General features: G+C 40.9%; 1 non-coding gene across 1 annotated transcript; it reads right to left on the bottom strand.

Moving 5' to 3' along the window:
- Positions 1-42,624: 42,624 nt before the first annotated feature.
- On the bottom strand, positions 42,625-42,768 carry LOC119925086. The gene has a single exon (XR_005449756.1). It is a non-coding gene; the product is annotated as a small nucleolar RNA SNORA7 (small nucleolar RNA).
- Between the last annotated feature and the right edge of the window lie 29,321 nt (positions 42,769-72,089).

Here is a 72,089-nt window from a genome sequence, read left to right as displayed (position 1 = left end):
ATATTAGAGCATAATTCTCTGAGAAACATCTTCAACTCCATAACTAAGCACATATTTAAAATTCAGTCATCCAGGAATCTGTTACCTTTTAACTGAGCTCCAGAAGTGAAGCCCCAAGAAACATGCAAATGATTATATTCTCTTCAGTATTAACATAGTCATATTGACTAACCTAAAGGTGATAGGGAAAAATTTCATGCAGAGTCCTTTCATTTCTTTCATTCATTCATTCAATCATATTTATTGAGTGCTTAATGTGTGCAGAGCACTGTTCAAAGCGCTTGGAAAGTATAATACAGCCATAAAGAGAGACAATCCCTGCACATAACGGGCTTACAGCCTAGAAGGGGGGAGACAGATATCAAAATAAGTAAACAGGCATCAGTATAAATAAATAGAATTATAGATATGTACAAATATACTAAAGTGCTATCGGGTTGGGAGAAGAGGGAAAGTGCAAAGGGAGAGAGTCGAGGTGATGAGGAAGGGATGGGGAGCTGAGGAAAAGGTGGCTAAGTATGGGAAGCCCTCTTGGAGGAGCTGTGTCTTCAGTAGGGCTTTGAAGTGGGGAAGAGTGATTGTCTTTTAGACTGTGAGCCCACTGTTGGGTAGGGACTGTCTCTATATGTTGCCAACTTGTACTTCCCAAGCGCTTAGTACAGTGCTCTGCACACAGTAAGCGCTCAATAAATATGATTGATTGATTGATTGGTGGATTTGAGGAGGGAGGGCATTCCAGGCCAGAGGTAAGATGTGGGCCATGGGTCAGCAGTGAGACAGGCAAGATCAAGGCACAGTGAGAAGTTTAGCATCAGAGGAGTGGAGTATATGGGCTGGTATGTAGAAGGAGAGAAGGGAGGTGAGGTAAGAAGGGACAAGATGATGGAGCACTTTGAAGCCAATAGTGAGGAGTTTATTTTCCGATTTCTGATGCAGCCCATGATATCATCACATTTAAAGATCTCTAAATAAACATTTCAAGGCAGCCAAACATATACAGTGGTTGCCAAGCCTAGAACTATCGATAGTGTCAAAACATTTGCAAGAGCTTCAAAGATAGTATGAATGTTAAATCTGTTGTACTCTCCCAAGCACTTAGTACAGTGTTCTGCATATAATAATAAATATGATTGCTTTATTGTCTTCATATTTACTGCATATACACATGTGATTTGAAAAAAAGATGTTGCTTTCTATTGTCTGAAAACACATTGCCCATGTCATAGTTAATGGCAGAAACCTTGACAAAGATAAATGGAGTAAATGTATATTTTAAGAGAGCATTTTGCTCCAAGTGTCCTATCTGTTATGCCTAAAATATAATTACCAGTATTACTGAGGAATCATAACACTCCCATTTCTCTTTTCCTCAGCATGGGAATGAAATTGGCTTTTTTTGGTTGGTGTTCATTAATAACTATTTCTAGTCCTCTAATTTTTTTTAATATTTTCACATATAAATATATAGACAGCACGGTGATTCTTTTTAGTCTCCTTACTCTCACAATAAAACTTTGTCCCAGAGTTCAGTAATTCTGGGTACTCCTTTCTGTACATAAAACATGAAGGAAATAATCCATACAGTACTAAATATTGAAATATTAAAAGGATTGGTCTGAGAAAAATCATACAAAGTTTTTTTTTTTTCCTTTTCTCCAAGGTGCACTGGCGCAGACATCCATTTTCCTTTTTGCCTAGCTTAGTTGCACAGATGTTTAATCATATTTACTACATTTCCTGGCAGCAAGTCGGGAACTGCACTATTTTTAAGTGTAGAATGTGTATCAATGGCTTGCAACTTTGTTTTTAATTAATGAGTGGAAATCAGACACAGAGATCATTGTTTAGAGATAATGGATAATAATGATGTTGCTTGTTTTATTCGTCATTTCTGAGGAATACCCGAGTTTTGAATACTGTCAGCTTTTTAGGGTAGACCACCCAGACAGTGTGGTCTTTCTGTATTAATCCAGTCAGTTTTAATAATGAATGTGCACATATTACATCATCTATACGATTGACCCAGCAATTTCTGGAGTGTTTCCACTTGGCCTTCCTAGGGTATTTGCATACGAATGTCTTGTGCAACAGGTGGCAGTGTCTCCCCATATTTCAGGGGCAAAGAAAGTCTGAATTTTTAAACACCTAAGCACTCTTTGTTCTGAAAGGAAACTGGCTGTCTACTATGCTCTGAGGGAACTCATGGAATAATGGGTGAAATGTCAAGAATAATTAAGAAAAATGATGGTGTTATACTTCAGCAAAAGAAATACATCTTTTCTGCTATGATCTTCCCTGCCCACCTTCTTCTCGGCTTCTAAATGTCATCTCTGTTCTCAAATTATTTAAGATGGCCCTGGAAAAAGGATAAAATACTTTTAAAGTAATTTGACACATTGCTTTGGTAGAACTGCTGATTGGTTCTTTCCTTGTGAATCTCTCCTATTAAGAAGCTAGCTTCAGTTCTTTCCTAAGCCTAATAATGTCAGTGTTGCAAATAACCAGAGGCAAGCCAGTCTCAATAGGACAGCCCGTTTCATTTATCTCTTAGTATGTATAACATCCTCCCTGAACTCCTGTTTCTCCCTTGGGTGTAGATGTAATTCTTGATTGTATGTGCCATAAGTCAATTTTTACCACCATCCAAGATGAAATATTCTTCAACAAATCTGATTCATAGTTAGGAGTACATAAATTTCCACTGAAAATCTGATAGAGATGAACCAGCTAGTAGATCTTTATTGATTACCTGTATTATCTACATATAGACTGCTTTTCAACTTAAGCAAGCATTTTTTAATAACCTCACTCATCTTTTTCTGCAACATGCTGTCTCAGTTGAAAATCATTATTTTATGTTCATTACATATCTTTAGTCTTGAAGAAGAATGATCCTTGGAGAGACAGAGGGAATGGACTGACAAAATGGCAAGTTTGGACTTGTACATCTAAAGAAAGGTGAGAAGGAGTGAGGAAAACACTGTGGGTTTGGTTTTGATCCTCCAAACAAGTTCATGGAAGAAAAACATTTTCATATACATTCCATGTATGTATAAATTTTTGTGTATATACACATGCATACAAATGTATCCATATATTGTATATTATCAGGAACCCAAATGGATCATTTCTGAGGGGGCTGGAATTTTCACAGGGACTCAGTGTGTTATGCAGAAGTAGAATCATCTTGGAGAGTGGCCTCCCACTAGAAGCTCCTTATATTCCTCTATAATTTCTGATATAAATTAGACAAAACACTGAAGAAAAAAATGTACCCTTCTTGAATATGACAGGATGTGAGAGGAAACTGGAAAAAAATAGGATGATGATATCAGTTTCATCGTCCTAGTTTTCAGTGTTGAACTTGAATGCTCCTCTCCTCTCTTTTAATTTCTACTTTCCTCTATAACATTCCTTCTTTGTGATCCCCTTTCCCCTTGTAAACCTCCTTTCCTTTTCCCAGTTGATTTTCACGGTTCCATGATGGGTTGGCGCATTTTGCTCCATGAAATGTTATTCAGGTGAAATCTTTGAAGATATGTCAAACATGCATTTCTTAATTGCTACTGTGAGCTCCATCTCATAGTTTGAATTACTAGGTCACCTGATCTTCCAGACATGCAAGGTCACAGAGGAAAACTTTCCATGAAGCGAGGAGGAAGGAAACCAGGTCTACCCATTCCTTCCTTCCTTCCTTCCTTCCTTCCTTCCTTCCTTTTCTTCCTTTCTTTCTTTCTTTCTTCCTTTCTTTCTTTCTTTCTTTCTTTCTTCCTTCCTTCCTTCCTTCCTTCCTTCCTTCTTTCTTTCTTTCTCTCTTTCTCTCTCTCTCTCTTTCTTTCTTTCTCTCTTTCTCTCTTTCTCTCTTTCTTTCTTTCTTTCTTTCTTTCTTTCTTCCTCCCTCCCTCCTTTCTTTCTTTCCTTCCTTCCCTCCTTCTCTCCCTCTCTCCTTCCTTCCTTCCTTCCTTCCTTTCCTTTTATTGAGCATTTACTCTGAGCAGAGCACTTTATTAAGCACTTGACAATTTCTTTCCATTGTCTGGGCTTATGTTTGTGGGTTCCAGGGCAGCAGCTGCAGTGGGGGTGCGTGTTTTCTTTGCTGTCCTAGCTCATTTTCCCAGACTGATCCCCGCAGCAATGGGTGAAACTTGCTGCTACTAGTTTCTGTTGCTGCTGCCCTGCGACCACTACCACACTCAGGACTGTGGGAGGGGAAGGAGCCAAACTGGGCTTTCCCGACAGGAAATGGAGAGCTTGGGAGTATTCTTGCTGCCCAAAGTCCATCTTCTCACAGGGCAGAGAGAGGAGACAAAATGAAAAGCCTCATGTTTATTTTCTTTGCATTACAAAAAAAGCAGAAAAAACCTCCCAGACCCAGAAGTCCAAAGCAGGGGCCTGACCTGGCGATGCTGCAGCCACTGCATGACCCATGGTTGTGTTGAGGGGCTGGGCACCAAGCTGGCATCAGATTGTGCCATAGGACTGGGGAGTGGGATTGCCATGTTGGAATGCAGTTTAACCCCTTAAACCCAAGTTTGGTAGGCTGCCCAGACAACTTGGTCAGTCATCCAAACATCTCTTATGCATATTGCCCCCCTGTTGTGGACTCATTGTAACACATGCAGGATTTCAAACCGAAGAAAGTTAGCTAGACTATGAAAGTAATGATAACAATAAAAATGATAGTAATGCTGATATTTTCAAGTGTTTCTTATTTGCCGAGTGTTGTACTAAACGCTGGAGTAAGTACAAGATAATCAAGTCAGACATAGGCCTGGTCTCAAATATGCCATGGTCTAAAAAGGAGGAAAACCAGGTATTGAACCCCCATACAGATGAGAAAAATGTGTCACTGACAAGTTAAGTGATTTGCCCAAGGTCACACAGCAGGAAAGTTGGAGAACTGGGATTAGAACCCAGGGTTTATGACTCCCAGTCTCATGTTTTATCCACTAGGCTATATTACTTTTCAAAAATATACTTTCTTTCTGGAGATGATGCATATAGATTTGTCTGGGACAGACCTAGATTTTGTGTGGTGTTCTTAGGAATTTTAGAAAAATTACACATTCTAGAATTGAGATGTAGATCTTTGGTTTCTAATTCACATTTAAATGCAGTGATACGTTCAGTACATATTCACTTTGGACAAGTCACTTAATGTCTCTGTGCCTCAGTTATCTCATCTGTGAAATGGGAATGAAGACTGTGAGCCCCACCTGGGACAACCTCATTACCTTGTATCTACCCAGAACTTAAAACAGTGCTTGGCACATAGTAAGAGCTTAACTTTTGCCATCATTAAATTAAATAAATAGCCTCCCAAGAATCCTTTAAGTATTTATGTGCCCTAAATTTCTATATGAAGTAAATTTCATTTGTGATCAAATATAGATGCTAGAAACAACATGGCCTGAAAGTTTTAGATAGAAAAAAAAAAACCCACAATTTCCACCATCGGGTGAAAACCCAGATCATGGAAGGCACAGTATTTTTAGTGGGAATTTCTCAGTTTCCTAATCAGAAAAGGGGATTAAATACCTATTTTCCCTCTCACCTAGACTGTGAGTCCCATATGGAATAGGGGCTGTGCATGACCTGATTAACTTGTACCTACCCCCACCAGCCCTAATAATAATAATAATAATGGCATTTATTAAGCATTTACTATGTTGAAAGCACTGTTCTAAGCACTGGGGAGGTTACAAGGTGATCAGGTTGTCCCATGGGGGGCTCACAGTCTTAATCCCCATTTTACAGATGAGGTAACTGAGGCCCAGAAAAGTTAAGTGACTTGCCCAAAGTCACATAGCTGACAATTGGCAGAGCCAGGATTTGAACCCATGACCTCTGACTCCAAAGCCTGTGCTCTTTTCCACTGAGCCACGCTGCTTCTCTAAAGTGCCTTGGCACATAGTAAGCCATTAACAGATACCACTATTATTATTATTGTCACAAAAGGGAAGTCCAGGATAAATCTGAAGTGAATGCAGATAATTCAAACTAAGAGATACCTGAGATTATCTTTGTAAAGGACAAAGCTGAAGAACTTCAGGAATATCCTGAACACCACCAAATTGAAAACTTATTCTCAACAATATTTCATTTCAAATCTCAAAATTGCAAAAGGGATGAAATTTTGCTCAATGACAATGATACTACAATGATGATTTTGGTGCGTTTTAAACATGTCTATCATTACAGACAACAAGGCTTTCTGGAAATTAGTGAACTGACCAAAATGGGAAGATCTAATCTAAGCTCAGAATTTTGAAGAAGTAACTTCTGCAGTGAAATTCATTAAAATAATGATTTAAAACAATAATTTATGGAAAAATCATGGTAAAATCTATTGAGCATTTACAATCTGAAAACACAAACGTACAGGATAAAAATAACATTAGATGTGAATAATTAACATATTTAGAAATGAGAATAAAGTAAGAGCTCACTTCCTCATTACCTCACCTCTTCGATCTGGATTACCGTCACAATCTTTCCAATCATTTAAATCAATCAATCAATCAGCGGTATTTATTGAGCCCTTGCTGTATGCAGAGTTCAGACCTGAGGGGTCAAGGCTTAACTCTGTGTAAGCAGCAGTTATGTCAGCTATCCAGGTGGTTACCACAAAACCCTAAGAACTTCAATGAGAGAGCTCCCTCCAGACTTTAATTTTGTTGGGACGAGGGAACGTGTTTACCAACTCTTTTATACAGAACTCTCCCAAGTACAGTGCTCTGCACACAGTAAGCACTCAATATATATGTCTGATTAATTGACAGTAGCTGCTTTTATAGCATTCCTACAGAATCTACAAGAAAGAAGGGGACAGTGTTTTCCTATTTGCATGGACTGAACATATGAAACACTGAAGTATGGCCATGCACTTTAACAACACCATCCCAATTTCCATTTTCAAGAAGACAATTAGAAAATGGACCTGAAACTACTGAACTCACCATTTTCCATTCTATCCAGATCGTAACTATAATCCTTCTGTTCTGGCTACTGTTGAATATGCACTATATGGATCCAAAGGTGACATCAGAAGAAGATGCAGCAAAAGCAGATGTAATCTTCATTCAATCATATTTATTGAGTACTTACTTTGTGTACAGCACTGAACTAAGTGCTTGGGAAAGTACAATGTAACAACAAACGGACATAATCCTGTACATGGTGAGCTCAAAGTCTAGAGGGGGAGACAGACACTGATATAAATAAATAAATAGGTGAATAAATTAATAAATTACAGATACATAAAGACACAGATATATACATATATATTCCCATTCTAGACTGTGAGCCCATTTTTGGGTAGGGACCGCCTCTATATGTTGCCAATTTGTACTTCCCAAGTGCTTAGTAGAGCTCTCTGCACACAATAAGGGCTCAGTAAATATGATTAAATGAATGAATGAAAGATACATACATCTGTGCTGTGGGGATAGGAAGGAGAATGAATGAAGGAACAAGTAAGAGTGGTACAGAAGGGGGTTGGAGAAGAAGAGGGCTTAGTCAGGGAAGGCTTCTTGGGGGAGATGTGCCTTCAATAAGGTTTTGAAGTGGGAGAGAGCATTTATCTGTCTGATATGAGGAGGGAGGGCATTGCTGGCCAGAGATAGGATGTGGGTAAGATGTTTGCGGTGAGAAATACGATTGAATGAATAGACAAGATTGAGGTACAGTGAGAAGGTTAGTATTAGAGGAATGATATGTGAAGGCTGAGTTGTAGTAGGGGTAGTAAAGTGCGGTAGGAGAGGGCAAGGTGATTAAGTCCCTTAAAGTCAGTGGTGAGGAGGAAGTTTTGTTTGATGCAGAGGAGGACGGGCAACCCACTGGAGTTTCTTGAGGAGTGGGGAAACATGATCTGAACATTTTTGAAGGAAATGAGTCAGGCAGCAGAATGGAGTATGGATTAGAGTGGGGAGACAGGAGGCAGGGAAGTCAGCAAGTAGGCTGATACAATAATCAAGGAGGGATACATTAAGTGCTTGCATTAATGTGGTAGCAATTTGTATGAATAGGAAGGGGAAGATTTTGGCAAGGTCGTGAAGGTAGAACTGATTTAGTGCGGGTTTGAATATGTGAGTGGAACAAGAGATAGGAGTCAAGCAAGGATAATGACAAGGTTACGGGCTTGTAAGACAGGAAGGATGGGAAAGTGAGCAGGAGAACAGGGTTTGGGTGGGAAGGTAAGAAGTTCAGTTTTAGCCATATTAAATTTGAGGTGAAGGGAGTGCATCCAGTAGAGATGTCTTGAAGGCAGGAGGAATGCAAGACTGCAGAGAAGGAGGGAGATCAGGGCTGGAGATGTATATTTGGGTGTCATCAGCATAAAGGTGATAGTTGAAGCCGTGTGAGCAAATGAATTTTCTAGGGCAGTGGATGTAGATGGAGAAGAAAAGGGGACCCACAACTTAACCCTGAGGACTCACAGTTAGGGGATGGGAGGCAGAGGAGGAGCCCATGAAAGAGACTGAGAATGGGCAGCCAGAGAGATAGGAGGAGAACCAGGAGAGGACAGTGTTAGTGAAACAGAGGTTGGATCTTGTTTCCAGGAGAAGGGAGTGGTCCACAGTGTAAGCATGAAGAATCCAGGAGAGATAAGGAAGATCCCCAGGACCTCTATACTGCATTTGTACACCTTAAGGTGCTTTTACCACCATAAATAGACCTGGACTTCAGTCAGTAATCAGGCAAAATCATTTGTCCAGAGGAGTTCAAGCACAGCCTGCATACTACAATATGACTGGTTAGGTCAGTGCAATGAACAATTAGCTTTATGTTCTCATAATCTTAATTATCATTTGTTCTCCTGAATGCAGAGAGAAGCAGCATGGCTTACTGGAAAGAGCACAAGCTTAGGAGTCAGAGGACTTGGGTTCTAATCCCAGCTCCACAACGTGTCCACTGTGTAACCTTGAGCAATACAGTTAACTTCTCCGTGCCTCAGTTACCTCATCTGTAAAGTGGGGATTAAGACTGTGAGCCCCATGAGGGACAACCTGATTACCTTGTGTCTACCCCAGCATTTAGAACAGTGCAAGGCCCTCCTGCAGGAGGCCTTCCCAGACTGAGCCCCCTCCTTCCTCTCCCCCTCCTCCCCCTCCCCATCCCCCACCTTACCTCCTTCCCCTCCCCACAGCACCTGTATATATGTATATATGTTTGTACATATTTATTACTCTATTTATTTGTTTTACTTGTACGTATTTATTCTATTTATTTTATTTTGTTAATATGTTTTGTTTTGTTGTCTGTCTCCCCCTTCTAGACTGTGAGCCCGCTGTTGGGTAGGGACCATGTCCATTTATTGCCAACTTGTACTTCCCAAGTGCTTAGTACAGTGCTCTTCACACAGTAAGCACTCAATAAATACGATTGAATGAATGAATGAATGCTCGGGCACGTAGTAAGCACTTAAATGCCATAATTGCCAGTCTACTTGTTTTTGCCTGTCTACTTGTTTTGTTTTGTTGTCTGTCTCCCCCAAAGACTGTGAGACCATTGTTGGTAGGGATTGTCTCTAGCTGTTGCCAGATTGTACTATTCAAGTGCTTAGTACAGTGCTGTGCATACAGTAAGTGCTCAATAAATATGATTGAATGAATGAATGAATATTATCAGTACTATAATTGATTCATCAAAGTAAATGTGTGCATGTATTTTCCAACACAAATATATCCTCTACAATCTGCTTCGAAGGTATGAGCATAGGGCAGAGAGTTTGCGTTACCTCAATAAATGGTAAGAGTAAGTGCTCAATAAATACCACTGATTAATTGATTGATAACAACCTAGATATCCCAGTAAACCACTCCAAGATAGTAAGTTAAGCATGTGTGAATGCAGCATGAACTCCGATCACTAAGGTATCAGTTTATACGTGGATATAATCATATACAGTTTGGGGATAGGAAGGAAGATATTCTGCTTCCCAGAAGTGCCTCACTTGCTCCCAAGCATTGGCTAACATCCTGGAAAGCTGGGTTCATTTCAGACAAAGAAAAATGGCAGAGGTCATTGTCTGAGTTTTGAATGCATATTTCCTTTCTTGAATAATGATCTAAAACCTGTCACGATGATTTTTTCAGTTAAATTTTTAAAAGATGTTTAAATGGTTTAGCTTTTGAAATATTGCTGGTGGCAAATAGGGTACAGGAAATCAAATGAGCAATAGAGGAACAACCATCTAATATAAAACAATTATCATAAAATGCTTAAGTCATGTTGTGGTGAACATCATGCAAGGCTGCCTCTTTAGTAAACTTTAAATAAGCCACCTTGTGGTGACCTAAAATACATTATAAACATTGCCACAGGGAGAAAGTAGATATCTAACCTCATTTTCTGACACTTTAGTCACCAGATATTGAAAAGGAAAGGACTGGAACATTTTAACTGATCACAGGCTTCATTGGACTGTGCATTTCATGCTGTGTTATAAAGGAAAGAGCTAAGATCAAATGCCATTCAAATCTATATTTAGGAAAATGGAGGCAAATATTTAAAGTGATCTTTTGTCTATCCAAATGCGTGCATCAGTCTCAGATATCCAGTCTGTGTGTTCACTAGTGAATAGGTGAATAGAAAATAGGGGCTATCATCAAAACGATTTGAGAAAAACAAAAATACTACCATCTAAGAAAGTTGGGTTTAGGCCTTTTATTTTTCAAATCGTTATTATACTCAGTCTCAGTTCACTAGATAATGGATGAGCTCTCCATTTCCCTTTATCTACATAGACGGGGTTACCTAATTATTCCACAAAGAAGCAATACACCCAAAATACATATTTTCTATACTTTTAAACAGAACAGTACTAAGTGACTACATTGTTCAAACCACTTATATTAGCTCTGGCAGGAAATGGCAAAAGATAAATAAGATAAAAGTTTTCTGCCCTTGGAAGTTACGATATAATCTAATCCTGAATTAATGCAGAAAATGCATGCTCCCTTTTACTTACAGCTGGATTCTTCTAGTTAAGTAGCATACTGTCTAGTTAGAAAAAGGCAGTAGAAAGCCAACATGTCCCTTGGGAGTATAATAGGTATTCTATAGTGTCAACTAAGCATGATTCAGCTATAAAGGCAGTCAACTGAGCAGATGCAATTGTAGTGCTATGGTCACAAGACGATAAAGGACAATTTACTGTTTCTAAAGTGGTAAAAGGAATTATTTGATAAGGAATTATGTAATATTTTAAATTATGGATTAATTCTCACATCAACAGTGCCACTTCATATTGGTTCAAAGGCTCCTGCCTCCATTTCACATTTTGTACACATAAAGATAGCTCCCTGCTATGGTGACAAGTTTATTATTGGCAAAACTTACTCTTTTAAATCTACCTCGTGGCTTCCTGAACTGCCAGAGCCTCTGACAAAAAAAAGACAAATGATTAAAGCAAACTTCTCTCCTTCCATACTATTGGGACCTTGATTTTCTGGTTCATGAACAAGATCTCAACTCGTATTATTTTGTTACTTTTACCTTGATGATAAAAAAAACTCAGAACTTATTAAACAGTGAAGAGAGGCAGAATTCTGATTATTTAGATTGTTCAGTCACCACCACTTCAAATAGTGGTAGGCTAACTCTGCTTCTGTACTAAAAGATGAACTTAATATTGAACAAAGCTTTAACAGTACTGTTTCTCTTTCATTCCTCTCAGCAGGACACACATCACATTATAGTAACATTGAATTCAGGCTTGCCTGTGAAAACTTCATATGGGTGAGTTAAAATAATTTTTATACAGATTTGTAATTCTAACATTCATCTTGTGCTTCCTGAGCCAGCCTCCTTTTTCAGAATTAAAAGGTTCTCAAAAAGTCACTTGAATTTTCAAGTACACTAGGTGAGTCAAAGTCGTTTTCTCAAAGGTTATGATGACCCATAACTTTTCCAATAGAGAAAACACAGAATATCTATCTTGGCGATTGTTAAAGGTCAGGACAGATCCTGATGCCTGACACTGAAAATAGAGAACTACCTTTAGACTACTGTTGAAGGTCAAAATAAGGTCACTTTACAATCAAAATGTTTTAGAATGAATTCAAATGCATTCTATATTTTCCCCAGTATAATTGTATCTAATCAACCTAAAGCTCATTCACCACCCTTTCATCACAATAGAAATAAAACTATTTTCCCCTGATATTTCTTTTCCTAGTTTTTCATTTAAATTTGCTCCTCATATGTTTAGAGGTCTTAGAAATACAAAGCATTCCTGATTTTTTTTTAAATGCATTGGGTCATTCCTTTTTGGTGATGAAATAAGCTGGTAAAATCAGTTATGAGTTATGTTTAGGAAAAATTGTATTAAATGAAAAAATAAAAATAATCCGAGAAGAGATTCACCAGATAGTTATTTTCAACAATAAGAGAATTAGATCCATAAACCTCCAGATATTTAAGCCAACTCTACAATGACCCTAGAAATTTTACCCCATTTGAAAGTGAGGAAAATGAATGAAGTGACCTATCAAAGCTTCTAAAGCAAATTGGTGGTGCTATCAGAAATAGAAAAAGATTTTCCTAATTTTATAATTGAACTTTGCCTGCTACATTTTGTCATTTCTGCCAGTTGAAGGTAGACAATTATTTTGCACTAAAGATTTCTTTTATAATAATGATGGCATTTGCTAAGTGCTTACTATGTGCCAAGCACTGTTCAAAGTGCTGGGGTAGATACAAGGTAATCAGGTTGTCCAATGTAGGGCTCACAGTCTTAATCCCCATTTTACAGGTGAGAGAACTGAGGCCCATAGAATTTGTGACTTGCCCAGGGTCACACAGCAGACAAGTGGCGGAGTCAGGATTAGAACCCACGACGTTTGACTCCCAAGCCCCAGCTCTTACCACTAAGCCAAGTAGCTTTTATGCTACAGAAAATGGAGGAGAGGGCATAGATCAAATCATTTAAACATGAGTACTAACCTAAAACTGTGTTAAGCTTTTCTACTTGTTAAATCTCAGGGCTCAGTTTGAAAGATGCTGGTTTACAAGTTACCCCAGCTCCATGATTTTATAGTCCCATATGAGGCTCACAGTCTAAGCTTGGTAAGGTTAACTCCAATTAATGGCTCCAGAAAATATTTTTTATTCACCTCTTCTAATTAAACATGTGTTTGACATATGTCCTTCCCACTTCTTTTTCTGATCAATTCCGACAGAGATTTCATTCATTCTTTCAATCTTATTTTTTGAGCTCTTACTCCATGCAGAGCACTGAACTAAGCAATTTGGGGAGTACAGTATATCAATAAACAAACACATTTGTTGCCTACAATGAGCTTACAGTATATAATGAGAGACACTCATTAATATAAATCAATAAATTGCAGATACGTATATAAGTCCCATGGGGCTGGGAGGGGGGATGAAAGAAGGGAGAAACTCAGGGTGATGCAGAAGGGAGTAGGAGAAGAGGAAAGAGGGGCTCAGTCAGGGAAGGCCTCCTGGAGAAGACGCACCCTCAACAAGGGTTTGAATGGAGGAAGAGTAATTGTCTGTCAGGTTTGAGGAGAGAGGACACTCCAGGCCAGAGGGAGGTCGTAGGAGAGGGGTCGGGGTGAGATAGACAATATCGAGGTACAGTGAGAAAGTTAGCATTTTTTCTGGTTGGTGAGAGAATCTGCCTGTTGAGTGCTCACCAGGATCTTACTAGTGGGGAGATCTGCAATTTGAGCCACTGAGTGAATGATGCCACCTTCTTTGGTTTTGAACACAGAAGACTGGGCATAAATAGCAATCAGAAACCACTACTATATCTTGTTATTTTAGGAACAGGCTCAGTTTTCTAGGTCTCTACACTACCCGTTCCCTGCTCCTTCCATAACAAAAGCAGACACTCTGGTAGGTTGTGGGTAGAGTTTGGAGAGAGTCGCACTCTTGTCCTCCTACCCACCCCGGTCCTGGTGTAGTCTCCAGCCCTGCAGATTCCAGAAAGAAGTGCATTACTGGGAAATGCAGGATGTGACTTTCAGAGCAACCTGTACACTCTGCCCTTCCCTCCACCCAACCCCTTCTTCACTGTCACTTCCAAAAATGAAACATAGCACACCTGAGAAAGGCAATAAGTGTTTTGTTAAGCCTCCTCAAAAATTATCAATCTTTGGAAAATTCACCAAATAAGATCATCTCAGTATTTAAAGTCAGACTGTACATGAAGCCAATCTGACTCTATATGCATTTTACATCCTAAAATAGATGTTAGAAATATAGGTTTGGAATTCTATTAAATAGGAACTTACTCCAATTTTAATGGTAATAGTAGTAGTAGAAGCAGCGGCATTACGTATATTGCACTGCACTAAGCACTTGGGAAGTACAGGATCACTGAAACTGGGAAATAAGCCTGGTCTTAACACTTTGAAGACTACTTACCTCAATTAATCAGTTAATGCCATCTTTGGCCTGAAGGCATCTCATCCCTCCTGAGCCAAAAAAAAAAAAAAAACTGACCCAGAAAGAACAAAAGGAAATAACAACATTGTGTATGAGAGATAAAGGTATTATCTAATTCTGCTTTTCCCTGCTTGGTTGGGAGAAGCAGATAGTCAACATGTGCTACCTGTGTCACAGACCAACTCATGGCATAGCTTATGTAATAATAATAATAATGGCATTTGTTAAGCGCTTACTATGTGCAAACACTGTTCTAAGCGCTGTAATCTTTAAAACATAACATATATGGGAAAAGTACAGAGAAAAAACATATATTCCCCATATTAATACTCAATATCACTAAGTCAATACCAGCAATTAAATGATGTCCATTACATTGTAAGATAAATGAGGGTGGGGAAAGAGTTTGCTTTCCCAAGGGCTTGGAATATTTTTTTCCCTAATAGGCACTTGGAAAATGTTATGTTTGGTTAAATACCTTGATATCTTGTTCAATGATTTTATAAACACATTTAGACATCATCAACAGATCAAGGTTTAGGAAATCACTAAGCAAGTTTGGCTGTTCTGCAAAATTCACAAGATACTTAGACTATTTTATGATGGTATGATTGGTCAAGTCAAGGTTGAAGGTAAACTGTACGACCTTTTCCTCAACACTATTGTAATGAATCAGAACTGAGAAGTAATGAATCAGAACTGAGTAGTTGATAAATCTCCTTCCAACCTATTCTATGCTGCCTTGATGGAGAAATGACAAAGAAAAAAAAGGCTAGAGTCAGAATATGCTTCCAAATCACTGGATAACTTCTCTAGCTCAATAAGATCCATCCTATATCTAAAGCTTTTGAGACAATAGCTCAGAAATGTTCTTTCAGAAGACTACGAGCAAGGCACGTGCCCACAAAGGGTTATGGATTACTTCACAGATTCAGTGTGGAACTGTGGACTGATGGGGCATCTGGAGGTAATTAATCAATAGTATCAACTGAGCACTTATTTTTTGCAGAGCACTTTGCCTGAAATTATATACAAACCAACATGCAGGACATCTTGTAACTAACCAAAGATTTTCACAGGCAATACAGAATTTAAAGCAGGATAAATCCTTCTAGGAAACAATGCAGAAGGGAGAATCAATCACCCTCTGGTATATTCATAAGAATGAATAGTATTCGTAATTAGTAACATCATATTCAAATTGAATACCTTTGTAGGCCCTCCCACTAGATTGTACACTTCCTGAGGGTAGCTAACCTATAGTGTATAGTGTTCTGTACTCACTAAGCACCCAATAAATACTGCTAGTAGACTATTTGATCTATTGATCATCTGTCCTCTGATACTTGCCTAAAAAAAAAAAGGACATTCCACTCTACAACTATGCCAAATTGGATATATGAACAGAAAATATGTGAGGTGGTTTACTAACTGTTCTGGATTCATGGATGTAGACATTGAAGACTTCCTGCATTCAGGCAGTAAGTACTGATCATAGCCAAAGCTGCCAAATTGCACTACTCCATTAAATCAGAATTGACAAATTTTATTCCTTAGGAGTTTGTTAGTCTTTCCATATCAGTGACAGATCACAGTTTTTTAAACATGGTTAAACTATGTCTCACACATGTTAATTACTCTATAGAATTAAAGATCTAATTTTACTTTTTCAACTTTGTTTTACTGCTGGTTTAGGAAGTGTAATTTTTTAATTCAAAGTATTGACCAAGTCCTATTAACTGAAATTTTTGGCAGGTTCAGTGTAGAGCAGATTAACTCAAAGGCATATGAGAATTAAAGCCCTCTGTACTTCAAAGCTTATGCAGCCCTTTTTCAAATTTATGGGCATCCCTGATAGTGTTATCAATTTTGAGCATGAGGATATTTACAAAAATATACACTTTTGTTCAAACCACTGCTTGTGATAAGTTTATTTGCAGGACATTTCCTATGAATATTTACACTTGATGACAACTGTGCATTCCCATTTGAATGTACAAAGCCTTAAAATACTATCAGTTATGTTAATGATGGTTATAAGGATTTCAAGGTCAAAATGTTTTTGAAACATTCAAATTTCTCTTGTGTTTTACTTACTGTCAAGTCTAATAAATATCTCAAAGCATCATACTGATTGAAGTGTATTATTTATTTTAAAAAACCCAACAAAATGCTACTGATTCTCAGAATAATAGAGTTTCTGAAGGTGAAATAATTAATGAATATTCATACTTTAACCAAGATATAACAGCTATTGTGAGAATAAAAATATTTTAAATGATTTTCACGCTACATTCCTTAAATGCAAATACTTATGTGCACGTGTATATATCTATATATCTCATTTAGATTTGAAGAGATTTCTATCAGCATAAATAGAGGTAGACTTTGGGACTGAATGCCTGTACAAAAAATAGATTATAGTGGTGTTGGCTTCCACAGTGACACCTGTATTCCTTTGTCCTACCAACTTTTTACCTACTTGGTCATGAAGTACAAGAAGTAAGTAGTTAAGATGGGTTGATTGTGGTACTTGTTAGCATGTCCTAATGGAAAGTTCATGAGCCTAGAAGTCAGAGGATCTAGGTTCTAATTCCAGCTTCATCACTTGCCTTGGGTGTCACCTTGGGTAAGTCATTTAGCTGTACCTCAGTTTCTTCATCTGTAAAATAGGTATTAAATCCCCCTTCTCCCATCTACTTAGATTGTGAGCCCCATGTGGGAGAGGAACTATGCTCGTTGTGATTATCTTGTAGCTACCCCAGTGCTTAGTACAGTGCTTGCCACATAGTAAGCTCAAATACCTCAATTATTATTTTGTGCCCACTACTCTACTAAGAGAGGAGTGATTAATTTCTCATTTCCCCAATTATTCACTCTCCCTACTACACTTGGATGTCTATGCACTTGGATCTGTAGCCCTTAAGCGTTTTGATAGGTTCCACAACAGGGTAGTGCATTTTTCACTAAAGCACCTTATTCAGGTATAATCCTTCAAGATGATGTATAAGGTGGCATTTTCAAACATCTTCAGGGCAACATATCTCTCAGTTTGAATTACTATATAGCCTGATTGGGCAAGCTGGAGGGTGAGCTGGATAAGAGGAAGAAAGGACTTTCTCTGAAGCTGGGGAGGAAGGAACCACAGACAATTGTGGGATTTTCTCTGTAACCAAAGCATGTGTTGATGAACTTGGAGTTGCTTCCCTGGCAGAGGGGTCAACAGTGTGGGCCACCACAGCTTAGGGGTCTCCCAAACAGTTACCTGCCAACACCAGTCACCAGTGCTCCTGCCACTACTGCCACTTTCCAGGCTGCAGGAGGGGAGAGAGAACTGGAGAGCTGCCCTTATTGTTCTTCTAAATAAAAAATAAATCTCCTGGTGATGGAGGTGGTGGCTGGCAATCTTCTCATTTAAAAATAGATAAAAAATAAATCTCCTGGCGCTCTGGCTCCCCATGGTATGGATAATGAGTGTTTGGAGGAGGTGGAAGTGGGCATTCTTTTTATTTAAAAATAAATAAAAAATAAATCCCACTAGAATTTGTGAGCCTTCTAACCCTCCCATCATTTCTGCCTCTTCTATGCCCCCTTTCCACTGCAGGGGCTGCGGGGCTGAGGATGGGGGAAGAATACTGATTTTGATTTCTCCAAAGCATTCTCTATCTCTAATAATGCTTTCATGAAGTTTCAGATCCTGTCAGCAAAAATGTCTCAGCTCCAAAAATAACCCTACCCCAATCCCAAAGCACTTATGAATATAGTGTTTATTTATTTAAATGAATGTATCCCCAAATGGACTGTAACCTCCTTGAGAAGAGGAATCATGTTTAGTATTGTTATTGAATAAATACCATCTACTGACTGACTGGAAGATACAACATTATCAGTGTAAGCACCATGTCCCTCATGGGGCTCACAATTTAGATTGAGGGAAAACAAGTGATTACCAATTTCCAGATGAAGAAACTGAGACAAAAAGAAGTTCAGTGACTTGCACAGGGTCATACACCAGGAAGGTGGTGTGCCTGTAAATGATGACCAAGTGGCTAAACACATGCAAGAGTTTAAATTGCAAAAGTCACATACTGCCAAGGGATTACAGCCTATTGTGAATAATTTGCTGTAACTCCATAAACCAGCAGCACCTCCCACATTTCCCAAGTTTTTGGAAGATTCCTACTGATTTTTTCCACCTCACAAAATGCAGTAATTGGATCTTCTGTGAAAAGCGCTGATGGTCTAGACTCTAAAGGGCATTTGCTTAGGTACAACTGTTACAACCTGTCCATTGCAGTGAAATGTTTAACAGCTTGATGGAGGGAGGTGGGATTGTTTTACCATGGCAAGGGGGTAAGTTGATTTTGGGAGAGGTCTGACAAGACTAATGCCTGACTAGCCATTCCATCCACACTGTGTATGTGAAAAATTACCTTTTGCTCACCTATTGCATTTGCTACCCACAGCACCTATTTCCAGGAGCCAGAAGCCAGGAACCAGGCAAACACAGGGACCTGGGGTTAAGAGACATATGGGGAATGGGAAACCAGGCATTGGGGACATCAGGGCACTATGACCTATGGAGTTAGCAAGGGAAAAATGAGAAAATGAGTCTGATGGGAACTTAGACGCTCACTGTGCTCTTTTAATTGTTTTAAAGTGGATTTTAATAAAGCTTCATAAAATGCAAAGAGGGAAGCAGTGTGGCCTAATTGAAAGAGTCTGGGAATCAAAGAACCTGGGCCCAATCCTGGCTCTGCCACTTGCCTACTCTGTGGCCATGGACAACTCACTTCTCTTTGCTTCAGTTTTCTTATTTGTAAAATAAGGATTATATATCTTTCCTCCCTCCTACTTAGACTGTGAAATCCATGAGGAATAGAGAGTAGGTCTGTCATGATTATCATTTATCTACACCAGAGCTTTGTACAATGCTTGGCACCTAGTAAGAGATTAACAAATACCACATTCATTAGTAATATTATTATTAGTAATAATAATAATAATGATAAACTGCAAAGCTCTTTCTGATGCTACTGCCACATTGTCCTCCTCGTCCCCGCAACATAGGTCCACAGGGAAAGGTGGTTGCAGCTGTAATAAACTATGGTTTTCTCCATTCAAACCACTTTTCCCCACCAAACTCTCCTCTTCTGGCTTTATGAGTCCCAGGTCTTTCCATGAGGCTCCTGATGAGAGTGGTCCAGCAGAGACAAAGGATATCTGGTATCACTTTCACCAGGCCCCACCCAGAGCGAAACACAAGGTGGAGGAGATCAGGTCCCCTGGCCCTTCTTGGTCAACCCATCATGAAAGAGTGTAAGTCCCAAAGGCTCCAAATGGGAGAGTCTGAGCCTAAGGCTGATGTTCAGTCCAAACTGAAACCAGGAGTGGACCACTGGGGACACTTGTCGAATGGTACAGACTGACTCCAGGAACCTGAGCTGAAGTTCCAGATATGAAAGGTGCTGGGGCTGGGAATCTCAGGTCAACCTTATGAAATTTCTGCCCAGCATACTCAGGAAAATCTGAGCCCATAGGCATTTGACTTCCACAGAAGTCCCTATCTGTGATCCTGCTACTGTCATTTTCTTTCTCTAACCTACCCCCACACCACTAATCAGATCCTGATTGGGAGGATTAATTAGAGGAAGTCTCAACAGGTAGATGTACCCTCCATTCAGAGCCTATCTGTGGACACCAATCAGAGGATGCAGCCCGTGAGCATTCTGTCAACCAATTCCCTTATCTGGTGAAATACAAAGAAGGACCCCTGAGTATCAATAATTTCAACGGTCCTTCAGACCACAGCAGAAAGAGATTTATCATGTATCCTCTAGCTATAAACCCAGCTATACAAGAGGGAAATACCTAGTAGGGATATACCATCAGCAATTATTTAATTTTTAATTTTATTTTTAATAAATATTTTATTTTATTATTTCTAATAAAAATAGTTATGATACTTAAGTGACTAATGTGACAACACTGTGCTAAGAATTGAGGTAGAAACAAAATAATCAGGTTGGACTTCATTCAATGGAATAGGAAGGAGTAGGATTTAATCCTCATGTTACAGATGAGGGAACTGAGACACACAGAATTTAAGTGACTCATCCAAGTACGCACAGCAGACAAGTAGTGGAGCCAGGATTAGAACCCACGTTCTCCTACTCCCAGGCCAGTGCTCTTTTCACTAGGTTGCATCGCTTCTGTTCACTAGGCTGCATTGTTTCTGACAGAAAAATCTCCCAGACTATTTAAATGCAATATCCAGCAGGAAAACTGGAAATAATCTCGCTAATAAGAGGTGCAAAGACTACAGCAGCTTCTGAGGAAACAACCAGTTGGGTTGTGGAGTTATAGCACAAAATTCGGACAATAATAATGTCTCTTCAGCCACAATGGTTCCTGCATGGAGGAAATCTCTCCATGCAGCTTGCAGTGTGCTTTGTGCCTGATCACTTACTCTTCCCAATGGTTATAAGAGATGAAAGGGTACTAGGGGACTCTGCAAACTATTATATACTTCCCCCTGGTAGGTTCTTAGTCCTGTGGTATCAGACAGCCTTCTGACATTCTCAGGTGTTAACTACATCTTCTATTCATCACAATATTTGTGGTTCCTCCTACTTCAAACCGCCAATGGTTGCTTGTTTATATTACCTTCATTCATTCTATTGCCACACATCCCACTCTACAAGTGTGATGTGATGAGCAATGGTTTGATAGTGGTGGATTGAAAGGGTTCCAAGACCTAATTGTTCGTGAACTTCTCTTGCCATCTGATGATCACAAGTACCTGTGACAAGTGGAATTTCTCCTTCAGACCAATGTGAAATTTGAGGTGGTTTCAGGTCTTACAAGTACAAAAAATGATAGAAAGCAATGCTTTTTTCAAAATGCAACAGGTGGACAGTTCTTAGTCCTGTGGAATCAAACCAGCCTTCTGACATTCTCAGAGATTAACTACATTTTCTATTCACAATGTCTGTGGTTCCTCCTACTTCAAACCACCAATGGTTGCTTATTTATACTGTCTTCATTTATTCTACGGCCACATATCCCGCTACACAAAAGTGTGATGTGATGAGCAATGGTGTTTGATAGTGATGGATCAAAAGGGTTTCAAGACCTAATTGTTTGTTCATAATGTAATGCCTTCTTTTAAAATCTACCATTAAGAAAATACATGCTATAGTATTCACTTGTTCCAGTGTTGTCCACGGGGAATTTTTTCCTACACAGTGGTGTACCAACTACTGATTAGAGTTGTCATAGGAATGGTCTTTAATTCTTTAAAAATGGTTTAGCCAAAATATATAGCAGAATCACATGAGATGGCAGAAAGTGAGAGTAATTTCAATCTGGGTTGAAACTTGATGGCACCTTGGCACAATCTAGTGTGGCTTGGTGGATAGCACCTGAGTCTGGGAGTCAGAAGGACCTGTGTTCTAGTGACAGCTTGGCCACTTATCTGCTGTGTGATCTTGGGCAAATCACTTCACTTCTCTGTGCCTCAGTTTCTTCATCTGTAAAATGGGGATTAAGACTGTGAGCTCTTTGTGGGACAGACTGTGTCCAAATAGATTAGTTCGTATCTACCCCAGGGCTTAGAATGGTACCTGTAGAAAATGGTACACTTAATAATAAATACCACAATTATTATTATCATCACCATCATTATTATTTTTATTATTGCAATCAGTTTGACAGTCTCAAATTGGCTTAGTATACTATACTATACTAAGATTAGGGTTAGGCTTAGATGTTCTTACCTCTGCATACAGGGTTGAGATTTAATTGGATTTCCTTTTGCTGTATTGTACCTGCTTTTGTTTCTGGGTCCTGAGGCAGAGGTGGCAGCCAGTGCCTTTCACAAGGAAGTTGGAAAAAAATGTAGTGAGCAGTCTGTTGACAATAGTTGGTAGCAACATGCCTCCCAAAGTCCTTGGGATTTATTTGACCTAATCCTTGTCCAGTACTACTCATTTACCTTGTTCCGGATAAATGAGTAAATTATATTCAAAAGGGATGATAAAGGACCCAATAAAAATCGCTTTGCATATTTTCAGTCAACAAATTGATAAATCCCTTTCTCTCTGATTAGCACACATTTTGCTGAACTTACTTATTTTGTCTGTTATATCAGTGAATGTATTATACTGATTATCCCATATGCCGGCAGCCCTAAAATTTATGACTCGATTGATTCCTAGAAAATGCCAATGCTAAGGCAAACAGCAAAGAGGAAAGAATTATGTTTGTTCCAATTTAGGTCAATTTCACTCATTCACTCTTTCTTGCCTTTTTCTACATAATTTTGCTGGGGCGGGGGGGAGTGTGTGTGTGTGTGTGTGTGTGTGTGTGTATGTGGTGAATGTTGAAGAGTAAGCTTTATTTTTGTTTGTATTTTTGGGGGGGAAGGTGGTAATTTAGGTAATGGGAATTAGAGCAGATTCAAGTTTCAGCAATCACTTAAAAAGGGGACTTCAGGCCAATGCCAGAGCCACCAAGTTGCCTCTGTCTCTTTGCATTTACTAAGTCAATTTTGGGAAGGTTCATTTTAGAAGCCATCTTTATAATGGGGTGACTACATTGATAGGTATTTATTAAGTGGTTACTATGGACCAGATACTGTACTAAATGCTGGGGTGGATAAATGCTAATCAGTTTGGACATAGTCCTTATCCCACATGAGGCTCATAGTCTTAATCCCCATTTACAGTTGAGGTAACTGAGGCACAGAGAAGTTACATAACTTGCCCAAAGTCACAAAGCAGACAAGGGATAGAAATAAGATTAGAATCCAGTCCTTCTGATTCCCAGGCCTGTGCTTTATCCGTTAGGCCACACTGAGTCTAGACTGTACACTTATTCTAGACTGTAAGCTTGTATTTGGCATCATTTTTTCTCCTTTCACTAGTCCAAGACTGGGACACTACAAACTGCAACACCTGCAGGAGTCCCAAGCTCAGACTAATATTTTCCGGGAGACACACTAATTTCCAGGCCACCAATCATATCATAGCTAAGGCTTTAACTCTGCCATAAACATTGACACTTTAAATTCTCCCAGTGTCCCAATAGAATATATCCCCCCTTGGAAAATCAAATGTGAGTCTGGTTTGGGGAAACAGAGAGGAAGGGATTAGTTAACAAGCCACCGTAGACGGTAAGATCCTTGCTGGAGGGATTTTGTCTACCAACTTTATTTTACAGTACTTTCAGTCAACAAAGTGTTTATTAGTACAGTGCTCCATACAAAATAATCACTTGATAAATACTTGTTGGAGTGTATGACTGATGAGATTCCTTTCAGCATTGGTCTCCAGCTAATGGGTCTTATTAACAGAGGACATGGGGCTGAAAACGAAGAAAGGGTTAACAGAAAAAGAAAGCCAGAAAGAAAAAGGAACTAGACTTTGCCAAACCAGTTTACCAATCAGGGCAACAGGTCAGAACAAGCTCTTGTTAGGAATGACCAGAAAATGGGGAACTAAAGCAGAAAAGGGATTCCTCTGGACAGAGGTGACCTATATGACGTTTAAGCATGGAAGGGCTTATGTGCAGAAGAATCATGATGTAAAAATCATCTTATAAAAGTTTTTTTAGGAAGAATATTATAATAAGTAAAAAGGGAAGTAGGAGACAATGGAAGAATGGGCTGGGTGGAACGGAGGTGGTGTGCAGGGCCGGGAATAGGAGGAACTATTTTGCTGTAGTATCCAAGGGGTGGGAAAATACAGCATAAAAGGAAGAATGCAGAAGGAATCAGAATCAGTCTGTTAGTGATGTAAAGCTGTCTGATAGCTGGCACAAAGTGATGTGAGCTGTTGACTGTACTACTTTGGGCAATGGACCATTATCACTGTGGGCACAGCAACAAGGGAACAGAGCTACAATAAATGATGATTGCACTTAGACACAGATCCTCCGACAAGTAATCCTTGGCATCAACCCAGACATCTCAACAATACCATTGATTAATCAGAAGCAGCAGAGCCAAGTGGAAAGAGCATTGGAGTCAGGAGACCTGGGTTCTAATCCCAGCTCCATCACTTGCCCGGTGTTTACTCTACACAAGACACTTAACTTCTCTGTGTCTGTTTTCTGTCTCAACAGCACTAGTGGAAAGAGTACAGGCCTTGGAGTCAGAGGCCCTGGGTTCTAATCCTGGCTCCACCACTAGTCTGCTGTGTGACCTTGGGCAAGGCAATTAAGTTCTCTTTGATTCAGTTCCTTAATCTGTAAGAATAGGGATTCACTGAACAAATGAATCAGTCATTTTATTGAGCACTGTGTGCAGAGTACTATACTAAGTACTTAGTACTAAGAGAGAAGCAGCATGGCTCAATGGAAAGAGCACAAGCTTTGGAGTCAGAGGTCATGGGTTCAAATCCCGGCTCCACCACTTGTCAGCTGTGTGACTTTGGGCAAGTCACTTCTCTGTGCCTCATCTGTAAAATGGGGATTAAGACTGTGAGCCCCACGTGGGGCAACCTGTTCATCTTGTAACCTCCCCAGCGCTTAGAACAGTGCTTTGCATATAGTAAGCACTTAAAAAATGCCATCATTATTATTATTGAGAAGCAGCATGGCTCAGTAGAAAGAGTATGGGCTTTGGAGTCAGAGGTAATGGGTACAAATCCCAGCTCCACCAATTTTCAGCCGTGTGACTTTGGGCAAGTCACTTCACTTCTCTGGGCCTCAGTTACCTCATCTGTAAAATGGGGATTAAGACTGTGAGCCCCCCGTGGAACAACCTGATAACCTTGTAACCTCCCCAGCACTTAGAACAGTGCTTTGCACTTAGTAAGCACTTAATAAATGCCATTATTATTATTATTATTATTATTATTATTATTATTACTTGGGAGAATGCACTATAGCAGAATTGTAGATAGACTCCCTATACACCATAATCTTACAGTTTAGGGCTGAGAGAGAGCATGAATAAAGGGTGCTTTAGGTAGGCATTAGACTTGCTCAAGAACATTGTAATCAAGGAGGAAAATTTAGTTAGCCAGAGGTATGTGGGGTGCTGTGTCTGAGTGCTGAGCACACATTCTGTGGGCTCAATGCACAGTTTATTTAACACTTTGATTTGTGTCCTTACATAAAGGCACTAAGCAGTTTGCAGACTGTTGAATGGGACTAGGACAGGAGGCAATGGATAAGAAGCACAGGGGGGTAACAGGCTGATAAACCTGAAAGGCCCAGCTGCCCACATAAGCTGGGAAACCAAATGGTATATAAGACTTTTGGAAGATTTAGTGTTCTGAGCCTCAGCCCTGAGTCCAGAAATGCTGCAGCTGATGCCTGGCAACCTGAAACAGTGTGAGAGTAGAAGGTCTGCTTGAGAATCTGGGGCTCCTTCAAGCCAAAAGGATGCTGCTATGACATTATTCCTCCTTTATACCTGTCTCTTTATGACCTATTCTCCTATGTGGATATGGATTGATGGCAATTATCCTAACAAATCCCTCTTGCATCCTTGCAGCAGTAATATTAAAAAGTCAAATGCTTACTTAACCATATTGCTTGTATATGATCTTTGCATCTCCATTTCACAAGTACAGTACTTCAGAATCCAAGTGACCCAGGGTCTTGTGACCCTTATTTCAAGACAGGTGCAAATCCATGAGCAAGAGTGACGCAGAAGGGAGTGGGAGAAGAGTATAGTGGCCTAGCAGATAAAACATGGGCCTGGGAATCAGAAGGACTTGGGTTCTAATCCCTACTCTATCACTTACCTGCTGTGTGACCTTAGTTTCTCTGTTGCTCAGTTACCTCATGTGTAAAATCAGGATTGTGATCATGAGCAGGGCTGGGACTTTATCCAACTTGATTAGCTTGCATCTTCCCCAGCGTTTAGTTCAGTTGCCAGCACATAGTAAGTTTATCAAATACCGTAAAAAAAAGGAAATGGGGGCTTAGCCAAGGAAGACTTCTCAGAGGGGATGTGCTTTTAATAAGATTTTGAAGGTGGGGGGAATGATTATCTGTGGGCTATGAAGAAGAAAGGTGTCCTAGGCCAGAAGCAGGGCATGGGTGATATGTTGGTAGCAAGACAGACTGGATTGAGAAACGGTGAGTGGTTGGAACTAAGGAGTGAAATTTGCAAGCTGTGTTGTAGTAGGACAAAAGTAGATAAGGTAATAATATTAATAATAATAATAATAACGGCATTTATTAAGCACTTACTATGTGCAAAGCACTGTTTTAAGTGCTGGGGAGGTTACAAGGTGATCAGGTTGTCCCTCGGGTTGCTCACAGTCTTAATCCCATTTTACAGATTAGGTTACTGAGGCACAGAGAAGTTAAGTGACTTGCCCAAAGTCACACAGCTGACAATTGGCAGAGCTGGGATTTGAACCCATGACCTCTGACTCCAAAGCCCAGGCTCTTTCCATTGAGCCAAGCTGCTCAGTGGAGGGGCTGCTCAGGTAGGAGGGGGCAGGGTGATTGAGTGCCTTGATGCCTATGGTAAGGAGATTCAATACCTGTTTTCCCTCCTACTTATAATGTAAGTCCCATGTGGGTCTACCCCAGTGCTTAGTACAGTGCTTGGCATATATTAAGTGCTTAACAAACACCATAATTATTGTTTTTATTATTTCCTCATATAAAATATGTATTCAAAACCTTTCCGCCCCCCATCTTCATCAGATTTTGGTTCATATGCAACTGGGACTAAGTCTGATCTGCTTATGTTGTATTTATTCCAACACTTATTACAGTATTTAACACAGAATGAACACTTAGCAAATAACATAATTATTATCATTTTTCTAATTCCTGTAAGAATGGTTATGTCCCCTTGAGACTTGGTTGAATCTAAAATCTGTGTCACAGGTGAAGCATCCAGGCTCTCAAGAATACTGGAATCTAGTGTATGTCTTGCAAAAATACATGTTAATCTCTCATGTTAACACATGTTAGCTCATGTTAACACGTTAGCTCTCATCCTATCCCATCTGGACTACTGCATCATCCTTCTCTCTGATCTCCCATCCTCGTGTCTCTTCCCACTTCAATCCATACTTCATGCTGCTGCCCAGATTATCTTTGTCCCGAAACACTCTGGGCATATTACTCCCCTCCTCAAAAATCTCCAGTGGCTACCAATCAATCTGTGCATCAGGCAGAAACTCCTCACCCTGGGCTTCAAGGCTGTCCATCACCTCGCCCCCTCCTACCTCACCTCCCTTCTCTCCTTCTACAGCCCAGCCCACACCCTCCGCTCCTCCGCCACTGATCTCCTCACCGTACCTCGTTCTTGCCTGTCCCGCCATCGACCCCCGGCCCACGTCATCCCCCGGACCTGGAATGCCCTCCCTCTGCCCATCCGCCAAGCTAGCTCTCTTCCTCCCTTCAAGGCCCTACTGAGAGCTCACCTCCTCCAGGAGGCCTTCCCAGACAGAGCCCCCTCCTTCCTCTCCCCCTCCTCCCCCTCTCCATCCCCCCCGCCTTACCTCCTTCCCTTCCCCACAGCACCTGTATATATGTATATATGTTTGTACATATTTATTACTCTGTTTATTTATTTTACTTGTACATATTTATTCTATTTATTTTATTTTGTTAATATGTTTGGTTTTGTTCTCTGTCTCCCCCTTCCAGACTGTGAGCCCACTGTTGGGTAGGGACTGTCTCTATATGTTGTCAACTTGTACTTCCCAAGCGCTTAGTACAGTGCTCTGCACACAGTAAGTGCTCAATAAATATGATTGATTGATTGATGTTAATCTGGCTATAGTGAGCTATTTAGGTTGATAGATTGAAAACAAACTGATAAGCAGGGACTTCACTTTGTTAGGAACACATTTACATTAAAGAAGGACTCCTTCTAATTTAAATTAGACTGGGGAAAGAAGTATATTGGTCACCTCTGCTTTGCATACAATCCTTACCAAAGAAATATGAGAGTTCTGAGGAAGCAGCAAACACTTTTAGTGGGAGATTAATTGCCAGCCTCTGAGGCTAAATACTAGGAAAAAAAGAATTGCATTTGACCAACGCCTTCCAGAGCTCAAAACGAGAAAGATGATTCAAATAGAAAGGAATCTGATCCTCCTGGTTCTGAAAACCTGACTTGGAACCCACACAAAGGTTTAACATCCAGCATCAGCAAACCTATCTACAGGCAGTTCCTAACAAAGGCCTGGTAAGAGCTCATCTCTACCACAGAAACAGAGTCACCTATTCACAGTCCAGACTTCTGCTGGTTGTTTGTGTTTCACCTGCTGCCTCCCCTGATCTTTGCCCACTGATGATTGCCTACTATAATTACCCACTGATAATTACCCACAGATGATAGGTTTTAATTTGGGGGTCCCTGCCTAAATTGACCCTGTGGCTCTGGCCTCACTCTTCAACATAATCAGTGACTCTGGAAACAGATTCCCCGAGGTTTTTTAAGCCTGTGTAGAATCAATCAATGATAATGATTGATTGCTTACTGTGTGTAGAACACTGTACAAAACACTTGGGAAAGTATACCACAAGATTAGTAAACACAATCCCTGCAATAAGGAGTTTATAGTCTACAGAATTTAGTGGCTAGAGCATGGGCCTGGAAATCAGAAGGACCTGGATTCTAAGCCTGGCTTCGCCACTTACCTGCTGTGTGACCTTGGGCAAGCCACTTCACTTCCCTGTTCCCTCAGTTACCTCATCTGTAAAATGGGGATTAAGACTTGTGAGCCATGTTTGGGCCTGAGACTGTAAAATACCTGATAAGCTTGCATCTACCCCAGCACTTAAGACAGCGAACACCGTACTGGAACATACTGGAACATAGTAAGGGCTTAACAAATACCATGAAAAATTACAAATAGGGGAAATAGTATTGTGTAAGGATATTTACATAACTGCTTTGGGACTGAGGTGAATAGCTAGACTTCTAGACTGTGAGCCCGTTGTTGGGTAGGGATTGTCTCTATACATTGCCGACTTGTACTTCCCAAGAGCTTAGTACAGTGCTCCGCACACAGTAAGCGCTCAATAAATACAATTGAATGGATGAATATCAAAGTACTCAGTGGGTTGATGCAGAGGGCAAGGAAGAGAGGGTGAGAATGGTGCAAACATCCTTGTGTCCAATCCAAGATCCCATTCCATAAAAGACCTAGATTAATACAATATTAACGGGGAATTAACGGGGAATTACAATATTAACGGGGAAGTCTTGAGCTGGAGTAACTGCTTTGTACCCCATATATTGTTATACCACTAAGAAACCATGTCACTATAATTACAGTTGAAGTACCAAAAAATGAGGGAAAAGCCATCACTTTCACTCTCTCAGTGATATCAACAAATCATGCTTGACATTAAATGGCAGAACAAGATCATCAGGAGGAAAATTGCTGGATTAAACTCAGTCTTCCAGCAAGTGATTCAAATATGCTATTTTCGGATTTATTCTGATATTTGGTCTACTGGCTAGTCTTGTTCTTCTTACTGCTCCCATCACTTGTATATAATTTTGCATGTCCACTCCAGGATTAGGTATTGTGGAGGGAACCTGCATTTTGCTTCTGTTTTACTTTTCCAAATTCTTAGTACAGTGTGTTGCACTTGGAATGCATTCAATAAAAATTACCACTACTTACAATACTGCTCCTCCTCTTTCTCATCCTTCTGTCTCATATTTGTTTCAACTACAGTCCACTTGATAGGACACATGTGTAGGATTATAGATAGTGAAAAATCAGTCATTTTATAAGGATTATCAGAGTTCAGTGGCTGCTAACAGGATAGATGGAAAGAAAAAAAAGACATGGGGAATTCACCACTTCAAACTATGTGGTTTGGAAGAGGCCTTCTGGGAGAAAACATAAGTCAAAATTCTATCTTAGGTTATCTTTGAACAATTATTTCATCTAGGCCAGAACATAAGGATGAATCACTCATTCAATCATTCATTCACTGAATCGTATTCATTGAGTGCTTACCTTGGACAGAGCACTGTATTAAGTGATTGGGAAAGTACAATACAGAAATAGAGAGAGACAATCTCTGCCTACAAAGCTCTCTAGAGGGGGTGAGATAGACATCAATACAAATAAATACAATTACAGATATATACATAAGCACTATGGGGCATGGAGAGGAGGGGAAGAGCAAATGGAGCAAGTCAGGGGGATGCAGAAAGGAGTGGGAGATGAGGAAAAGTGGAGCCTAGTCTGGGAAGGCCTCTTGGAGGAGATGTACCTTCAGTAAGCCTTTCAAGGGGGAGAGAGTAAATACCTGACGGTGTGAGGAGGGAGGGTATTCCAGGCCAGAGGCCGAACATAGGCCAGGAGTCGGCGGTGAGACAGGTGAGATCAAGGCACAGTGAGTAGGTTAGCACCAGAAGAGTGAGGTGTGCTGGCTGGGTTGTAGAAGGAGAGAGGAGAGGTTAGGTAGGAGGGGGCAAGGGGATGGAGTGCTATAAAGCCAGCTGTGAGGAGCTTTTTTTTTGTTTGTTTTTTTGTTTTTGCTTTGTTTAGATTGAATCAATGTTATTTTTGACTGTTTACTATGTGCAGAGAGAACTGTACTAAGTGCCTGGATGAGTACAATACAATAAAGTAGGTGGACATGATCCTAGTCCACAAGGAGCTTACAGTCTAGAATGGGAGAGAAACATTGAACTAAATTTCATCACGTCTATCACCTTGATTTCACTGTGCTCTCCAAAGCATGGGAATGTATCTGTTTATTGTTATATTGTTCTCTCCCAAGTGCTTAGTATAGTGCGCTGGACATAGAGAAGCAGCGTGGCTCAGTGGAAAGAGCACGGGCTTTGGAGTCAGAGGTCATGGGTTCAAATCCCGGCTCCGCCAATTGTCAGCTGTGTGACTTTGGGCAAGTCACTTAACTTCTCTGGGCCTCAGTTTCCTCATCTGTAAAATGGGGGTTAATGTGAGCCCCCTGTGGGACAATCTGAGCACCTTGTAACTTCTCCAGTGCTTAGAACAGTGCTTGGCACACAGTAAGCACTTAATAAAGGCCATTATTATTATAAGTACTCAATAAATATGACAATGAATGGTGTAGTAGTAGTGGTAATAGTATTTATTAAGTGCTTGCTGTGTGCAAAATGCTGTATAAACAAACTCCTTGTGGGCAGTGATTGTATCTACCAACTCTATTGTATTTTTTCAAATGCTTAGTACAGTGCAGAAAGATGAATACACAATACACAAAATACAAACAAAGTCACTTGGGAGCTGTGCCCAGGTTACACCCACATCCACAGCGAACACTACCACAGGTTGTGTGAGACCTCATGCTACTGGTGCCATTCTCCTTCAGGCAGGGGTAGTAGAAAGCAGAACTGAGTGAGGTCTGTTCAGTAGTGTGGAGGGGAGCCAGTACCAGTTGCCAGGATGGCAACGTGGCTAGGGCGTGCTGGGTCCTAGGTAACAGCGAATGAAAGCAGAGAAAGGTCAGTCAATCACACAGAGGTGTGGGGAAGGTAAGAACATGCTGGAGGTTGAGGCTGAAAATACTAGATACTTCAATTGGATGTAATAATAATAATGATGGCATTTATTAAGCGCTTACTATGTGCAAAGCACTGTTCTAAGTGCTGGGGTAGATACAAGGTAATCAAGTTGTCCCATGTGGGTCTCACAGACTTAATCCGCATTTTCCAGATGAGGGAACTGAGGTCCAGAGAAGTGAAGTGACTTGCCCAAAGTCACACAGTTGACAAGTGGCGGAGCCAGGATTTGAACCCATGACCTCTGACTCCAAAGCCTGAGCTCTTTCCACTGAGCCACGCTGCTTGGAGAGGAGATGAGGAAGTTCAAAAATGTTTCTTATATCTGGCTAGGCACATGCCTAACGTACTGGGAACAAAACGTTAATTCAGCTGTGGTTCCGGGGATGAAAGTGAACAGTGATCTGCACATATGAACTCAATAAATACCATTGTGGTTGACTGATATGATATAGGTGCAGTAAGGCTGGGGCTCAGAGGGAGAATATGCTTAAAGGATATGGTCCCAAGTGCTTAGGAGATGCAGAAGAGAGCAGTGTGGCCCAGTGGAAAGAGCACTGGCCTGGGAATCAGAGGGCCTGAGTTCTACTCCCAGATCTCTCACTTATCTTCTATGTGACCTTGGGAGAGTCACTTAACTTATCTTTTCCTCAGTTTCCTCAATGTAAAATGGGGATTCAATGCCTCTTTCATGCAGTCATTCATTCAATCATATTTATAGAGCGCTTACTCTGTGCAGAGCACCGTACTAAGCTCTTGGAAAGTATCTCTTCTCCATCCTACTTATACGGTAAGCCCTATGTGGGACATGAACTGTGTCCAACCTAACAAACTTGTATCTACCCCAGTTCTTGATACATAGTAAGCACTTAAATAGCATAGTAAATAAATGAGGAGGATTAATAGAGGAAGTTTGAGCTTATGGAATACGTCTTGGATATGTAATATTAGAAAAGATTTCAGAATGGGGAGAGATGGTCTGTTGATATCATCATCAATCGTATTTATTGATATGAAAGATTAGGGAGTTTCAGAGGTCTCTGGAGAAAAGCACTAGATTTAGGTATACAGGGAGTAGATGGTATTAGAAAACCTGAAAATGTGTGTTGGGTTGTAATAGGAAATAACTGTGTCACCTTTATACTTGGATTTGCTCCCTTTTTTCACTTCTACAACATTTATGCCCACATCTGTAATGTACTTATTTATACTAATGTCTGTTTCCCCTTTGAGACTGTGAACTCGTTGTGGGCAGGGAACATGTTTACAGACTCTGTTCTATTGTACCCAACCACTTAGTGCAGTGCTTTGCACAGAGTAAGTGCTCAATAAATATGATCAATTGATTGATTTTTCTTTACTCCTGATGCCATGCCATGTTTTTTTGGGTTGAGCTTTTCTCTTTGAGCTCGACTCATCAACTTTCTAAATGAGTGGCTTAGTGGATAGACCTTGGTCCTGAAAGTCAGAGGACCTGGGTTCTAATCCCAGCTCCACCACTTATCTGCTGTGTGACTTTGGGCAAGTCATTTCACATCTCTGGGCCTCAGTTTTCTCAAGTCCATAATGGGGATTAAATACCTCTTAGACTGCGAACCCCATGTGGGACAGGGACTGTGCCCGATCTAATTGACTTGTACCTACCCTGGCACTTAGAACAGTGTTTGAAAAATACCACAAAAAATAGTAAATTCTTGTGAAAATAGTAAATTCTCATGAAAACCTTAAAAAGCAAAGACCATAAAACATTCTTGCTTACCTGTCCAAGTTTTCATTGTCTGGACTGACCAGTGTGTGCAGTTTATGCAACAGATCTAAATTTACATGCTGGAAAAATCAGTAAAATATAACAGAAGTAGATTTGCATATGATTTTACAGTTCAAGTCCAGTCCGAATGTACATTCTCCTCACATACAAAAAGCAATGGAAGAAGATGCTTGTATTCAGCTTCTTGACTGAGCATGTAAACTTCCTCCTGCTGAGCTTTTCTCCACAAAATTCACTGGATAAATGAGAATTCAAACAGTGAAGGTGTTAGAGCAGCCTGGGTTAGAACCAGAGCAAAAATATGAAGTTGACAAAAGGAGGGTGTCGGGAGAGATAGGGATTCTCTCCTGTCCCCTCCAAGAGGACCCTTGAGACTTTGACCCTTTAGTCATTATTCTGGTATTTGTTAAGTGCTTACTATATAGCAAGCACTGTGCTAAGTGCTGGGACAGATGCAAGTTAATGAGTTTGGACAGGGCTCATTGTCAAAGTTGGACGGAAGACCCAATTTTGCAGATGAGGAAGCTAGGGCCCAGAGAGGTGAGGTGACTTGCCTGCAGTCACACATAGCAGACAAAGGGGACTACTCTTGGTCCTCTTATACCCAGGACCAGGCTTTATCACTGTCATTGGTCCCAGTGTCTATGGTACAGGGCATAATAAATGTAGAAGTCACCAACCCTGCCCTCTGGATTGCAAGTTCATTGTGGACAGGCAATGTGTCTGTTTATTGTTGTACTCTCCCAAGCACTTAGTAATAATAATAATAATGAGGGTATTTGCTAAGCGCTTGCTCTGTACCAAGTTAAGCGCTGGTACAGTGCTCTGAACACAGTAAGCACTCAATAAATATGATTGAAGAAGATATTCCCAAACACAATAAAATCAATCAAAATATACCTTCATTAGCAATCAAAATAGCTGAAAAATTAAAGTTTCTGACAGAGCATCAGTAGTTTATTGCCATATTTGTTTGCTTCACTGTTCTTGAAATAGCTGTCTGTATCATTTAAATGTATTTCTTCCAAACCTTGCTGCCTCACTCTTCCCAGGCTTTCCTCATGCATTCATATTCATGTAACCTTTGCTACCTGCTACAGTCATTTGGACAGGGGTGAATAGGAGGAGGGGTGATACTCTTAGAGCTGCAAGTAAAACAGATGAGATGCTGTAGAGATCAAGATAGGATGGAAACTGGACATTTAAGGAGTGTGGCACCCTCTATAACCGGACCAAAAAGAATAGCTTGGAAGATAGAATGATGGGCATAGAGGATCGTGGAAACATAGAAACAGAGGTGTTCACAAGGAAATATATATAAATTGATCTTTCATGCCAGCTATGGCAGCTGTAGAATGAGATACTGCCCAGTGGCCTCTATCGTTCCATTGTATCCTTCTGGCCAGAAATGAAGCAGTCACACAAGCTTTTTCTGGAACAAAAATTCATCTAAGGGAGGGTTGTTCACCAGGAGTTTACTTCACGTGCCAGCCGTCTCCCATGCAGCCCCCTAAACACTGCAGAGAATCTGCAGAAAAAGGCAGAGCAATTTCAGTGACAATGGAGAGAACTGAAATAGGGAAAGGTTATCTTGGCTGACTCATTTCCTTCCCCCACTGATCCCCTGCTACTTCCCTGCACTTCCCTGCTTTTCTCCGCAGCGGCCTCAGCTGTCATGGTGGCTAATGCCAACCTTGGCCCAAACTGGGACATTGACAGTTTCCAGTGACCATTGTTTTTCAATGGCAGACTAGAGACTTAGCATTATGCTCCCCCTACATAAAGCAGATGCCAGGCTAAGTAATGTAGGACCAGACTATACATTTGGAGCTTCCGGGACAGCAATTCACAGTTTAATTGGATGATGATGCCTGTAGTTATATTATTTCATGTTGGCAACCACATGATTTATAAACCTTGCATGAGTAACATATAGCTTATGAAAGCACAAATTATGTATTCATAACCATATAGAACACAGCTGTGAATGTTTTGTAGTGTTAAATATTCTGGGATAATACTGAGATGAAGGATGCTGGCCAAATCCCAAAAAATGTGGGAATTTTAACATGCCTCTCAAACTTCACTAAGAATTGGAATGCAAATAAAACCTTGAAACCTCGATATAACACCTCATTCTTAAATGCATATAATGAAATACATACATATGCACCCACATACACTGAAAAAGAAAGATAAGAAAGTTGAATCGAGAAGATAGGCATGTCCTTTGAGGCTATGAAATGGATATCAAGGTTCATACCTAGCCAATGAGCTACATAATACTGGTGGTGTACAGACTTCTAAATATTTGTGAGAACTGAAAGTACCACTCATGGGTGTTTTCTGCCTTTTTAAGCATTGACCATTCATTACCATTCTCAAAATCATATAGATCACCAGGAATGAAGTTTGAAATAAGCATTCAGTTGATGCTCAAAGCAATACATTTTCATTGGATGAAAAGAATGGATGCTATGATACTCTAACATAGGCTCAATGAACTACTTCAGTAGAGTTTTTCCCTCAAAGAACTCAATCAAGATCCACTGAGTGACATACATTGAATCATTCTCATCAGTCACTTACTGAAATCATTCAAGAATTGATGTCAGGCAAGATTTCTGTTTTCAAATAGCATTAGAACCTAGCTCAGGCTGGGCCTAGCATGTGGATACCGTGGGACCAGTGATGAATTGGGTTGGAATGAGTAGGCTGGAGAGTGTGCTAATCATTACTATATTTGGTCCCACAGTCTCACAGCCAGGATAGGAAGCAGAGGACACTCATTTGCTGAGAATAATTTATCTCAGTGGGAGATAAAGTCAAATGAGAGCAGAGCTATACTGTTTAGTGACATGGAACAGAATTGATTTGCATTACCAAATCTGGTCTGTGCAGAACCTTTATCTATGGGCATCCTCAGGGAAGAATGCTGAGAAAAAGTATTTGTAAAGAGTCATATTTTCATACCTATTTTCAAGACTGACGTTGTAATATTTAAGTGAAAAAAATCTGCTCACTGAGATAAACATTGGCCACTGCTGCATTGCTTATATACAAGCGAGAAATGCGTTAGCTATTATTGATCATACTCCTAAAGAGATTCCATAAGTTAAAAAAAGAAAAAAAAACTTGGTTTAACTGCCTTAGCAAGAGCTTTGTTGGATTGAAACTAATTTCTAGAGGGTTTTGAAGATGCCATATTTCTCGTATTTCAGTAAGAAAAAGGTTGTATGCTGCTACCAGTGTCAAATATCACATATGCTTCAAACCTGGGATACAAATAAAACTAATTTATCAAGAAACAGCATCCAAATGATCAATTCAAGTCAAAGATAAACTCTTGAAAAAGGAAGAAATATGCAAGGTGCTTCCTGAAAATATCCCTACAACTCTACTGGAACAACAAAGAATGGAAAAGCAGCATAACCAAGTGGAAAGAGCATGGCCCAAGAAGTCAGAATAGCCTGGGAGTCAGACAACTGGTCCTAATCCTGGCCCTGCCACTTGTGTGCTATATGACCTGACTCAAGTCACTTAACTTCTGTATGCCTTAGTTGCCTCATCTGTAAAATGGGGAGTCAATACTTGCTTTCCTTAGACTGTGAGCCTCATGCGGGACCTGATCATCTTGTAAATACCCCAGACATAGCTGGTGCTTAACGAATTCCACAGTTATTATTGTATTATTACTATTATTTAACAAGGAACTGCGGATTCAATACCAATGTGGTACCAATCAGGTATCTGCATAGCTGAAAAAGCCAATGAGGGACCAATACCCGAACTACAGCATGCTTATTCTTTCATTCATTAATTCAATAGTATTTACTGAGCACTCACTGTGTGCAAAGCACTGTACTAAGTGCTTATATGGAGAATTTGCTTTGTTAATAATAACCAAAATAATTCTAATAATGAAAATTCTGACAAGAACAATGATATTACTACAAACAATAACAGTAGTTATTAACCACTTAGGTGCTAAAGACTACACTCAGTGCTGGAGAAGATACAAGTAATTAGATCTAACAATCAGTGTTTGACATGGGACTCACAATTCAAGAAGTAGGAAGCGATTTCATGTTTGTTGTTGGTAGTATTGGTGCTGTTTGCTCCTTGCCTGATTTCACAAGCCTTATATAGCCACTGCTCAAAAAGAATCACTCCTTTCTCAATTACAGTGTGCTATACTGCTCTATGGTAATTCGCTCCCATTTTTCAGCTGAGAAGCAGAATTGATGGATACATTGTTTCAGTTTTCTAGAATGTTCACTCTACCCTCCTTGCTTTCAGTTTCTCACCTATTAAGCCACTGCACGGTTGATGTTTCGGTAGCTTACTGTTGTCAAAACTGCTCTCAGACCAACACAACTTCTTTGAAGAAATAACAGATTCAACACTTGAGGACTGTTCTGGGATTTCTTTGTGATCCACAAGATACTGAATATAGCCCTTATGTGGCAAGGGTGAAATTCCTCAAACATTTGGATGTGGTATCTGAGGCAGTCCGGTCTCAGATGGATGGTGCCATAGAGAAGCAGCATGGCTCAATGGAAAGAGCACAGGCTTTGGAGTCAGAGGACATGGGTTAAAATCCCGGCTCCACCAACTGGCACCAATTAACTTCTCTATGCCTCAGTTACCTCATCTGTAAAATGGGGATGAAGACTGTGAGCCCACATGGGACAATCTGATGACCTTGTATCCTCCCCAGTGCTTAGAACAGTGCTTTGCACATAGTAAGTGCTGAATAAATTCCATTGTTATTATTATTATTATTATTATCTGGAAAATGGGGATTATGACTATGAACCCCTCGTGGGACAGCCTGATTCCTTGTATTTACCCCAGTGCTTAGAACAGTGCTTGGCACATAGTAGACACTTAAATACCATAATTATTAAAAGGAAAGTCTTATTATTTTCACAAAGTCTATTCAAAAGAGCAAGCAGCATGATCTAGTGGAAGGCACACAGGCCTGGACGTCAGAGGACCTGGATCTAATCCCAGCTCTGCCACTTTCATTCATTCATTCATTCAATCGTATTGATTGAGTGCTTACTGTGTGCAGAGCACTGTACTAAGCACTTGGGAAGTACAAGTTGGCAACATATAGAGATGGCCCCTACCCAACAGTGGGCTCACAGTCTAATTTAGGTTAGTCATTTAGCTTCTCAGTGCCTCAGTTTCCTCATCTGTAAAATGGATATTTAATGACTGGCTTCCCTCCTACTTACACTGTGAGCCCCATCTGGGACCTGACCAAGACTGAACTCCTTGTCTTCCCTCCCAAACCCTGCCCTCTCCCTGACTTTCCTATCACTGTTGACGGCACTACCATCCTTCCCATCTCACAAGCCCGCAATCTTGGTGTCATCCTCGACTCCGCCCTCTCGTTCACCCCTCACATCCAAGCCGTCACCAAAACCTGCCGGTCTCAGCTCTGCAACATTGCCAAGATCCGCCCTTTCCTCTCCATCCTAACTGATACCCTGCTCGTTCAAGCTCTCATCCTATCCCGTCTGGACTACTGTATCAGCCTCTTCTCCCATCTCCCGTCCTCTTGTCTCTCCCCACTTCAATCCATAGTTCATGCTGCTGCCCGGATTATTTTTGTCCAGAAACGCTCTGGGCATGTTACTCCCCTCTTCAAAAATCTCCAGTGGCTACCAATCAACCTATGTATCAGGCAGAAACTTCTCACCCTCGGCTTCAAGGCTGTCCATCACCTCGCCCCCTCCTACCTCACCTCCCTTCTCTCCTTCTAAAGCCCACCCCACACCCTCTGCTCCTCTGCCGCTAATCTCCTCACCATGCCTCGTTCTCACCTGTCCCGCCGTCGACCCCCGGCCCACGTCATCTCGCTGTCCTGGAATGCCCTCCCTCTGCCCATCTGCCAAGCTAGCTCTCTTCCTCCCTTCAAGGCCCTACTGAGAGCTCACCTCCTCCAGGAGGCCTTCCCAGACTGAGCACCCTCCTTCCTCTCCCCCTCCTCTCACCTCCTCCAGAAGGCCTTCCCAGACTGAGCCCCCTCCTTCCTCTCCCCGTCCTCCCCCTCTCCATCCCCCCGCCCTACCTCCTTCCCTTCCCCAAAGCACCTGTATATATGTATATATGTTTGTACATATTTATTACTCTATTTATTTATTTATTTATTTTACTTGTACATATCTATTCTATTGATTTTATTTCGTTAATATGTTTTGTTTTGTTCTCTGTCTCCCCCTTCTAGACTGTGAGCCCACTGTTGGGTAGGGACCATCTCTATATGTTGCCAACTTGTATTTCCCAAGTGCTAAGTACAGTGCTCTGCACACAGTAAGCGCTCATTAAATATGATTGATTGATTGATTGATTGATTCTATCCACCCCAGTGCTCTTGGCACTTAGCCCTTAACAAATACCACAATTTTAAGTAATACAAATTATTTAACCCCACATGTCCTGCTCTGGACCTCACCTCATTCCATTCTAAGCAATCAATTGTTTACTTCATCCCACCTCCCTCTGTAATTGCATTTTATGAGAGGTAATTTAAGTACTGACCAAGTTTCCTAGGCATGTGTCTTTTCTCTTGCTATCAGCTCAGTTGCCACACAATTAAAGATCAGTTGAGAAATGTAACTACAGAGGTTTGAAAGGGCAATTTGATGCACTGCTCTTCTCTTGTAAACATTCAGTTAATTACTTACAGTTTTTAAAAGCTTCACTTCATCCATACAGTTCCCTAGAGTTAGCAATCTTTAGCTGTATTTGTAAAGGTGGCAGAATGCCAATTGCACTACATGTTCAGGGAATTGCCTACAACACCTGTCACAAAGCTACAAAAGTCACAGAAAATATTTAAATGCCAGAGGCTTAGAACTAGTTTCACACCAAATATGCAAATATGATTTTTGTTGTGTTTCAAATAAAATAATATACAGAACCTGTCAAAATATGTTCACATATCAAATGCTATCACAAATCACACTTCACTACTTAATATTAATTATGATTTCAGTATCAATCTGCATAGAAGCACAAAACAATTTCAGAAGTGTCTGAAAAAAGAAATTTAATCTGTTAATGTACCAAATCGAATTACCAAGTGTTACCACATCCAGTGAGGTGTAGCATAATGTAGATGTGACCCACCAGCTCACTCCAGGTTAGATACCTTTCTTCCATACCAACCCAGAAGGTTTTAGTAAATAGACAGTAAGCTCCTTGTTGACAGGGATCATGTCTACCTACTCTAACTGTATTGTACTTACCCAAGCACTTAGCATATTATTTAGCATAATAAGCACTCAATCAATCAATCAATCATATTTATTGAGTGCGAAGCACTGTATTAAGTGCTTGGGAAGTACAAGTTGGCAACATATAGAGATGGTCCCTACCCAATAGTGGGCTCATAGTCTAGAAGGGGGAGGCAGAGAACTAAACAAAACCTATTAACAAAATAAAATAAATAGAATAAATATGTACAAGTAAAATAGAGTAATAAATACGTACAAATATATGCATATATACAGGTGCTGTGGGGAAGGGAAGGAGGTAGGGCGGGGGGGATGGAGGGGGGAGGAGGAAGAAGGGTGCTCAGTCTGGGAAGGCCTCCTGGAGGAGGTGAGCTCTCAGTAGGGCCTTGAAGGGAGGAAGAGAGCTAGCTTGGCAGATGGGCAGAGGGAGGGCATTCCAGGCCAGGTACTTGATACCATACTTGACTGATTGATTAGCACATGTCCACAGACCAAAACAGTAAGTGCATGTTGGGAACTTCACATCTGATTGCCTCAATTTACCAATCAATTAATTGACTGGGAGGTAGTAGATAAATTATGAACTTTGGAAGTGAGTTGATTGTGTGAAAACGTTGGTGGATATGCAGTGAGGGAGGAATATTAAACTTGTCAAACAGTTGACGTAGAGTATTCATTTATTCACCCAATCGTATTTATTGAGTGCTTACTGTGTGCAGAGCACTGTACTAAGTGCTTGGGAAGTACAAGTCGGCAACATATAGAGACGGTCCCTACCCAACAATGGGTTCACAATCTAGAAGGGGGAGGCAGACACCAAAACAAAACATGTAGACAGGTGTCAAAATCGTCAGAATAAATAGAATTATAGCTATATGCACATCATTAACAAAATAAATAAAATAGTTAATATGTACAAGTAAAATAGAGTAACAAATCTGTACAAATATATACAAGTGCCATGGAAAGGGGAAGGAGGTAGGGCAGGGGGGTGATGGGGAAGAGGAGAGGAAAATGGGGGCTTAGTCTGGGAAAGTCTCCTGGAGGAGATGAGCCCTCAGTAGGGCTTTGAAGGGATGAAGAGAGCTAGTTTGGTGGGTGTGTGGAAGGAGGGTATTCCAGGCCAGGGGAAGGATGTGCAGGCCGGGGGTCGACGGTGGGGCAGGTGAGAACGAGGCATAGTGAGGAGGTTTTCAGTAGAGAAGCAGAGGGTGCGGGCTGGGCTGTAGAAGGAGAGAAGGGAGGTGAGGTAGGAGGGGGTGAAGTGATGGAGAGCCTTGAAGCCGAGAGTTAGGAGAGTATCATAATGTACATTCTAGTTGCAGATGTTGTGTGGGTTCTAATTGCAGAAGTTTACCTGCCAGCTGGATTTCTGCCAGCTAATTCATGTCTTTGGGCACAAAAGTGAGAACTCAGACTGTGAAGTTGATAGAGGATCAGGGGTTGGAGGTGCAAGAGTGACAATGGGATGGAAAGCAAGGAGAAATTTATTGTCATGCTGTCGAGTTGTCTCCGACCCATAGCGACACTTCTCTCCCAGGTCACCCCACCTCCATCTGCAATTGTTCTGGTAGATTATCCCAAGAGTTTTCTTGGTAAAAATACAGAAGTGGTTTCTTTTGCACACTCAACTTGAGTCTCTGCCCTCGACTCTCTCCCATGCCACTGCATTCCAGCACAGGGGAGTTTCAACTTGCAGCAGATGGCCTTCCATTTGCTAGCCACTGCCCAAGCTAAGAAATGGAATGGGTATGCCTCTGCTTGGTATGCCTCTCCCTCTCTTAGCTGAGACTGGTAGAGTACTGGAAACTCTCCAGGTGTGACCCTGAGAGGGGCGCAGGCACATAGTAAGTGCTTAATAAATACCACTATTATTATTATTTTCTCCTTAAGGACATCTTTACATGGATGTCTCAATATAAACTTGTTTAAAACTAAATTCATCTTTCCTCTCCAATTCTCTCCTCTCTCTGAATTCCCCATCACAGATAACAACCACCTCCATCTTTCCCATCTCTGAATCCTGAAAGCTTGGCATAATATCTGACTTCTCCCTGTCTTTTCAATAGGGAGTCTAATATGCAGTATTTTACTAGGGTTTTTCCTCCCCAGCTTCTCCAGAATCTCCTTCATCCAAATTGTTCCATGCTGGCCCAGGCACTTATCATATCTTCACTCAACTACTGTGTCAGACTTCTCACTATCCCTCTGTTTCCTCTCTCCTCTACCAGCCCATACCACACTTGGCTGCCCTGGTCATTTTTCTAAAACGTCTTTCTGCCTTGATCTCCTCACTCCTCAAAAACCTCCACTGGTGGCTAATTTCTCTCTGCTCAAGGAGAAACTTCAAACCATTTACATAAAGACAGTCAGCTCTCTCCCCATTACACCCCAGCTCACAAGATTCCCTCATCTCAAGCCCCACGTACATTCAACTCAATTGTATTGACTGGGCATTTACTGTGTGCAGAGCACTGCGCTAATCACTTGGGAGGGTACAATACAACGATAAACAAACACATTTCCTGCCCACAATTATCTTACAGTCTAGAGGGGGGAGACAGACATTAACATAAATTACAGATATACAAATTATATATAAATAGCTCCCCAATGCACTGTTGTACTTATTTTACACTCTCTTGCTTCTTAGTATCTGTAATTTATTTAGTAACTGTCTCCCCTGCTAGGTTGCAAGCTCCCTGATGACCGGGAAGCTATCTTCCAACTGCACTGTTTTGCACTGTGAACTCTGCATGCAGTAAGCATTCAGTAAATACACTCAGAGATGAATGCAAACCAGGAACCCCAGCAGGGTCAGTCCAAGGCACAATTTGTTTTCCTCAGTGTTCAAAATCAGAGTGATGGGGGTTGAAACTGGGGTGCCACTGGCCCTCCTCCATCAGGAACCTGAGCATGGGGCTGCTGGGGAGCCAGAATGCAGAGCCCTGCCCCTACTCACACCCAAGGAGAAATTTAAGGCCTGTATTTTCCCATTAAGGGAAGGGAGTGGGAGCGAGGGGGTGGGTGGTAGGCTGTCGGAGAGGCCAAGTGGGTAGTGAATGTCTGGGTTAGGTAGAGTGGATCTATATTACGGAGGTCCCAGTAGGGAGAGCGTGCCAAATTTGAGGGGCAAATTAGAAGGTTGGGACAAGAAAGTGGCAAATCTGCATTGGTGAGATTAGCAATGAGGCAGTGTTTAAGGAAAATCAGCTCAAGCATGTGATTAGATTGGTGAATGCCTGAGTCGGGGCATAGCAAGAGGTCAGAAGAGTTGAGGAGACAGAAGCAGTAGATGGATCAGTGTCAGTGGAACCATTATTCAGCATGAAGTCCCTGAGGCGTGGCTCAGTGGAAAGAGCACGGGCTTGGGAGTCAGAAGGTCATGGGTTCTAATCTGGGCTCTGCCACTTGCCAGTTGTGTGACTTGGACAAGTCACTTAACTTCTCTGTGCCTCAGTTCCCTCATCTGTAAAATGGGGATTAAGAATGTGAGCCCCACGTGGGACAACCTTGATTACCTTGTATCCCCCCCCAGCACTTTGAACAGTGCTTGACACATAGTAAGCGCTTAACAAATACTAACATTATTATTATTATTATTAAGAAGGGAGTAGAGATTAGGAAGACTAGAAAAGCATCAAAACATCCGGAAATGCAGGAGAAAAACCAGGTGGGTGTTACATAACAGCAACTAGTATGTGCAGAGGGTGCTGGAGATGGACAGTGTGAGATTCTAAAGAAGAGAAAGAGGAAGAAGGAGTCAGAGAGAAAAAGACCAAAAGCAACATTTTGCAGGAGGAAGCAGGGAAATCCCTTCCTCTACACTTCCATTCCACACTCGACCATATGGATGATGTTTCCTCTGTTCATATATATTCGTTTGGAAGTCTGCACAATTTATTGCTGCTGCATGAAGTTCTAGTTCTCTCTGCTACAGTCTGTCTGGCTCATCTCCTGGGTGTAGTTAGCTCTGGTGTGACAGTATGGTTAGGTGACACTGAAGGGAGATTGAAATACCCAAGGTACTTTCTGTGGACATAAGGGTCTGTCAGAAAGCATTGATGGAAGATAGCTCAACTCAGAAAGGCAATCTCTCTATTATTTTGGCTCTGTGATTTGGAGCCATAAGTTTGTTTACCAAGGGAGATTTTCCTCAACTAGCATTTTTTTTTCGAAAAGTGTCTCTCGCCTCGTAAAGCCCTAGCAAGTGATATTATTTGAATTCTGGAGAAAGATAGCAGTTTTATGACCATTTCTTCCAACTGCATTTGATAGGGTCTGAAAAACTATGAAGGTGTCTGATGGTGGATACTTTCGCCTTCGTGTGTCAAATATTTTACAGAATACATATTCCTTCAAGGCTCCAAAGCCGTCATCTGGCTAATGTTAGGGAGACTGATATGAGCATTTTCCATAGCCACTGGGTATTCTAGGAAGTGTTGGATTTAATTGCTTTATATAAGCCATTTGGTTTAGTAGTAGTCATGATAGTACTCATTAAACACCATGTGCAGAGCTCTGGCACTGGCACTGTACTCGGCTCTTTAAACATATATTGAGACTTTAATTCATCGTGTTTCCAGAAGCTCTGTGGGGGTGTTGGTAACTCTGTGCTGCTCTCTTCCCCTGTTTTTCATCTGGCTGGGGTCTCTTTAGGGCATCGGCTTGGATGGGGTTTTGGGGCTGTAAACCAGAAAAATCCCAAAAATGTTTTTGCCAATCAGGCCAAATGGTGTCTAAAACAGATTACTGGTATGTGGACACACAAAGTGATGGCTGTCCATATAGTGAATGGCTTCCATGCATGTTAGTTTGCTTGGTCTCAAGCTTAATTGGGGCAAAAAATAGATCTACCCTACATGAACAACCTTAGTTCAATATTGACTTGCACCAATATATTAGCATAGGAATGAATTTAGCTTTTATTTCTTGTTTATAATGCTACCCTTTCAACTGCAGTTATGTCCTTTACAATTGTTGCAGTGCAACCCACTATGATTTAGTGAAGTCTATTTCTTTTCTCCCAGCAGTGTTGTGCTTTACAAGGATTAATTCTAGCATAAAATTATTCCTTTATTTCAGTCTAACAGAAAAATGTTAGAGCCCTGAAAATACTGCCTTATTCTCATTCTCCTTATAGGAGAATAGAGATCCACGTCTCTTTATTTGGCTAATTGTTCTATTAAAAAAGAGAGAACAAATACCAATTCCTGGAATGATTTACAAGCTTGAGCCACTTGGAGAGCACACATACAAAATGAATAAAATAACAAGTGGGCATTAGTGCAACACCCACAACTCCATAGTAACAATATCTAGAGCAGCTTTGACAACAGGGAAAAGTATGCTTCTTAAGGTTTCCGAGCCTAACTGCATTTTTCATTTCTGTTAATTCATGGCCCATAGTTAGCTCTGTCTCATAGCGTGGCCTCTACATACATATACACCTAGATATGTGCAGAGGCACATCAGACATTTTGAAGGTAGAATCCACCATCCTTCTCTCCCTCCCTTTGTTTTTGTCTATCTCTCAATGTCACAGTCACAGACTACCTCAGACTCTTTTTCTATTTCACACATATACCTGCCATTTGTTGTCTATCCCTTTCTGCTGCTTCCCCTACCTGTAATTCATTTTAATATCTGCTGAAGCTTCTTGAGGACAGGGGTCACCATGGTCTACTAACTCTACTGAACTCTCTCAAGCATTTAGTATTGTGCTCTACATAGAACAATATTCAAATAGTGGTTGGTCTGTCTCACCTATCTGTCTCTTACCTATCATCTATCTATGTATCTACCTACCTAGTCATTATATTTGCTGGGCAATGGAAAGAACACACCTCTAAGAATCAGGAGGCCCTTCTTTTGGTCTGAGTTCAGCCTGCTAGGGCTTTGCTATCAGTGATGTACTTAGGACCAAAGAACTACTTAGGGCATTCTACAAGGTGGAAAGTTGAGTAGAAACTTTGAAAAATAACTGGCTAATGTGGCTGGTGAACACTGCAGCAGCTAGGAAGAAAAATTCCTGAAAGTACCTATACTAAGGTAAAACATTGGCATCATACAGTTTCTTTGCCCATCTATTCATTTGTTGCACTTAATGCCCCAGGAGAAGCATGACTGGCAGGTAAGAGGGAATGAGTGGTTTGCTGCTTACATTACTAGTTATATAATAATTCATCTGTGCAGATTCTTAGACTCAGGCTGGCCCATCTTTCTTCATGGAAGATGTCATCATTATCTGTTGCTTGCCTCCGCATTTGTTCCAGTCCATTGTTGTCTTTACTTCATCTTTCTCAATACTGTAAATGATTTCTACTATTGAAGAATATGAACTTTGAGCATTAATCAATCAATAAACCCATACTTAATGTATATTTATGGAATTTACATTTCTGGAACTATTTTTGATTTAGCAGTTTGAACAGTATTTCTTTGAATGCCTACTATTCAGAGAGCATGGAACCAAATGCCTGGGGATATATAAAAGGAAAATAAATTGATCTTTGTTTCCACATTGCTTTAAGTCCAATGGAGCCTAAGCTATAAATGTACTGACCTTTAGAGAAGCAGCATGGCTTAGTGGAAAGAGCGTGGACTTGGGAGTCAGAGATTGTGAGTTCTAATCCTGGCTCTGACACTTCTCTGCTGTGTGACCTTGGGCAAGTCACTTAACTTCTCTGTGCCTCAGTTACCTAATCTGTAAAATGGGGAGTAAGACTGTGAGCCTCATGTGGGACAACCTGATTACCTTCTATCTAAGCCAGTGTTTAGAAAAGTGCTTGGCACATAGTAGACACTTAACAAATACCATCATTATCTTCTAGACTGTGAGCCTGTTGGGTAGGGACTGTCTCTGTATTTTGCTGATTTGTACTTCCCAAGCCCTTAGTACAGTGCTCTGCACACAGTAAATGCTCAATAAATACGACTGAATGAATGAATAGACCATAGTTAAGAGTGAAACTATAGGTACAAAAATCTACAATGGTGAATAAATCAATTAATAACAAATGAAATGAAAAATGTTGAGGTTTATTAGAAAAGAGAACACTGAAGGTAAGAGTTTAAAGGGAAGTAATTCTTCAGAGGAAGGACTAAGGCACAGTTTGATGAAGTTGAGGGTGATAATAATGAAAATAATAATGATGGCATTTATTAAGCACTTACTTTTGTGCAAAGCACTGTTCTAAGTGCCAGGGAGATTACAAGGTGATGAGGTTGTCCCACCGGGGAAACACCATCTTAATCCCCATTTTACAGATGAGGTAACTGAGGCCCAGAGAAGTGAAGTGACTTGCCCAGAGTCACACAGCTAAGTGGCAGAGCCAGAATTTGAACCCATGACCTCTGACTCCAAAGCCAATCTCTTTCCACTGAGCTACGCTGCTTCTCATAGGTGATAGGCAATAGGTTATTTCAGGTATAAGGATGGACATGAATAATGTATTGAAGATAGGAGAATCAAGCGTGAGGGAGAGTTCTTCTCCAACACCACATTTCAAAAGAATCGATGTTCTTTCTATTTTGTTTTTTCACTGTCCAGGTTTTGGATCTATACATTGTCACTGGAAACACCACAGAGTTGAAATTGTGCCGGTTCCCAAGCGAACCCATCCCCTGGCGATGGATGACAGGAGGAGGAAGCTAGATTGGAGGGGGTGAAGGAGATAATTGAAGAGGAAGTGGAGACAATGAGTGTAGATCACATGCTCAAGGAATTTGGAGAGAAATAGAGGGGGATATAGTGTGATAACTGGAGGGAGTCATGGGATCAAAGGACGGTTTCTTTTAGGATAGGAGACACATAAAACATTTTTGAAAATCTGTCTCCTATCAACTCTTTTATGGCACACAGTTTTTGAGTGTTCAGATATAGAAATACTTTCAGCTTGATAATTTATAGTTACATTTTACATTCATGGAGTAAATTTGGAATCTGATATTCATAAATGACAGTTCTGGCTACAAAGGTCATCTTGGACGTATTACTGAAAGTAGCTAAGAAACTACTCCTTTGAAATATTAGCCTGCAAGCTAGTTAAAACATACATTAATTTATTCCTCTTTTCTTTCATGGTTGAATTAATTAATGAAAGCTTAAATTCATTATACACAATAGATTATAAAACATAAATAATAATCGAACTATCCCCCAAAAATGATCTCATTCAGATCTTATTAGATGAAAACTCACTTTTTTTTCCTCACCTGTTTTTCTATACACAGTACTTATGACACTATCCTAAACAGAAGAGCATGGCTTAGTGGCAAGAACTGGTTTTCAAGTCACAGGACTTGCGTTCTAATCCCGCCTCCACCACTTGTCTGCTGGGTGACCTTGGGCAAGCCACTTAACTTCTCTTTGCCTCAGTTCCCTCATCTGTAAAATGGGGATTCAGACTGTGAGCCCCACATCCTGACTAGCTTGTATCTACCCCAGCACTTAGAAGAGTGTTTGGCACATAGCACTTAACAAATACCATTATTTTCTAGACTGTGAGCCCATTGTTGGGTGTAGATTGTCTCTATTGCTGAATTGTACTTTCCAAGCTCTTAGTACAGTGCTCTGCACACAGTAAGTGCTCAATAAATATGATTGAATGAATGAACAATGAATTTTATTATTAAAATTCTAAGTGTACTAAGCACGTGGGAGAGTACAACTTCTAGACTGTGAGCCCACCTTCTAGACTGTGAGCCCACTGTTGGGTAGGGACCATCTCTATATGTTGCCAACTTGTACTCCCCAAGCACTTAGTACAGTGCTCTGCACACAGTAAGCACTCAATAAGTACAATTGAATGAATACAAGAATAGTCACATTCCCTGTCGACAATGAGTTGACAGTCTTACAGTCTAGAGTGGGGGAGTCAGACATCAATACAATTAAGTAAAATTACAGATATGTACATAAGTGCTGTGGGTCTGGAAGACGGGAAGAGCAAAGGGTGACACAGAAGGGAGAGGGAGATGAGGAAAAGTGGGGCTTAGTCTGGGAAGGCCTCTTGGAAGGGATGTGACTTCAATAAGGCCTTGGAAGGGGTGAGAGTAATTGTCTGTTGGATTATGTGGTATTTGTTAAATGTTTACTATGTTACAAGCACTGTTCTAAGGGCTGGGGTGGATACAAGTAAATTGGTAGGACACGGTACCTGTCCCACAAGGAGTTCAATGTCATAATCCCCATACTACAGATGAGGTAACTGTACAGATGAGGTACAGATGAGGCCCTAAGAAGTGAAGTGACTACCTAAATTCAAACTGCAGACAACTGGCAGAGCCGGGATTAAAACTCAGGTCTTTCTGACTCCAAGGCCCATGTTCTATCCACTAGGCCATGCTTTTGCAAGAAACGTTTCCAAATGAAAACTTGGCAATCAGTGGACATACAATTTTTCCTTAGAAAATATGCATTCCTTTTCAAACTCCTTGAGTGAGTTGTATACATTTGCTGCTCCAACTTTCTCTCATCCAATTTTCTCCTTGCCTGCCTCCAATCTGGCTTCCAGCCCCTTTCACTCCAAAGAGACTACCCTCTCTATGGTCACCATTGGCGTCCTTCTTGTCAATTCCAATGGCCTCTATTCCTTCTTAATTATTTCCTAACCCTTCAGCTGCCTGAGGCAATGTAAACCACTCCCGACTCTATCTAACCTTAAATAGTTTCTAACCTGGCCTTCACTGTTGTCCTTGCCTCCTTGCTCTCCTTCTCATTCCCTTGTGCAAGTTCCTCCTCTGCCAAGCACTCTAAAACTATGGGAGCTCCTCAGGGCTACATTCTGGGTCCTCTTCCATTTTCCTTCTATACCCACTCCTTTAGAGAACTCATTATCTCTCATATCTATGCAGATAATTCCCAAATCTACTTCTCTAGCCCTGACCTCTCCCCTTCTCTGCTTTCTCATATTCCCTCCTGCCTTCAGGACATCACTACCTGGTATTCCCATTTACTTCTCAAGTTTAAAGTCTAAACAAGGATAACAAATCTAAAGTCTAACCTCTAGTTCTCCAAAACAGAACTCCTTATCTTTCCACCCAAACCCTGTCCTCACATTGTTTCCCATCACTTTAGAAAATACCATTGTTCTCCATCTCCTAAGCCTCTGTTATTCAGTTAACATATTCAAGCTTTTCCTAAATCCTTGTTAGATTTATGTATACAACATTTCTATAATCCACCCTTCCCTCTCCAGCCAAACTGCTATTGTACTGATTTAAGCACTTATCACATTCTGCCTTGAGTACTGCTTCACTCTCTTCTCTGACCTCCCTGCATCCTGTCTTTCCCCTCTCCAGTCCATACTTTCATTCATTCAATCATATTTATAGAGCTTTTACTGTGTGCAGAACACTGTACTAAGAGCTTGGGAAGTACGATTCAGCAACAAATTGAGACCATTCCTGCACACAATGGGCTCACAATCTAGAAGAGGGGAGACAGACATCAAAACAAGTAAACAGGCAACAGTAGTGTCATTAGAAATAAATATAATTATAGATATGTAAACATCAAAATAAAAATATATAGAATTATATTTATAAATATGTACATATATACACAAGTGCTGTGGGGCAGGGAGGGGTAGTAAAGGGAGTTGGTCAGGGAAAGGGGAGGGGAGGGGGAGCAGAGGAAAAGGGGGGCTTAGTCTGGGAAGGCCTGCTCCTCCTTCTCAGTGGGGCTTTGAAGGGGTAAGTATGCTAGTTTGGCAGATTTGAGGAAGGAGGGCATTCCAGGACAGAGAAAGGATGTGGGTCAGGGGTTGCCGATGGAACAGGTGAGAACGAGGTACAGTGAGAAGGTTAGTACCAGAGGAGCAGAGTGTGCGGACTGGGATGTAGAAGGAGAGAAGGGAAGTGAGGTAAGAAGGGTCAAGGTGATGGAGACCTCTGAAGCCAGTAGTGAGGAGCTTTTGCTTGATACAGAGGTTGATAGGCAACCGTTGGAGATTTTTGATGAGGTGAGTGATATGCCCAGAATATTTCTTTAGAAAGATAATCTGGGCAGCAGAGTGAAATATAGACTGAAGCGGGGAAAGACAGGATGTTGGGAGAACAGAAAGGATGCTGATGCAATAATCCAGTCAGGATATGATGAGTGATTGTACTAACATGGTAGGGGTTTATATGAAGAGGAAAGGGCGGATCTTTGCGATGTCGTGAACTTGAGACCGGCAGGTTTTGGTGACAGATTGCATATGTGGGGTAAATGAGATATGTGGGATGAACTTCACTCTGCCACCTGGATCATTTTTCTAAAATAACATTCAGTCCACTTCTCTGCACTCCTCAAGAATGCCCATTGGTTGTCCAACCACCTCCACATCAAACAGAAGCACATCAATGGGTTTAAGACACTCAATTAACTCTCCCTCTCCTACCTAACCTCCCTGATTTCCAGTACAGTCAAGCCCACATATGTCAGACCATTACACTCCCCACCTTCAAAGGCTTACTAAATCACCTCTCCTCCAAGAGGCCTTCTCCAACTGATCCCTCCTCTCCCCTACCCCCTTTTCCTTCTGCTTCTCTTATAGGCTTGGATCTGTACCTTTTAAACTCTTGATACTCATTCCACCCTGAACCCCACAGCATTTATGTACAGATCTCTAATTTAATGTCAGTATCCCACTCTTGACTGTAATATCCTTTTGGGCAGAAACAAGTCTATCAACTCTAGTGTACTGCACAACCTCTTTGTGCTTTGCATACAGTAAGCTCTCAATAAATAAAATTGATCGATTGTTATAAATAGCATTTCCCCAAACCCTAAGGCTGTAAATCCAAAAAATGGCATTCATAAAATTTACAAAGCATCATTGCTATGGTAGGAATAACTTCTGTAATGACGTTTGAGCTTAGGCAAGTCACTTCACTTCTCTGTGCCTCAGTTTCCTCAACTGCAAAATGGAGATTGAGACTGCGAGCCCCATGTGGGACAGGAACTGAGTCCAACTCGATTTGCTTGTGTCCCACCCAGCACTTGGTACAGAGCAGACTCCTTAGGTGAGTGAGGAAGAAATAAATAATTCTCCTTTATAACACCCATCTCCTATGACTGTTCCCCTCTGGGGGCAGAAAGGAGGTAGATCAGAGCTACAGGATGAGTGGTTCTGATGAAGGGGTTCAGAGAGACTGCTGCAAGAACAGTAGCAGCCAGGCTCATTGGAATGTTCCACCTCCCTCTTCCCTGGTTCCAACCCTTGTTAGAAGGAAAACAAGGGGCCATGTCATGTACAGACCCACAATATCAGAATTTTAAAACATGTTCTTCCAAGTGATTCAAAGAGTTGCCATCCGTCTAGGATGTGGGTTCTAATCCCAGCTATGCTACTTGTCTGCTGTGTTACCTTGGACAAGTCATTTAACTTCTTTGTGACTCAGTTACCTCACTTGTAAAATGGAGATTAAGACTGTGAGCCCCAAGTGAGACAACCTGATCACCTTGTATCTACCCAGTACTTAGAACAGTGCTTGGTACATAGTAAGCACTTAACACATACCATAATAGTTAATTAATTAATGGGACATACCAACTTCCTTATAGAGAAACAGCATGGCTTAGTGGAAAGAGCACGGGCTTGTGAGTCAGAGGTTGTGGGTTCTAATCCTGACTCCAACATTGTCGGAGGCTGACGGGGCCATGGGGGCAGCAATGGCAGGCACAGCTCCTTTCCCCATTCCCTCAGAAGCCAGCATGCCACACTGTGAGGCTCTTAGAAGTAAGGGCGGTGGGCATGGTCCCTCTCTCCTACCTTCCGAAGAGTCAACATACAATGTTGTGTGGGTTGCGAGGTAGGATAGTAATTTTGATTTTTCAGAAACATTGTCTGTCTCTTTCTTGGTCTCCATGTCCCACTCTGACTTCACTCTATCAGAAGATTGGCAGATCTTCTAATCAATCAGATCCCATCTACAGGGATCAATCAGAGGATGTGGTTCATGAGCGTGTCATAACTTCTTCCAATGGTGGTTGACAATCAATCAATCAATCGTATTTATTGAGCGCTTACTATGTGCAGAGCACTGTACTAAGCGCTTGGGAAGTACAAATTGGCATCACATAGAGACAGTCCCTACCCGATAGTGGGCTCACAGTCTAAAAGGGGGAGACAGAGAACAGAACCAAACATACCAACAAAATAAAATAAGTAGGATAGAAATGTACAAGTAAAATAAATAAATAAATAAATAAACAGAGTAATAAATATGTACAACCATATATACATATATACAGGTGCTGTGGGGAGGGGAAGGCGGTAAGGCGGGGGGATGGAGAGGGGGACGAGGGGGAGAGGAAAGAAGGGGCTCAATCTGGGAAGGCCTCCTGGAGGAGGTGAGCTCTCAGCAGGGCCTTGAAGGGAGGAAGAGAGCTAGCTTGGCGGATGGGCAGAGGGAGGGCATTCCAGGCCCGGGGGATGACGTGGGCCGGGGGTCGATGGCGGGACAGGCGAGAGCGAGGTACAGTGAGGAGATTAGTGGTGGAGGAGCGGAGGGTGCGGGCTGGGCAGTAGAAGGAGAGAAGGGAGGTGAGGTAGGAGGGGGCGAGGTGATGGAGAGCCTTGAAGCCCAGGGTGAGGAGTTTCTGCCTGATGCGCAGATTGATCGGTAGCCATTGGAGGTTTTTGAGGAGGGGAGTGATATGTCCAGAGCGTTTCTGGACAAAGATAATCCGGGCAGCAGCATGAAGTATGGATTGAAGTGGAGAGAGACACGAGGATGGGAGATCAGAGAGAAGGCTAGTGCAGTAGTCCAGACGGGATAGGATGAGAGCTTGAATTAGCAGGGTAGCGGTTTGGATGGAGAGGAAAGGGCGGATCTTGGCAATGTTGCGGAGCTGAGACCGGCAGGTTTTGGTGACGGCTTGGATGTGAGGGGTGAATGAGAGAGCGGAGTCGAGGATGACACCAAGGTTGCGGGCTTGTGAGACGGGAAGGATGGTAGTGCCGTCAACAGAGATGGGAAAGTCAGGGAGAGGACAAGGTTTGGGAGGGAAGACAAGGAGCTCAGTCTTCGACATGTTGAGCTTTAGGTGGCGGGCGGACATCCAGATGGAGATGTCCTGAAGGCAGGAGGAGATGCGAGCCTGGAGGGAGGGGGAGAGAGCAGGGGCAGAGATGTAGATCTGGGTGTCATCAGCGTAGAGGTGATAGTTGAAGCCGTGGGAGCGAATGAGGTCACCAAGGGAGTGAGTGTAGATTGAGAACAGAAGGGGACCAAGCACTGAACCTTGGGGAACTCACACAGTAAGAGGATGGGAGGGGGAGGAGGAGCCTGCAAAAGAGACTGAGAAAGAACGACCGGAGAGATAAGAGGAGAACCAGGAGAGGACGGAGTCTGTGAAGCCAAGGTCAGATAACGTGTTGAGGAGAAGGGGGTGGTCCACAGTGTCAAAGGCAGCTGAGAGGTCGAGGAGGATTAGGACAGAGTATGAGCCGTTGGATTTGGCAATCAGACATAGGCACCGGTTGAAGGACGTGAACCAATCAAATGTAGGTTAGACAATTTATCCCGTTACCTTACCACATAGTTTCTATCAGGGTTACACGATGCCTAATGCTGAGAATGGCCGGTGGCTATCCACTTGAATTGTGCAGCTTGTATTTCCAGGTGGAGCTTAGGATCACGATGGGTAGTGTGTCAACTGTAGCTGGGGCAAAAAGGAGGAGTAGAATTTTGTCTTGCTTCAGCTGGGGTCTGGGATATGGGCGAGCAATATCTGTAATGGGGGTGGGTGAGTGAATGAGCAGAGTGAGGGCAGGCATGAGCACCATGTAGAGAGTTCAGGCTGCCATTGCTTCAGAGTTGGTATTCTCTCCTCAACGATCAGAGCCTCCTAGATACAGCTTCCCTTCCTCCACTTTCCCATGAATACTGGAGATGGTCATTGGCAGAGCTTAGCCCAACCCTCCTTGGGTGCCTTCTTCCCTTCCTGCTTCCCAGAATTCAGCACCATGGTAGTGGGAACCAGGGCTCTGACACCCTGTTTTCTGAAATCCGGAGGAAAGGGTGTGGTCGGCACTTCAACCTCCACCCCACATTTAAACTCCGTATCCCAGCCTCATGATAGCAGTAAACCCAGGATGGAGGGTCCCAGTGTGCTTCATCAGGAGAACCTTGATGATAACCATTGATTGGCTGAAGGAACATAATAATGGCCTAGCAATCAATGTGAGGCCATGGAGAATTTATGCCAAGATGACTGTCTTGGGGAGGGATTATGTAAATAGAAAAAAACCACGAAAGGCCTAATTTGTAGGCAATACATGCTCAGCACTTGGATCCATGGATATGTGGTGTAATCTCCTGAGAGGGAGTGGGAATAAGGGCATTTGATGTTTAACAAGCTGCTTTTTTGGGTTATACTCCTCTGAAGAGTGGTAGCATGCACCTATATCAGGTACACCTCTGATAGTGTCTTCTCCTCCTAATTCTCCATCTACCACTCTGACTGCTCCTTCTCTATCTCTTCTTCCTTCCGCTCCCTAAATCTGAAGGTATCTAAAGTCAGTTTTGGGTCACCTAAAACTCTCCATCTACATTCACTTCCTTGGGAAGCTTATCTGCTCTGATGGCATTGACTCTATGTAGCTCATTAAGCAATGCTATTTATTGAGCACTTACTCTGTGAAGAGCACTGTACAAAGCACTTCAGAGAGGAATCTACTTCTCAAGCAACTCTCTCTGTCCTTCTCTACGGTCTATCATTTCCTTCTGCCTTCAGGACTCTGTATTTAATAATAATAATAATAACAATAATAATAATAATAATAATAATAACGATATTTATTAGGCACTTACTATGTGCAAAGCACTGTTCTAAGTGGGGAGGATACAAGGTGATCAGGTTGTCCCACGGGGGGCTCACAGTCTTAATCTCAATTTTACAGATGAGGTAACTGAGGCACAGTAAAGTGACTTGCCTGAAGTCACACAGCTGACAATTGGAGGAGCCAGAATTTGAACCCATGACCTCTAACTCCAAAGCCCAGGCTCTTTCCGCTGAGCCATGCTGCTTCTCTAAGATATCAACACCAACAACTCAAATTTGTCCAAAACAAAACTCTTCATCTTCCACCCCCACCCCTCTCCTGTTCTCTAACTTTACCATCACTGTAGACAACATCACCATGATCCCTTTCTCACAGCCCATAACCTTGGCATCATCATTCATCCTGTGCATTTCAGTCTGTCTTCAAATCCTGTCAGTTATAGCTTCACATCTCCAGGATCTCTCCTTCGTCTTTATCCAAAATACTGGTCCAAGCATTAATCATATCCCACTTTGACTACCATCAGCATCCTTGCTGATCTCCCTGACTCCTGTCTCTCTATTATTCATTCCATACTCCACTCTGCTGCCTGGATCATTTTTCTGAAGAAAATGTTTTGCGCATGAAATAGTAATAATGGAATTTGTTAAGTGCTTACTATGTGCCATGGAACTATACTAACCACTGGGGTGGATACAAGCAAATAGGTTGGACACAATCCCTGTACCGCAGAAGGCTCAGTATTAATTTCCACTTTACAGGTGTGGTAACTGGGTCACAGAGAAAGGAAATGACTTACCCAAGGCCATACATCAGACTAGTGGCAGAGCTGGGATTAGAGCCAATGACCTTCTGACCCCCAGCCTTTGCTCTATCCTATGCCATGATTCATATCTTTCCACTCTTCAAAAACCTCGAATAATTGCTTATCCACTTCTGCATCAAAAAGAAATTCCTTACTATAAGCTCTAAGGCACTCAACCAGCTTTCCCATTTTGCTTGTCTCCCACTATACCCCAATTTACACACTTTATTGCTCTATTGTCAATCTAATCTCTGTAGCTCAATCTCACTTCTCTCACTGCTGATCCCTTGCCCACTCCTCTCTCTTGCCTAGAACTCCCTTCCCCTTGAATTATGACTGACCACCACTCTCCCTATCGTCAAGGCCCTACTGAAATCATATCTCTTCCAAGAATCCTTTCGTGAGTAACCTCTCATTTCCCCACTCCATTCACCCTCCCTCCTATGTTACCTATACACTTGTGTCTGCACCCATCAAATTGATAGTCATCTACCTCAAGCCTCAAGACTCTTATTTACCTATCCTTGCACATGGTTACCTCCTTTACCTGTTATTTATTTTGTTTTTGTCCCTTATGCATTGTAAGCTCCTTGAGGGTAAGGATTTACCAACTCTATTGTAGCATCCCAGGATTTTAGTGCACAGTAATCCCCTAATAGATGCCACTGATTGATCAATTGATTAATTAATTGAAAACAAGACCAAGAGTTTGCATGCATCCACAAAGGGTGCATATAGATGTATTTATATTACCCTAGAACCACTGAATATAGGTAGCTATGCCTAGCACAGGGGTAAAAAGCATCTTAAAGAAACACTAGCAACAATGTGATAATATCTTAAACACAAATTTCACTATTGAAGATGATGTTCTACAAATATTAGTTTTATGCTATTACTCTATTTATTTTATTTATTACTCTATTTTATTTGTACATATTTATTCTATTTATTTTATTTTGTTAATATGTTTTGTTTTGCTCTCTGTCTCCCCCTTCTAGACTGTGAGCCCACTGTTGGGTAGGGACCGCTTCTATATGTTTCCAACTTGTACTTCCCAAGCACTTAGTACAGTGCTCTGCACACAGTCAGCACTCAATAAATACGATTGAGTGAATGAATGAATCAAATGAAGGCTGGGATCAGTTCAAACTTTCAGTAAAGTCAACATTGTAGTTATATCCATTAAGATGTCAAATCACCTGTATTTGATGGTATACCTGGGAAGATACACATCAAGGAGATACTCTGCTCAGGCAGCTATGTAGACTCTTCAACAATTTACAGATATTGAGGAAAAGCAAGATTTAAAAAATCCCACCATTTAACTTAATTCAAAACAGAGAAAAGACCCTAATGGATGACTACTTATCCTGGCTCACTATTGAAAAATGTGGTTAACCTTGCACCCCTAGTTATTATATTACAGCTGGGCATGGAAAGCAAATATTTAAATTGACGCAGTAAAAATTTAGTTTCAACAAAGTGCATCCTATGGGAATATAATGGCATCTATCTCTGTGCTTGACTAAACGATAATGACTTGGTCTTTTATTGGCTAATAATAAGAATAGTAATAACTTTGGAATATGGTAAGCCCTGTAAGTGCTGAGCACCGTACAAATACTAGGATAAATATATTTTAATCAAGTACCCATTACACTTGGGGCTCGCAATCTAAGTGAAAAGGAGAACAGGCAATAATCCCATTTGATAGATAGGAAAATGAGGCAGAAAGCAGTTGTAACTTGTCCAAGGTCACTCATCAGGAAAGTGGCAGAGTCTGGATTAGAACCCAGGTCTTTTAACTCTCAGGCCCATAGTCATTCCACTTGTCCATGCTGCTTCTCTCTCTCTTCTTGTCTGGAGGCATTTACCTTCAGCCTCTTGCTACTCCCCTCCTAATTTACCTGAAATTTCCTCCACCTCCAATCTGAGAGAACTCAGACCTACCTACCTTCAAAGCTTGTCTGATTTCAGAATATCTCTTGGAAGTTTACCCCAAACAATAGCCACCCAATTTTCACCTCAACACTTATATACTCACAGGTACCTGGAGCTCTACAGCTTCTATAATTGATCAGCTTGCCCCCTGAGTCTGTAGCCTTTCACTCTGGTAAACAATTAGAATGGTGGTAAAAATAATCCTAAATTAGCAATAGTGAAATGTCTCACCCCTGGGAAATTTCCTCTCAATGATGAAACCACCTCCACCTTTGTCACCAGACTTAGATTTCATCAGAGCTACATGATTGTTAAATTATTATATTTAGTATTTTAATAATTTGCAGTATTTTGTAGTATATTTTAAATGCATGCAGTTCAATTACAATGAAGTAAATTGCAATAGAATGAATTGCAATAAATTGCAATAATAATACTAATAATTGCAATATAAAATAGTAAATAGTAAAAATAGTAAATATTGCAATAGTAAATTGCAATAGAAGTTATTTCAAGAGAATATTTGATCACATGACTATGCAATTGCTCCGCCTCCTTCTCTAAGGTAATTGAGATGTGCAAGTTCACTTTGTTTTCATAATCACAAACATTAACCTTTGGAATGACCATTAGCATTTAATAGCCATATTTATGTTATGTAACAAGCCCTGAACCTTTGTAGATTGTGTCATTAAAAGTGAGGACAGTAATGTTCAATAAAGTGCAGTTCTCTAATAATTTGGCATCTCCTCTTTAGCCCCAGGAGAAAATCATTAACTAATCATATATCTGTTCCAAAGGCCCAAATAATGGAATATTGAAGCCATAAGAGAATACCATTCACCTGCTTAACCCTACTGGCATATTATGAAAGAGTATGGAAATTACCTAAAATTACAGAAGCAATGCATAAAATATGTCTTTCAATTGTGAGGTGTAAGAATTAATAATAGTCTTACTTGTGAAAGAAAGTCTGATAAGTAGGAAAACAATCAGTTAGGAACTGAGAGATATTTGGGGAGATAGCTCCTTAAGAGTTAGACACAAAAAAGGGTTTTCATGACAGATTGCTTGAGTCGAATATTTCTGTGACAACACATTGCGGGCATCTTAATAGGAATAATCTGAGGTAATGGGAGCCTAGGATTCCTTTTTCTAATGGTTTGTGGTAAACAAGAAGCATTGTGGTCTAGAGGAGAGAGCATGGTCCTGGGAGTCAGAAGGGTATGGGTCCTATTCCCAGCTCTACCAATTGCTTGCTGTGTGACCTTGGGGAAATAAGTTAACACTTTGTGCCTCAGGTTTCTCAACTGTAAATTGGGGATATCCGTTCTCCCTCCTACATAGACTGTGAGTCTCATGTGTGATACGGACTATGTCCAACCTAATTACTTGTATCTATCCCATCACATGGAACAAATACCATTAAAAAAACCCAAAATCCTTCCTGTGTGCCAAGTACAGTACTCAGTGATGGAGTAGATTGGACAGAGTCCATGTATCCCATGGGGCTCACAGTAATAATACTTATTTTACATATAAAGGTACTGAGACATAGAGAAGTTAACTGACTTGTCCAAGGTCACAGAGCAGACAAATAGCAGAGCCGATATTAGAACCCAGGTCCTTCTGACTGTCATGTCTATGGTTTGTCCTCTAGGCCATGATACTTTGGTTCCTAACAACAAACTCTGGCAGGGAACCCTTTCAATAGATGAACTGATTGGCAAATACATGAGAGGAAGTAAATGCTATCCAGAAAAAGTGGATAATTTAAAGGCACAGTAAAACAAGGTCTCCAAAAATGCAATGTAACAGTGGACTATTTAGAAAACACTACAGTTGAGTAACCTCATAGGTAAAAATTGAGAGTAGGTTGCTCTCCTCTAGTAATTGCTTCCTGAAGATGTATGCTTTATTTCTGAATAAGATTCACTCCTTAGTACAGAAATGATTATCCTTAGGTGCAAACAATAGGTAGGGTATGCTGGCCTGTCATCAGTCAATTCTGTCATATTCATACACATGGATGAATCCATCATATTTATTCAGCACAATGTGCGCAGAGCACTTTATTCAGCACTTGGGAGAGTATAACATAACTGAGTTGGTAGACATGTTCCTGACCCGCAAAGGCTTACAACCTAGAAGGGGAGACAGATAATTGAGTAAGTTATAGTTATGTACATACTTAAATGCTGTGGGGCTGAGGGTGGGGTAATATCGAGGATTTAAGGCTACATATCCAAGTGATGGAAAAGAGAGATGGAGTATATTGAATAATGGTTTACTCAGGGAAGGTATCTGTCTTGGAGGTAGGATGTGGTGAGGGACCTGAGGTGAGACAGACCAGATCGAGGTACAGTGAGGAGGTTGGTGCTAGAGGAGTTAAGTGAATGTACTGGGTTGTAGTAGGAAATCAGCATGGTAAGATAGGAAGAGAAAAGGTATTAAGTACTTTAAGCTATTGGCAAGGAGTTTCTGTTTGTTGTGTAAGTGAATGGGCAACCACTGCATGTTCTTGAGGAGTGGGGAAACATGGACTAAGTGTTTTCTAGGAAAAATGATTTGAGTGTCAGAGTCAAATATGGATTAGAGTTGGGAGAGACAGGAGACATGAAGGCTAGCAAGGAGCCTGATGCAGTGGTCAAGGCAGGATAAGTAGGAGAAGTGCTTGGATCAGCATACTAGCAGTTTGGATGGAGAGGGAAGGATGGACTTTGGCCATGTTATGAAGGTAGAACTGATAGGATTAAATATATAGGTTGAATGAGAGAGATGAATTGAGGATAATGCCACGTTCACATGCCTGTGAGACTGGAAGCATGGTGGTGCTATCTATAGTGATGAGAAAGTCAAAGGAGAAGCGTTTGGTTGGGAAGTTGAAGAGTTCCATTTCTTTGTCTCTCTTCATCCCACTATTTGTCATATATCCTCTTCCACTTGTTATGCATTATTTGGCATGTGTTTTCATAAGAAACTGTTTGGTCTAGGTCTCCTGAATCAGCAATCTTGAGGCAAACCCCTTTATTTATAGATACATTGCAAAATACATGGATTCAAAAGGTAGCCTAGATTAAAGAGCAGAGAACAGGAAACAGGAAACAAGTGATGTGTCATAATACCACACCATAAGGTTCATTCAGTTAGTTTCATCTAAAAATTCCATGAACTATAGACCTGGAATCATCATAAACACTGAACTAAGAAGTCTTAAGTCTGAGGGAATATTCCTGAATTAAAACTTGTAGGATCATGTTAATGCTAAGAAGTAGTAGAAGAAATAAGCTTTACCTTTCTCTGAGGCCACAAAAACCTTTAGTATGAATGGCCTCACCTAGGGTTGGCCATCCTGAAAAGTGTGGAACAATTTATAAATTTGTTATCCTGAGAAATGGAAGTTATGCTTAGATGGAACATTGCTTTCTGCTAGTTTCATCATACTTTCCTTTAATATGTAAAGTCTTTCAGTCTATAAAATTATCCATTTAATCTTATGTATTTGAAAGATGAACTAAAGAACCTACAATGTGCTATGTATTTCTTCTCTTTTTATATTCCCTTATTTTGAAAAAGACACTTCTGCAACAACCATCTCTCTTCCTCAAAATATGAAAAATACATCAGTAAGACAAAATGGAAACACTGGGTTTTAAAAATGAAGGAGTTTGTTTTTCTTTCATAATTTCATTCATTTCCTGAAATCGGTGCATGTACCATGTTGTAAGAAACACTCATTTTCTACGTGTGTATTTTCATATTTACTTCAGTAAAATATTTAGGTATTTCTTGAATTATTTTGTACCTAAGTTGATATCTTCATGTTCTCGTACTTGGAGTAGGGACACAAAATGAGCATAAGTATTTGTTAATACACCAAGAACTTCGTTATTCAGTAATCTGGAGAAATGGGAAAGGAAGACCAGTAAAAACTCCTGGCTAAGTCAGATACCAAGAGGTAGATTTTGAGAGAGCTGCATAAATAGAAATAAATTTCCTGCAGAAGTCACAGGCCACAAAGCAGAAATTTAGAGAAATAAATTGGATAATAGTGAAATCTGGTGTTTTCACAATATCTTGGGATTAGGTTGCTGTCAGTGCCTACAAAAGGGAATTTTTTAATGTTACCATCTCATCTGTTGACCCAGTCCCCAGCTCCCCCAATCCCCACCAGCTCATTCTGCCATCCCCATGGATCCCATGTGCCTTGTACTCTGCAGTACCCAGAACTTCCAGCCACTGGGCAGGTCTTGTGCTGTTATCAAACCTATCCTACATGGACTCTTAAGGTTTGCTTCTGTCTTTTCCCTTCAGCACTTAGAACAGTGCTTGGCACATAGTAAGCGCTTAACAAATATCATCATTATTAGAGCCTGCATTGCCTGGAGACACCCAAAGCTATAGAATTTCTGAGATGACAGAGGTCTGTGGTAGGATACAGGATAGGAGGTTAGATGCCCCACCTCATCTTGCTATCTCTGGAGAATAGGGAGTGCCCAGACCGACCAAGTTTTCCTTCCAAATCACCCGGTTTCCCTATTTGGCTGGAGGCTGATTAACACTTAAACCTTCTGGGACCAAGTTAACAAGGAAAGAGCAGTATACCAGTGCTCATTAGGTGCTCTTAGAAGAGCATGCTGCCCCACCTCCTCTTCCCATCTCCATTTCTGCCAACACTGGAGAAACAGAGAGTGCCTGAAGCCATGATGGGAAGAGTGTTAGGAGCCATGAAAATAAGGAGCCACAGTGGGTAAGGAGTTACATCACAGATTTGGCAGCCCAGACATTCCCTGGAAATGCTGCCAGAAGGTGAAAGAACTTCCATTAGACCCTCTCCTCAGGAGAAAAGACGAGAATGTCTGCCCAGGTGAGGACATAGGAACTGGATGAACGGTACTGGTATGCGGCTCAAAGGCTACTTAGCTAGCAGAGAGCCTGGAAATGATATAGGACATACTGGAGATAAATTTCTTATATAATATGTGCCTGTGATAAGGCTGGCTTTTTCACTGAGTGAAACTGTTGGTGCTGACCTCATCTACATTCTCTGTTCGTGGCTCAGTTTGTTGCCCATGAAAGAGAACTGTCCACATGATAAGACTACTTCTTTCTTAACCATAAGGCTCACTAGCTGGCAAATCTTATTTTGCACAACTCTGATAATTAGCTGCTGAGTCCAAGTGTAGCTAGGCGGGGATTTCTTCAGTGGGGGCAAAGACCATCTAATTCTCCCAGCTCTTAATACAGTGCTTTGCACAATGAAAGCAATTAATCAACTAATCAATGGTATTTACTGACTTCTTCCTTCATGCAGAGCACTATACTAAGTGCTTGGAGAGTAAAATACAACAGAGGTGGTTGACAAGTTCCATGCCCAAAATGATCTTACAGTCTAGAGGGGAGACCAAACTGAAATCAATTACAAATACATACAAGTGCTGTGGGGTGTTCATACATAAATCCCCAAAGGGTACAGATTCATGTACTTAATGCAGAAGGGAGAGAGAGTTAAGGAAAAGAAGGATTAATTGGGGAAGACCACTTGGAGGAGAAGTTACCATAAGTAGGCTTTGAAGGTGGGGAGAGCAGTGGTGTCTGGCATATATGAAGGGGGAAGGAATTCCGGCCCGAGAGGGATGTAAAAAAGGGGTTGGCATCAAGACAGATGAGGTGAAGTCACAGTGAGCAGTTTGACATTAGAGGAGCCAAGCAGGGGGTCTGGGCTCCAGTAGAGATCAGTAAGGTAAGGTAGGAGGGGGTAGGCTGATTGACTGCTTCAAAGTCAATGCATCCCTTTGATGCAGAAATGAATGGGAAACTGGAGGTTCTTGAGGAATAGAGAGATGTGGACTGTACGTTTCTTAGAAAACTAGTCTGGGCAGCAGAGTGAAGAATGGACTGCAGTGGGGAGAGACAGGAGGCAGGAAGGTTGATGAGGAGGCAGATCCAGTAGTCAAGACAGGATAATAATAATAATTATGACATTTCTTAAGCACTTACTATGTGCCAGACATAGTACTAAGCACTGGGTTGAATACAAGCAAATTGGGTTGGACACAGTCCCTGTCCCACGTGAGGCTCACAGTTTCAATCTCCATTTTACAGATGAGCTAACTAAGGCACAGAGAAGTGAATGTCACACAGCAGACTGGTGGTAGAGCCAGGAGTAGCTTGGATCAGCATAGTAACATTTGGATGGAAATGAAAGGGTGGATTTCAACAATACTGTGTAAGTAGAATTTACTGGATTTGGTGACAGATTGAATATGTGGGTTGAATGAGAGATTGAATCGAGGATAACGCCGAAGTTATGGGCTTGTGAGATAGGAAAGACTGTGGTATTTTCTACAATGATGGGGGAAAACAGGACCTGAGGGGGAAGGTAAAGACCTCTGTTGGGGCATCAGAGAGATTTCCAAGTAGAGATATCCTGAAGGAAGGAAGAATTTCTAGACTGTCAAGAATGGGAGAGGTCAGGGTTGGAGAGGTGAATTTGGGAATCATAAGCATAAAGATGGCAGTTGAAGGTGTGGGAGTGAATAAATTCTCCAAGGCAATTGGTGTATACAGAGAACAAAAGGGAACCAAAATTGAACCTTGATGGACCCCAAATGTCAGAGAGTTGGTGGCATAGGAGGAGCCTGCAAAAGAGACTGAGAAGTAGTAACTTTCTTAATTGTTTAATAATTATAATCACTAATGCTATTACTAATCCCCTTACCTATCTTCTGAACTCACAGGTAGGATGCCAATATTCAGTATCTTCACTATCAAAGGGGAATAGCGAGGCCTAGAGGAAAGACCATGCAGCCTGTGAGTTAGGGGACCTGGGTTCTAATCCAGACTCTGCTGCTTGTCTGTTGTGTGACCTTGGACAAGTCACTTAACTTCTCAGTACTTCAGTTATTAACTGCTCTATACCTCAGTTACTTCTGCTGTAAAAAAAAAGATATTAAATCCTCCTTCTAATTCAGGCTGTGAGCCCCATGTCGGACAGGGACTGTAATCCTGTACTTAGTATGGTCCCTGTTAAATACTTAACAGGTACCATTTAAAAAACTGACCTCCTCCATTGTGGAAATTTCCTAGTTTTCTTTGGCACTGAATAAACAAGAGATTAAAGTGTATTGGCTCAATATTAATCCCAGAAAAAGAGGAACATTATTCTAAACATGTACAGGGATAACACATTCAGTGGTTAAATTCTTGGAAAAGAAATGTTAATCTTATTCAAGTGATGTGAAGTAGAAATGTGTACTCCATACTACATTTGAGCCTAAGTAATTAGGACATTCATGTTAACACTTCACTGAGCTTGGCCAGCTGTGGGGAGCATTTTCTGTAGAAAACCTGTGTCTCCTGATCCTCAAGAATGGAAAAAACATTTTCTGCTTTAACTCCCCTGACTTATGGGTTATCCTATCATTAAAAATATACATTCATGGCATAGAATTTCATTTAATTATGATATTATACTCATATATACTTTTCATATACTCAGAAGTCTTTGGGTAGTACAAATTGAATAACTATACTAAATAAACATAAATAAGATGGCTGCAGAAATAATGCTACAAAGCTTATCCTATCACATTGTACAGCATAATGTATATTCTGGATACTCATCTCTTAAATGAAGAGATCTATATAGCTTTACACAACTGTGTCCTCATATTTATCACTTTTTCACAAGCAGCCAATAAACAATGTATGTGTCATACATTATAGGTCACCATATCATCCAGCACCTTGGAAAGTGCCATCAAAAAGACTATACAGTATATTTTTCACCTCTTTCTCTTCCCTTGTTTCTTATTCATCTTCAGCCTGAAGACTGTGATAATTGTTCCTTCACAATAAATTTGTAGGCTTCCCTTATATTTTCTTCCTCTTAAGCCATCCAGTGAGTCTTCATTTTGGAACACCACAATAGGCAATATTTCTTACTGATTAGCCAACTCTATGAAATCTCTTAGTTAAACTTTATTTCCTAATTTCATGATGTACTAATATTTTGAGTTTTCGAAAATGCTCATTTTGTCATTCAAATTTGTGGTCATATCCCTAGGCTTCTTCTAAATGTGCACACCACTAAAGCTGCATATCAATTTCTTCCAGATGCCTTCGGGCAGTTGTAATATAAAATGTAAGCATCACACCTCTACCATAATACATAATTGTAATTTTCCATGGGCACCACAGAAATAAAGAAACCCATCTCTCCACTCCTGCTAGGCAAGGTGCCTTGGAATGGTCTGATCTGATTCACTTAGATTTAGGAAATTGACTTGCTCTATATCCTAACCATCATATGACTTTGCACTTTGTGGGAGGAGAGACTGAGCATGTCTTTCATTCCTCCTCCATTTAACTTTATGGAAGATGATTTTCTTGGGAAAATTCCAGAGTCCCTTTGGCAAATTTTATAATGTTTTATACTAAATGTGATCATTGGACAAACTACCTGCCCCACAAGGAGCTCACAGTCTTAATCACTGTTTAACAGATGAGTGAACTGAAACACAGAGAATTAAGTGACTTGCCCAAGGTCACACAACAGACAGGCATCAGAGCTGGAATTAGAACCCAGGTCCTTCTGATGCCCAGGCCTATATGTCATCCACTAGACCATGCTGCATCTACTTCTTTAACATTACACAGTGCCAAAAAGGTAATGTGATCCTATATTGAACAATTAACATGATGTAAGTTCAAACGAAACAAAATTTTGTATTTTTTTTCATGTGGTTTCATTCTAGAATATAATAAGCACAGAGTACCTAACTACCGAAAGGGTAAACTCTATAATGAGGACATGGATAGAGTATTTCATCAATTTTTCTGATTTTAGAGTTTTTTAAATCTTAATTCAAAAGAACAGTCTCTTCAATTTTACTTGATAAATTATTTTGTGGAGATTATCTATTTTTGAGTTGAATACAGAACAACTTTTTCATCATATCTAATTACTACAAAGAGAATGAAAACTGAAGTTCAAAAGAATATAGACTCCATCAGTTACTGTAAGAAGGATAATAATGGAAAGTAAGAAAAGGACTATTAAGGGAGAAGAAATACCTGAGGGAGAAGATAGGTCGGAAATGGCAAGCAATGATATAGTCCTGATGTCCAATAAGAAATGTTTTAGAATATATTTCACATTTTCAAAGTCAATCCCTCTCACTTATTATATTATGGATCATTCACTTGCTTGGAGGAGAATTCCTTCTATGGGGCAAACGGTGTGCTCATTACTGCCTGGGAAGGCCTGAGGTTACCAAAATCATTTCACTTGAAGTAAATTTAAAACTTGAATTCCTAGAATTGAAAAGCCTATGTATCACTCCACTCTGCCACCTATTTCCTCTGTCTTTAAATCTTAATGATTTGTGCTCCAGAACACAAATGCCACAACCCCTCACCTTATTCCTTAGAGCTCTCATTAAATGACTTAAGCATTTGCAACATTGCCTTTTATATGAAAGTAGCTGCATTATCGCTACTTTGCACTTCAATACAAGTTGTAAGCCTTTTCCTAACCTATTTAAAATCAATTCATTTGCTTGTAATAAAAATACTTTATTAAATGGGCGTATGCAACAGAAGTGCAACTGGGATGATTTTGCCTAATTGTCTGTGTCAAATCTTAATAAACCATTAAAGGCAATCAGAGAATGAAAGCCAGGAGCAATGAAACGTCTACATTAATTAAAATCGGTTGCTAATCATAGTACTCTAAGTTCTTGCTGGGTCAAAGACTGCCAGTGGATGAACACGATAGGAGATGGTTTTCAGAAAAGTGTCTCTAGAGTGGGATACATGTTAAGGAATCATAGCCCTAAATAAAATTTTGGCAACACTCAGCGAGGAAATTAAGTTGTCAGTCTCCTTGAACACGTTGGAGAAGGTCTATATTCTACACCAATTGATCAATTCCAGGAATATGTAGACAATATCTGAATATCCACATCAATTTACCATCCTTTGGCAATTATTGAAGTATTTATACTAAAAATCCCTAGAGCACAAGCCTGGAAATCCAAAGACCTGGGTTCTAATGCCAGCTCTGTCACTTGTCTGCTGTGTGATTTTGGGCCAGTCAATATCTCTGGGCTTCAGTTTCCTTATCGCCTTCCTTCTTAGCAGTGAATTCCATGTGAAACAGGAACTGAGTGGTATTTGTTAAGTATTTACTATGTGCCAGGCACTGTTCTAAGCACTGGTAATCGGTAATCGGTAATACAAGGTAATCGGATTGAACAAACTCCCTGTCCCTCAGAAGGGCTCGTAGTCTTAATCCCCATTTTGCCGATGATGGAAATGAGCCATAGAGAAGTTAAGTGACTTGCCCAAGGTCACACAACAAAGTGGTGGGGCCAGAATTAAAACCAAGGTCCTCTGACTCCCAGGCATGTGTTCTAATACCGGGCATCTACTCTGCCACATTGAGTCTGACCTGTTTAACTTGTATTTACTCCAGTGTTTAGAACTGTGATTGACAACTATTAAGTACTTAATAAGTAACATCATAATGACAATTATTGAGCCAAATGCTGACAGGAAGTGACATGTGCTTCTACATTAACCTTCTCAGTGTTCTTGCTATCTCCAGTATCTTTCCGTTTCAATCTATATTGCTTCCTACTTCCCAGGTTGATAGGCACAAAGCTCCCCACTCCTCAAAAACCTGAAATGGATCTCAATCACGTTAATGTTTATCTCCCCTTCTAGACTGTAAGGTCACTGTGGGCAGGGAACATATGTGGTAATTCTACTGTATTCTCCCAAGTGCTGTTCTGCACATTGTAAGCATTCAATAAATACCATTGATGGAGTGATTAATTCCATATTTGCAGTAACTCCTCAAAACTTGTTTCAAGACTCGCCCCACCTCCTGTCACCTTACATATCAGCTGTCTTCACCCACAATGCCCCAGTTTATACTCTTCATATATGATTTGTAGGGAAATAGTCATGAATCCTCTGAATGGCCACTAACAGTAAACTGTGAGATCCAAGAAGAGTACACAAAGGATGTCCTGAAGCAGACTCACCTGCGCAGTTTTATTAATTTTATATCTCAATCATGGGGGGAAGAGCAATTGAGTAATGGCCAAAGAGGTAATAAAGATGAGGTAGGGAAAGGGATAAATCAAGGACTCTTCTGATGCCCACCTCAAACTAATCTATTCACTGTTCATCACCATCTCCTCTTCCATCTCTGTCCCCTTGTTCATGCCCTTCTTCCTTCTTAGAACACCCTCCTCATTTATTTACAAGCCCACTGTTCTCCCCATCTTTAAAATCCTTCTGAAATCATTCCAGAAAGTCTTCACCAGTTAATTTCTTTGTTTACTGTCGTATACCCGCAACTAGAACTACAGCACTTCTGAGCAACTTCACACTGATATTTCAGAAACACCTGAAAGATTTAATTGCATTGACTTCTATATCCTATTATTTCATCCTATTGTGAAATTAATTCAATGTCCATTTGGCACCTTAGATCGGAAACAAATAAAATTGAGAAGAAGCATCACCTAGCGGATAGAGCATGGGACTGGAAGTCCAAAGAAATTGAGTTCTAATTGTTCTAATACCAGCTCTGCCACAGGTCTGCTGCGTGACCTTGTGCAAGTCAGTTCACTTCTCTGGGTCTTAGTTCCCGTATCTGTAAAATGGGGATTAAGACTGTTAGCCATATGTGGGAAATGGACTATGTCCAACCGGATTAGCTTTTATCTACCCCAGTGCTTAGTACAGTGCCTGGTACATAGTAAGTGCTGAGGCAAAACCATTTTTTAAAAAAAAACAAAAAAAACTAATCAATAGTAGCATTTAATAAATACCTGCTGCGTGCAGAGCATTGTACTAAGTACTTTGGGGAGCACAATATAAAACAGTATATGTATTCCTCTTCTCCAAGTGCTTACAATCTAGCATGGTACAGAAATCTTAAATGTTAGGAGGAAGTAATAATGTTTATAAGGTAAGCAGCATGGCTCAGTGGAAAGAGCATGGACTTGGAAGTCAGAGGTCATGCGTTCAAATTCCCCCTACGTCAATTGTCAGCTGTGTGACTTTGGGCAAGTCACAACTTCTCTGTGCCTCAGTTACCTCATCTGTAAAATGGGAATTAAGACTGTGAGCCCCACATGGGACAACCTGATCATCTTGTATCCTCCCCAGCGCTTAGAACAGTGCTTTGCACATAGTAAGTGCTTAATAAATGCCATCATTATTATTAGGGAAGCAGCATGGCTCAGTGGAAAGAGCCCAGAATTGGGAGTCTGAGGTCATGGGTTCTAATCCCAGCTCCACAACTTGTTAGCTGTGTGACTTTGGGCAAGTCAATTTCACTTCTCTGTGCCTTAGTTACCTCATCTGTAAAATGGGGATTATGACTGTGAGCCCCACGTGGGACAACCTAATCACCTTGTATCCGACCCCCCCAGCACTCAGAACAGTACCTTCACACACAGTAAGCACTTAACACATACCATCACTATTATTATTACATAACTATTATGAAGAATTTGAAATAGATAAGCACTTTAGTGGTGAGGAAAGGTTTAAGTGGCAGTAGATGCATATACATGGAGATTGAAATTTAATCAGAGAAGTGCTC

This window comes from Tachyglossus aculeatus, chromosome 2, assembly GCF_015852505.1.
Source record: "Tachyglossus aculeatus isolate mTacAcu1 chromosome 2, mTacAcu1.pri, whole genome shotgun sequence".
NCBI lineage: Eukaryota > Metazoa > Chordata > Mammalia > Monotremata > Tachyglossidae > Tachyglossus > Tachyglossus aculeatus.
This window is presented reverse-complemented; position numbering and strand designations above follow the sequence as displayed.